The sequence below is a fragment of the Tenebrio molitor genome, chromosome 4, assembly GCF_963966145.1.
Source record: "Tenebrio molitor chromosome 4, icTenMoli1.1, whole genome shotgun sequence".
Classification (NCBI taxonomy): domain Eukaryota; kingdom Metazoa; phylum Arthropoda; class Insecta; order Coleoptera; family Tenebrionidae; genus Tenebrio; species Tenebrio molitor.
Genome location: NC_091049.1, coordinates 24,118,679 through 24,190,767, shown reverse-complemented (window position 1 = coordinate 24,190,767; position 72,089 = coordinate 24,118,679). Strand labels below are relative to the sequence as shown.

At 35.3% G+C, this 72,089-nt stretch overlaps 1 protein-coding gene and 2 long non-coding RNA genes across 6 annotated transcripts; 2 read left to right on the top strand and 1 right to left on the bottom strand.

The window, feature by feature from the left end:
* Window positions 1-13,468: 13,468 nt before the first annotated feature.
* On the bottom strand, window positions 13,469-14,430 carry LOC138129133 (uncharacterized). The gene is made up of 3 exons (XR_011159106.1): window positions 14,103-14,430; window positions 13,960-14,053; window positions 13,469-13,903 (listed from the first exon to the last, which is right to left on the bottom strand). It is a non-coding gene; the product is annotated as an uncharacterized lncRNA (long non-coding RNA).
* An 8,562-nt stretch (window positions 14,431-22,992) lies between these two features.
* On the top strand, window positions 22,993-40,722 carry LOC138128273 (uncharacterized). Of its 4 annotated transcripts, XR_011158576.1 has the most exons (8): window positions 22,993-23,109; window positions 24,964-25,225; window positions 25,877-26,164; window positions 33,277-33,591; window positions 33,661-33,933; window positions 34,324-34,425; window positions 38,002-38,339; window positions 39,853-40,722. XR_011158576.1 is itself a non-coding variant. In XM_069044460.1 (7 exons), exons 1-7 carry the CDS (start codon window positions 23,095-23,097, stop codon window positions 40,047-40,049), a joined length of 1,452 nt encoding a protein of 483 aa, XP_068900561.1. In that variant the 5' UTR covers window positions 22,993-23,094; the 3' UTR covers window positions 40,050-40,722. The 4 variants fall into 4 exon arrangements, 3 of the variants coding, with proteins under 3 accessions (XP_068900561.1, XP_068900563.1, XP_068900562.1); XM_069044460.1 differs by lacking the exon at window positions 38,002-38,339; XM_069044462.1 differs by lacking the exons at window positions 38,002-38,339; window positions 39,853-40,722 and adding an exon at window positions 37,080-37,494.
* Window positions 40,723-52,937: 12,215 nt separating this feature from the next.
* Window positions 52,938-53,672, top strand: LOC138129163 (uncharacterized). The gene is made up of 2 exons (XR_011159127.1): window positions 52,938-53,371; window positions 53,440-53,672. It is a non-coding gene; the product is annotated as an uncharacterized lncRNA (long non-coding RNA).
* The last annotated feature ends 18,417 nt before the right edge of the window (window positions 53,673-72,089 follow it).

Here is a 72,089-nt window from a genome sequence, read left to right as displayed (position 1 = left end):
ATAAGTTGATAATTACATATTTTCTATGAACGAGATTTTTATTTTTTAAGTGATTAAATATTTGAAAATCTTCAAAAACAAAAAATACTTCATTTGAGTCCAACGGTTAATAAGAGGATCAGGTGTGATTTTGATATCAATAATTGTTTATCTTAAGCAGTACTCGAAAAAAGGTTGCCAACATAATACAAACTTTTTTGTTACAAAAGTCTAAAAATACATAGCTTATCTATCAATAAAATATTTATTTACAGATAATATCGAGAAAGGATCACGTAATTAAGGCCCGGTTTATTCACCTTCAAGTTGCTTTATTTGAACGGTAATTACCATGGATCTATCAATAGCAGATTCTAAATCATAGCAGCTACTGGCCAGATAAATTTACTTGAAGATGAATAAACCGGGCCTAAAAGTATTATTTAATTTATTTATTGGTTTAAATTTTTTTTTAACGAAATTCTAGTAACGTAAAATTACGGCCAACACACCTTGAAGGTAGATTTCTGATTGGTCCACTTTAAGTTGTCTTTTCTCGAATATCTTTCAAGCTAGATTTTTTTTGTTCAAAATTACACATCGAAATACGATCTCTTGTTTCCTCTTTTTCTTTGGGGCGCGAGTTGTGAAAGGCCTGTATGCATCAATGATAAAGTATTTATCATTTCTCAGTTTCATTTTCGTTTCGGTGAACCGCAAGTCCAAAAACTGCATTGGTTTTTCTTGGGCGATTCCATTGTTGCTTTCCCTGGACCAATGATTTAATATTGATTCAATAATGCCACCTGAGGTAAGAATCTTTCATTAAATTTACGTTGCTTTCATCCAGAAATTTGGAGTTCCAATGTTAAACACAAATCGATGTTTTGATTAACTTTTGTGTTTTTCTTTTTAATTTTACGTCTTATTTCTCTGTAATATTTTCACTTACATGTGACATGTTCTTAAGTCTAAAGTTTTCAATCAATAGCGTATAGGAAATTGTAAAAAAATGTGCAGCAGTTTCATGATATTTTTTAAATTAATTAAAATTAAAAATATTCATATTAATATGAAAAATAAATAAAATTTATTTTATCCACAATTACCTTATAATTGAAGTTTTATCCACACTTATGAACCGTATAAAGTAACACTTTATCCATTAGTGGAATAATGAAATCACTTTATTCCACTAGTGGAATAATGAAAAAATACAATCTTAAATCAATCTTTCTTCCATTTTCACCAACTTGCACAGCGTTTTGTACAAATGGAGTCGATAAACAATCAAAAATAAATAGCGACTATTCAACACCTCCCATGTTTTTTAGTTAATTTCAATGATTTTTGAGGTGACATCCGCTGTCAGAGTGTAATGTCAAATCATTTTTTGATGACATGAGATGAAATTTTGGCGATTCTGATTTTAAATCGCTGTAATTGTGGATAAAACGTTATATTGCATTCGTGTTTTAGTCGCATTTTATCCACTTATAGTTATTTAAGATATAAGTGTAAAAAGTTATCCTTTATTGCACGAACGGGTTTAAAATACGACCGAGGTACGAGGGAGTATTTTAAAAGATGTGAGTGCAACAATAGTATATTGTAATGATTTGAATACATTACTTTTTCCGCCAAATATTTGAACCTGCGCAAAACGGTAACAAATGTGGTCGTGATCGTCATCGAATCGGAGGAGCCCTACGTTGTGATTTTCTTTTGGCGGAAAAAGGTTAGGAATGCAAACGGTGAGGGTTCCAGTTGGAAGACTGCCGCAAATAAAACACACATGTGAGGGACGCAAAATACCTTTTATTAAAAATGTCTGTAATAACTTTGATGAAAAAGAAATTGAAACGAATACAAAGGACAGAAATTAAGTTTAACGAAGTACGAGAAATTAACTAGTTGAGTACATCACAAAGATAAACGACAAGATGAATGCAACAATATTTAACATAACAGAAAAACGGGCACATGACAAACAAAATGACAGTTAAAGCTTGCAAAACAAGTAAACAAATTATGGTGCAGTTATTACAGACAGGGACGGATGAAAAACCCTCTTCAAAAACCGTATCCCAGGTATTACTAATATTTTACAATTCGATTAATGACAAAACAATGTTTAATTTGGAACTATGCCGTCAAGGTACGCCGACGGGAGCTTAGAGCTGGAGGTAACAAACTCTCGACCGCGAGGGGACTCAGAAGAATAATCTGAATCGGCTTGAGACCACCGACGTTTCTAGATACTCAGGTTAGTAATGAACGTCGGGCTATTTCACCGACCAAGAAATAGTGACAGAGCGCCTCGGGGTTGTACGATGAGCTTCCCAAGCCGCTTCGAGCAGAGCTTGCTCCGCCTTCCCCAACCAACCGTTTACCGACAAAAACCTAAGATCTCTAGAACCGCGACGGAGGTTTCACGTCAGCATCCCAGAGCCGCATCGAGCAGGATTTAGGTCCGCTTCCGCTAACGGCCGTAACTTAACCGTGGCCTCCCCAGAAATTTACTAGACAACCCCACGACTTCCTGATTGAAACCTCCCATAGTGGCGCACTTACAACATTTTACTTTAACTCTTCCGAAATCTAGCGGTGCTTAACAACAACATAAAGAAAACCCGAGTTTAATTCAATCGAACAACGCGTAACATTAAACGATGCGAAAATTCAACAAAACAAAGCCCAACATTAAACAATGATCAAATAAACAAAACAAAACGCAACATTAAACAAGGATAACATAAGCAAAAACAAACCGCAACATTAAACAATGAGGAAATCAAGGAGAACAAAACGTGAAGTTAAATAACGATAAAATAGAACCACTTTAAAGGGCACAAATATCAGTAAACAACATAAATCACGAATACAATAATCGCTGGTAATGTTAAACAAAAGAAAATGGCGGATCGAGTGCCGTTAGAAAATGTTAGTGAAGAAAAAAACAAAATGGACGCACGCGGTTCGGACGACGGCTCCGAATTTTCGAAATTACCAGATTGTTAAAAAAAATTAACCTCCCGGAAGAAAGATAACGCTTAAAATTAACGAATGGGCGCCTCTTAAAGCAACAGCATGCAACAAAATGAAATCTACAACATACCCTTACCACGTGGTCCTGGTCCCAAAAACAAAACACAAAAAAAGGCAACGAAAGTGGGATAAATTACCCAGGTGAATTAAAAAAAACGCCGGATTCTTCACGGGGACACAAAATCTACTCGGAATGGTAGTGTAATCGGTTCAGATGTAACTTACAGATTTTTGGAATATTGGATAGCTTTTCGCAAGGTCTGTTCGTTTCGAAAAACAAAAGTTACCTACCCCCTTCAACCGCCCGCGCGAGCCCGTTTTATCCCCGCTATATTTCCGCTTTTCAACAGCGTCGCCAACTCGCCAAGATTACCAACCCCATCCCTTAGTTCCTAGTCTAGCCGCTAGTACCTTCCCATTTGGCGCGCTATTGTGGCGATACCGGAAATTTAAATTTAAAATTTTAAACTGGGTCACTACAATATTATACACCAAGGTAGAGAAGATATTTTTTTAAGCCGAGGTAGTTTATTCCCCGAGAAGCGGAGCTTCGAGGGGAATAAAGAAGCGAGGCTTAAAATTGTCTTCTCTAGCGTGGTGTATATATTATTTTTTGCACTACTAGATCCGTTAAAACCCTTTCTAATAATAATTATTAATTAAATTTGTTTGTCCGATGCGACGATCCGAGTTCTCATTTTTCAACGGTTGCTATGAAAATTGAAAATCGTCTGTCTACGTTAACCAATAAAATCAAAGAAAATCTTTCGTTGCTAGGTGACGGCTGTTCATTATTATATTATTAACCTAGGGAGAGAAATTCTACTTCTGGGGTCGGTTCGAGAGTCAATAATGACGCCTTCTGAGACTAGTAGTGAAAAAAGGAACTTTTTACACGTACGTCTTACAACATTTTATCTACGATCGTGAGATCATCACACCGGTTTCAACATAAATTTGTATAAAATAATTCATTGGTTCAATATTTCATGAATAACCAAAGTCGTTTGAGAACCACGTCGTTTAGCAACCTAAACAATGTTTTCAACAAATTCGATTGTTGTATTCTGACAGTTCTGTGCCATAAAAGCGAGAAATCGTGCTCTACAACTTTTAGAGAACGATTCCGTCAGTTTCTCTAAACGTCAACTTTGACAACGATTTTTAGTGCAAAAAGTGCCTACTTTTTACGCGATCGTAAATAAAGAATATTAAACGCTCGTGCGTTCGCACTCGCGGTTAAAAATTCATGCGTGGATAAAATGCTATCTAAAACACTTATACAATAAATAATATATATAGCCTAAGGGAGTCCGTTTCGGCTCAGGGACGCGAGGGTCGCGGGTTCGATTCCGATCCAGGGCGAAATTTAAAAAAAATATTCTATATATTGCTATATTCTGTCTCGTGATTCGGAAGTCACGTTAAGCCATTGGTCCCGGTCTATTGACTTGGTCATCATGCCCCTCATAGATTTGTAAACCAGTCCTAGACTGTGTAATAAATTTACTATTAAATCCAATGCTGTTTTTAAATAAACATCAAAAGTATGTATATTTCAATAGAAACTGCAAATACGTCCGCTTTTAGAGGTAGGTAGATTCATTTTTGTAATGACGAACTAAAGTTACTACATTTAGTAACTTTTGTCTTGTGAATACATCTTTTTACCGCGGATTTGGGCTTTTAAAAAGTTAGGTTATGGGTCACGTCATTTGTTCTTGTGTCAGTTTGGTACGTGATATAATATATTCCAATCAAAATCTTCAAACCCCTTCCATAAAACATGGAAAACATTTCGAACAAACTGCGTTGCGCCAGTTGGAAAAACAATTAGGAGTCAAAATTTTACAGTGCGGTATGTTTATTGATGAAGAATTCTAATTTCTTGGGGCTACACAAGACGGACTAATAGATAATAATCATACCTAAGTAGAAATACAATGCCCCTTTTCGGCATTCAATATGAAGATAGAAGAGGCAATCGAGAGAAAAAAAATTAACTTTTGGAATAAAAATGATCACAGCATAAACAAGAAACATGCTTGGTATTACCAAATTCAGGGTCAGTTACATGTAACCAAAAGAAAAACATGTAAACTAGACAAAAATGAACAAGGAATTTTTCCTTTTTTGAATTTTTTATAAATACAGTTTAAAATTTGTAATGAAATGTGTTAGAAATACAGGGTGTCTCAAAAATGGCGCCCAATCTCTTGAGGGGTTAAACTATTTGAAGAGTTGAGTTCAATTTCGTTGTGAATTTTTTTTCTATTTTCTAAGTTATACACATTTTAAAATAAGCAAATTTAGCAACATCGGTTGGTATGCACAATCAACTAAACCAATTCTCCTTTTAGGTCAATGTTGCCACTGTTATTTTAACGTATTTTGGTAGGTCATTACTCTAAAAAGAATTACTACGGTGTTGTGGTGTTGTTCCACTACCTAAAGGGGTCTGGGAAAAAGTAATATTGTAAAGTAATTTATATCTCAGCTGTAAAATTTGGTAATAAAGGAGATACATCTCTTTGAAATTACCATATTTAAGAGCAAGTTATACAAAATCTGTTGGTCTGATCAAATTTTGTATTGAGATTTACCTTCCCAGACTTCTATTCTTTAAAACCCTTAGGAGATTGGGCGCCATTTTTGAGACACCTGTATATTAATATACAGGGAGATTCTGAAATAAGTTTGGAAAAAAAATGTGGAGTATCCTTGACACCTTGACACATAATTATTCTGCGCAATATGAATTTTGGAGGTGAAATCAAAAGGAAGGAAATTACCCTATATCCTTGTATTTTCAACGCCCATGAATAGGGAAAATTTGTCCGAATTTGTTCACTTCATTAGCAACCATTGTTACATCAACTTCACAATAAAGCCGTACGTGCAAGCACAATGTTTTGTAAATGTTTCTATGGAAATGATCGAGAGGAGTAAGGTTACGTTTGTGACTGACGGGCACCTTAGATTATTATTTTGCTAAACTACCAAGACAATCAGGTAATCACCTTTAACTCAGCAGCGTACTGGCAATTTTGACAAAATTTTCAATCATTTGTATCTCGAAAACGAAAAAAACCTTTATAAGAAAATTTTTTTGTCTATTACTTCTTCTCATCATCACCAATTACCGGTTTTTTTCCAAACTTATTTCAGAATCACCCTGTACACATTAAATGTAATATTTCAAGTACCTGTAACATTTTAAATTTATATAGTATTTAAGAATACGTGGGAGGATTGGGGTAATTATTTTGCTTTCCAAAAAAAAATCGTGGAATTCCCTATTCATTTTTGCCTAGTTTATTTTGGCTGTATGGATATCAGGTAACGATAATTTAAAAATCGAAAGAATAGAACAAGATAAATTTCTGGAAATTTGAGATGGAACCTAAACTTGTACAATTTTATATGGAGTGTATTTTGCCTGAATTAGTAGATCCAAGGCATACAAGAAATATGAAAATACGAGATCCTCCTTATATCCTACAAGCAATAAAGGATAAACAAAAAGAAATACGAAATTATTTTTTTTCCTTCGGTTTTAGCGGAAGTACTATCTGAAACACCTTTTGAATCTTCTTGACATACAGTGTGGAAACTTTAACTGGAATAAAATTCATAACTTGGAGATAGGCGGTTTTTGTAAAAAATCCCGAAACAGGTCGATTTTTGTTTTTCCTTGCCCACATTTTGGCGCATATGGTTATTGCATATCTCCTCCCGGAAGTGCGCAACCACTTCTAACTAAGGGTACGCCAAGGAATACAACGCACTACGAGTATTTGTTTCCTGAATATTTTCAAAGCCTACGTGCTAAAAAATAAAAACCAATTTATAAGTTGAATTCTACACTGCCGCTCAAAAAATTCATTTCACTTCATTTTTTTTTAAATTTAAAATACTTAATTTATTTTTTGTGAAAATTTAAGTCAAGTAATCAATTAATTAATGCCTTAGCAGGGTTTTAAAAGAAAATGCTAATTATTATACCGGGTGTCCCAACGGTTTGGCAAAGTAGATTTACTAAGTTAATATAAGTTCTTTGAAAAATATTATTATTTCATGTTATACCTACAAGTTATGAGCACGGTTTAAAAATATTTTAGATTATACAGGGTGTTTGGTGTATCGGTGGCAACACAAACTTATATTTTTTTAAATGGAACACCCAGTATTTTTTTGCGTTTTTGGAAAGCTCTCTTCAAAACAAAGAGGAAGATACCATATTTAATGGATCTAACTTCTACTGTTAGTAAACTATTCGCTCTTTTGTGTCCAGACAAACCAAACTTTGAAAATTTGTAAAAAATATAACAGATGATAATTATTTAGATTAGGTTTTCTTAGAGCATTGTAAATATCGTCAATTTTATTGCCTCGTTGAAAAACATTAAGATTTTTACTTAATTACGTAGAGGGCGCTTCAAACGTAAACTCTTTATTTAGTCAATTTTTTTAAATGGAACGCCCTGTATTTCGATATACCGTTGGATAGCTCTTTCAATGAGCGTTTAAAAAATATAGGGTGTTTGGCATCTAAAATAAATAGTTTATGCCACTTCCGTGGCCAGCCAATAGTCCCGACTTGAATCCAATAGAGCACGTCTGGGATTTTCTTGGCAAAAGAGTGAGACGTCGCCAACTCCGATCGGAGACGTTGAATGGCTTAAGAGTGGCTCTGGAGGAAGAATGTGCTGAAATACCTCAATATTACATTGCCACTCTCATTCAAAGTATGCCAAATCGTTTAAGAGACGCTATATTAATGCGTTATTAATGTTGAATTAGTAGTGTTATTGTAGGTCTTAATTTCATATTAATTGATCAAATATTCCATTATTTAACTTTTCTTCATTTCGTTTTTTCATTGTAAAGATGGTGTTACTTATTTAAACACAATTTAAGAGATTTCATGATTTTTCATGTATCACAATAACAGTTTTGTAAGTGTCTGGAATTTTTTGAGCGGCAGTGTATTTAATGCAACAAATGCTCAAAATGGGCACCGTTTCTTTCTTGGCAAATTGCAAAACGATAGTAACCATCCCGTACGTTTCGTAACATTTCCGGTGTGATTTGCCTAATTCCATGTCTACTACATTGATTACGGTCTTCAATACTGTTCGGTTTTAGGCATGAAATTAGGCAAATCCCACCGGAAATGTTATAAAACGTAAGGGATGCATGTTACTATCGATTTGCAATTGGCCAAGAAACAAACGATGTCCATTTTGAACATTTGTTGCATTAATTTTTTTAATTTTTTAGGACGTAGGATTTGAAAATATTTAGGAAACAAATAGTGCGTTGTATTCTTTGCGAAGTGGGCTTTCAAACGAGGTGTCACTTGGCATACCCTTCCATTTGAAAAAAAAGTTAGGGGTGGTTGTGAGCTTCCGGGAGCAGATATGCAAAAACCATGTGCGCCAAAATTTGGACAGGAAAAAAATCGACCTGTTTCGGGATTTTTTACAAAAATCACCTATGTCCAAGTTATGAATTTTATTCAGAAACAATATCACAAGACCCCATTTTTTCGGAAAATTTTGATTTTATGACGAAAAGTTTGTTGCCTGGCAATAACCACGAGATCCGTTAGGGTCGAGTGGTTTTGCCTAAAGCAACAAACTTTGAGTCCAATAAATTCAAAATTTTCCGAAAAAAAATGGGAAGTCGAGTTATGTATTTGTCTAGACAAATTTCCGAATGAACAATTCAAACAAACATTTGGAACAACATCACAAAACGGATTAAACGTATTTATAGGGTGTGTAAAGTAACAGCACTTGAAAAAAGCATTTCGTCCCCAGAATCACACATGTCGAGATGTGTAAGATCTATCAAGTTCTGTATGCTGAGCAAACGTCTTTGCTATTATCGAAGCTCCACTATAAAATACAGCTTGACCAGAATAGCTTGGCGGATGAGATGCGCACAAGAGGAAACGAGCGAGTCTCTGTAAGACAAGGATATGGCTATGGTTGTAGGTACGGTACACTCAATGAAGCAAATCTGCTCAAAACAGCCCGGACATGCTGTTCATTTGAAGCTTGAAGCGCTGGTTTTCGCCCTTTTGTACACGATCTAAACACTTCCAGACCCAACAGACAAGTGCGCTCCGCTAGTGCGAGGGATTTCAGTCTACTGCGTCACCCGCCAAGCTGTTCTGGTCGACCTATACCTAGCATGGAAGTGATTTTCGCATTGCTAGTGTCGCTGCTATCATCGCCGCTCTTATCGTTTATCACAGCTCCAACATAAACGTACCCTTAGAAAAGCGCGGTCGTAACCACTTTTTTGAACAGTGCTCCCTCCATATTCCTCTATGGTTTATACATATTTTAATACCAAACAAAATTCCAAGGAGTCATTTGATATCATCGGCATTTTTTTTAATAGAAACCCCCTATTTTTTCTTGATTCTGAAACTCCTTTTAATTGTCTAAACGAGAATAAAAAATTTGTTCTTCCACAGGAAATTTTTGAAAAAAAAATTGGAAAAAATAAATTTTATAACGAGCAAAAACAAGTCAAAAAAATCAAGTACATATACAGGGTGACTGACGAAAAACCTTTGACGGTGTATCTTACTTATTCTTTATCCGATTTGAATAAATGACACATCAAATGAAATAGTTCGAAAAACACTTCATTATTATCCTATTCGATATTTTTTTCGACATCTATTTTTTGACAGATGATAGCCAACTTTTTTTTTCAAATTACACCCTATATATTTTTTTATTCGTTCTTGTAAAGAATCTTCTTCTGAACATTCTTATACCGTATGTTTCAAAAAATTTCTGGTCAAGTAGGTTCTGAAAAACAAAAGCATTAAAAACGTATAGCGTAACTTGAATATTCAGGTGGAAATGTGTTTATCACAATAATTGTTTTGAATGAACTGTCATAAAATGGCAATTTCAAAACAAGCTTGAGAACGGTTCTTTTCCCCTACGATTCTACGAGAATTGGGGTTGGCCGTTGACGTTGGCGCCAAGATTTCATATTGCAGTACCGCGGAGGCGCAGACGATCGCTTATTTGCTTCGGATTAAAGTTAGGTTATGTACCCGGCACGGCCGCGCAACAACAACATCAACAAAAGCCAATAAACCCGGGCAATATGTGTAAACAAGTAATGTAACAACAATAAATAAATAAATAAACAACAATTAACAATAATGTGTTTTAAATTACTCTAGAGCAAGTGTTAAAAATGATAGCCTTGAGCTTCGATGCACATTGGAAGACTCCTCTTTATCAAGCAACATTGGTGCAAAAAATTGCCACAAATAACGAAGAGTCTCGCGTGCTGTAGGCCCGTCTTATTGAAAATACCCTTGAGCCAGTTGGAGTTGACTGTGAAAACATCAAGAATGTTGTTCCGGTATCTTTCAGCTGTTACTGAATCTTCAAGATCCTTTCGAACAATCCTTTGACAAATTGACACTGATAACTCAGTCTGCTGCGACAGTTGCCTGAGAGATAATTGGAGTTCGTCTTCCACGTTTGACAGTCTCAATATTTTCCTCAGTACGAACTTTGGGTCGAGCACTTCTGCTGAACACTGTCACATTCTCTAAATGTGTGAAGTGTGTGACCATTGGAAAAATAAGGTTCAATCATGAATATCTGTTGTTCAGGAGTGAAAATCATTCTCATAGATAACATTTTGCGAACAAAATTATTACGCCAATTAATGACGTTTTTGACAGTTCAGTTATTATTTAACAAGCTGCGCCATACGTTTTTAATGCTTTTGTTTTGCAGGACCGACTTGACCAGAAATTTTTTGAAACATACGGTATTAAAAGAAAAAACAAAAAATGTATTTTAAATGAGAAAAATTGAAAATCAAAAATCAAGTATGTAATAAAATTTGTAATGTAAATGTAAATCTTCTCTAGTTGTTCAAAATTTCCTCAATGCTGTTACAGACTCTGTCGATACCTTCTAGAAATGCCAACGTTTGCATTCAGCAAAATATTTCGGGGTTTTTCCTAACATACTCGCACTATCTTTTTTTTTTAACTCTTTTTGGGTACCTGGTGGGGTCAAATAGACATTGTCTCGAAAGTTTCGAATGAATATAAAGAAATCCAATGGATTCAAATCTGGGGATCTAGCGGGCCATCGAATAGCTCCATGAGCACCCATTCGTCGTTCATCAAAATGATTTAAATGATTTAAAAATACAAAATTCATGCGTGCATTATGTGGTATGGTGCCGTCCTGATGAAACACGACTCTATTCAACACTGCTAATGGTATCTCATCCAAAAATTGCTTATTTCGTTTGATAATAAATAATATGATATTTTGTTTGATTGAGACTTCTATCAATAAAAAAGGGACCCACTAATCTATTCTATCTCCAAAAATGCCACACCACAGGTTAATACTAAATCGTCTTTGGAAATTTTCTTCCACTGCAACATTATAATATAAAAAAAAAATAAAAAAAATTTGTTACGCAGTCTAGGACTGGTTTACAAACCTATGAGGGGCATGATGACCAACTCAGTAGACTGGGACCAATGGCTTAACGTGACTTCCGAATCACGAGACAGAATATAGCCTTTTTTTAAAATTATTTTAAATTTCGCCCTGGGTCGGAATCGAACCCGCGACCCTCGCGTCCCTGAGCCGAAACGGACTCCCTTAGACTATATTCTGCCTATCAAACTGTTTTGATAAAAGAATACTCAGAGCTTACTTAGTCATTTCGAGCATTTAGAACAAACTTCTCTCTTGTTTATCTTGGTCACTTGATTTTTAAATTTTGTAAATTTACTCTTTAATTCTTGACTTTTGTTTAATGAATGGGTATAGTTCTTTGCATTTTTATATTCAGAAGACAAATCTCTACAATACTGAATAAAAAAAATGTACAGTGCTAATTGAAAAAAAGAAGCTGATGCTCATCTGTCAAAAACTGTAGGCAATATATTTTTTTTATTTAGTTGGTATTGAAGTGTTTTCAAAATTATTTCATTTGATGTGTCATTTATTCAAATCGGATAAAAAATAAGCAAGATACAGCATCAAAGGTTTTTCGTCAGTCACCCTGTATAAATCAATATTCTACGGCAGAATATTGTTGCCCTGTCTGGAAGAACAGTGCACACGTGAACAAAATAGATGCTCAATTGAATACGACACTTCGAATAATAACGGGTACCTTAAAATCTACTCCAACACCATGGCTACATGTCTTAGCGCACATTATTCCGTATGATATTAGAAGAAATTACGTCACAAAACGAATTTGGGATAAATTTCAAAATTCACCGAACATGTACTCCATAACACAAGACATGGCAAATTTACCACCGTTTAGATTAAAATCGCGTAAACCACTTTGGAAAGAAGAATTCCTCATGCAACCATTTTCCAAATCTGATTATTGGAAAGCAGCCTGGCAAGAAGTAGATATTTTCAATAAAAATCTAATTGAGGATCCTACAAAACAATTTCCGGGATTTAACCTACCCAGGAAAATCTGGTGTAAATTAAATCGTTTTAGAACCGGCCATGGCAAATGCAATAATATGCTGTTTCACTGGAATATTCGTGAAAACCCTTCTTGTGAATGCGGTGCAGAAAAAGAAACCATCCAACACATTGTGGAAGAATGTCCCCTTACTAAATTCCAGCAAGGTTTCTCAAAACTACATCTACTTACCGAGGACGCCCTAAATTGGCTACAACAAATTAAAAACATATAATTTACCATAATTATTTTGTGAATTTCGAATTTTAATTGTATTTTTTCACGATCGGGAGTAGAAATCAACTTTTCGGATGTCAACATCGTGACAGAAGTAGAGCATTTTCTCCCTAGGGAGCAAATATTTGCAAATATTTGCTCCCTAGGGAGTTTTCATTTTTTTGACAGTTGTGACAAAAATCTAATGGGAGTTTTCATTTTTTTTGACTGTTGTGACAAAAATCTAATTGTGTTGTCAAGGCAACTACTAATTCCATTAAATTCATCGAAAGATGACAACTCATTTGTCATCATTTTTTTATTCTTAAAATTTGAGATTTTTGTGCTGTTTCTACTCCCTACCGTGAAAAAAATAGTATATATACTTCTGGAGAGAATGCTCATTTTTCCCTCGGTGCTTTGTAGCCCTCGGGCTTCGCCCTCTGGCTACAAACTGCACCTTAGGAAAAATCATGCATTTCTCTCCCTCAATATATAATATACTATTTTCTACATACGAATATATATATAATCAAGCAGTCAAATATGCCACGGTACAATCTGGCCAAAAGGGCATAATTTGGCTAGCTCGTTTGGTGGTGGTTAGGGCGCCACCCGCGGTAGAGATGGGTTCGATGAGGTACCTCCGCAGGTAGAGACTCAAACTAGGCCAGATGATGTTAATTACTATAAAGTTAAAATATAAACAACGTGGTTGGAGAGGGGGGTCCTCGAACTTGGATTTATTAGTGAATTAGTTGTTACTAAGCGTTAAATTACTGATATGCACAATTAATGATTATAGATTATACGCGGAGGTTGATAGCTATCAAGGCTCTTACAGAATTATTAGTATGTATAACGAAATGATTAGTCAGTAAAATATGAAAGGCTAGTAAGGTTACTCTGAAGGAGCGGTTGGAAAAAGGGTAGTGACAAAGTTGAAATTATGGAAATTGTTTGATCATTTGCTTGCCGTTCCTCCTAGTGCAGGTGAACTTAGCTCCTCGGTTATAGCGATTGCTGCAGGTCGTGGCGAGATTCGTGAGTCGGCAAGATGATCGAGATTATTGAGATTGTTGGAATTTGTTGGAATTGTCGAGATAGTCGGGATAGTCGGGATTTGTTGGACTGACGTTGTTGGGATATTCTACAAAATAAAAAATCTGCTGTAAAGAGGCGATATCTAACATCATCCGCATATACCTCTTGGCAGAGAAAATACCCAACGGGTAGTTATCGACTGGGAAACCAGAATATACGCTCTATTGTGCCCAAGACTGCTGATGATGGTCAATGCCTAGAAGAGTATCGTGAGGGCGCGGTGATTTTATGCGAGAGACACATACCTCTAATGCCTATATCCGTAAGATCCTCCAAATGGAGCTGCAGGGTACAAGGCGCGGTAATTCTAAACAAACGGTATACCTTGACCCTTGAAGACTATGGTACTTTGGAAATCCCAATCTAATGGTAAAGTTTGCCCAAAATAACCACTTCAGATACGGCACAGGTTAGCGTCTCTGTTTTCTGACAGGCAAGATTTTTTTAGAATAACAAATTAAAAAAAGAAAGGTCCGTTGCTAACCATGGATTTCTTGATGTTGCAAAAACCAAACGATAAAAAAAAAATAGTGACAATGTTGCAAAAACCAAACGATAGAAAAAAAAATAGTGACAAATAGTACCGCCAATTTCAATCGTTTGTGTTATTTGTTTTACAAAACGTTTTCGAAAATGGCTCATTTAACAGAAACACAATTTTGATTGGGTGCGGGGATAAAACTAGATAAAACTAAAACAGGAGGAATTTCTTCATAGACTTGTTTATTGTCAACAAGCTGGGGGATGGCAATTCGAACATTTAATTCCTTAATTTTAAGTACTTAGTAACACAGTTTTTGACTTGTTTTTGTGCGTTATAATAGTTATTTACATAATTAGTGGGATAAAAGCAATATTACAGGACTCGAGTGTGAAGATTGCAGATGACGAGGGCGTTAGCCCGAGTTCATCTGTAACACACGAGTTTCCTGTAATATGCTTTAGCGCACGTGTTATGTACAACATTTTATCTACGGCTGCGAACTATTAATTAAAAAAAATCAATTTTTGGCAAAAACGTCAAATTTGACATTTACAAAAATATATTTTGACAATCGTTAAATGTCAGTTTCAATCTTTTAATTCAAAATCAAAGCAACACGATTGAAACAATTTGCTCAATACCAGGACAACCAGCTAATTCTGTTTGTAAACAACGCGTTGTTTAAAATTTTTCATAATTGAGAACCGGGTCGTTTACGTCTTATCGCGGCTCTCGGAAGTGAAGTGACTTCGAAAAATGTACATTGGGGTTACCCCGACGTCAAGTGAGAAAAGTATCAGAACCTGGAATGGAAACGTGTGTGATCCTGTTTCGAGGACGACCTGGAGTGCAAGAGACGAGCGTCTCTGGAGGTGTCACTGCAGTTTGCGTCGTTTTTCCGTATGACGTGTATTACAAAGTGGTCTCTTGTGCGAGTAACCCAAAAGAGAGTAGTAGATGATATCATCAAAAGTGGAAGTGAGTCTTTTTGTGCCAAGCCCAGAGATTGAAGACCGAAACGAAGTCGATGCCGGCTACTGGGCGAACAAAATGCAAGGATTCTGTTATGTATTTACAATAAGTACCTAGCTTTTCTTTTGTATTGTTGTATTTCAATAAATTTTGTCTGTTTGCTTCTAAATAAAACTGCGTTACGTAATGAAACCAGTGCGGTAATGAACTACATTATGCAACTCAAATGACTGTAAATGAGTGTGGTAATAACGACTTATCCAAGCAGCCGTAGATAAAATAATTTTTTCAAACTTTTTTTTTTCTCAAAAATTTCCTTATCTAAGATAACAAAATTTTTATGCTGTCGTTTAGAGAATTAAAAGGGCTATCAGAATCAAGAAAAAAAAATACGGGGTTTCCATTAAAAAAAAAAACATCGACGACGTCATCACCCGAAAATAAATGACTGCTTGGAATGTTATTGAATCGTATCCCACCTCCACCTGGCGGCACGGCAATTTTGCCGGAGTACATACACTATTACGGATAATACTATCAAGTAATAGTGCAGTGCTTATCAACATAATTACCGGCGTCTCGCCTCCGCATTTTGACTTTGTTGTGTATTATGTTTTGTGTCAATGTTAAGGAACTTCCTCACGATGTGACATGAGTATAATAATATACTTTTTTGAATTTCAACTACCAATGTGTTATCTAAATCCAGAATTTTTAAATTTTTAAAAAGAGATTGCGGTACTATTCCCGTTGCTGAAATTATAAATGGTAAAATCGAATTTTTTTCTAAACACCAAAGATTTCTCATAGCAACGGAGAGCTCTAAATATTTATTAATTTTTGTGTTATATGTCTGTGTTATATTATGTGAATTTGGAAGAGCTATATCTAAAAGATATGCTTGCTTTTGTTGTTTATTTAAAATAATAATGTCTGGTCTGTTATGCTGAATATGAATGTCAGTTAAAACTGTACGATCAAAATATAATTTGTAATTGTCATTTTCTAAACAACTTTCTGGTGTATAACTATAATGTGGTTGTGTATTCTTTAATAAATTGAATTTAACAGCTAAATTCATGTGTATAATTTTAGCGAATATATCGTGACGTTTTTTATATTCGCTTTGAGCCAAAACGGTGCAAGAAGAAATGATGTGTTCAATTGTTTCCCCTTCAGTTCCGCAATTCCAACATTTATCAATTATCGATTGTAAACCGCATATGTGTTTTTATAATTTCTTGTATTTATAACACGATCTTGTATTGCAAATATAAAACCCTCCGTCTCAGGGTGAATATTTGATTTCTTAAGCCATGCATGAGAGGCCTGAATATTAACTTCTGGTTGTTCCAGTTCTTTAAAGTATCTCCCATGTAAAGACTTCTGTTTTATATTTGCTATAGTGTCAGGTATATTTGGCTTAACAATATCTGAAATTATATTATCACTTAAATTTAAAGGTGTGTAGCCTTTATCGGCTGAAACCAAAGCATTAAAAAAGGTGTTATCACGAGCTGTATTGAGGAAATAATTTTTTAGTGAAGCAATGTGATTATGTAGCAGTATTTCTAGATTTGAAAAACCCCTACCACCGTTTTCGCGTGGTAAATTAAATCTTTCAATAGCAGATTTAGGATGGTGTTTACTAAATTTGGTAAAAAGAACTATAGTTTTAATGTTTATGTTCTGTAAATTAGTTTTGGACCATTTTATAACACCGAAAGAATAGGTCAGTAATGGAACAGCATATGTATTAACTGCTTTAATTAAATTATTACCGTTTAATTTTGATTTTAAAATAGATTTAATTCTTAAATAAAATTGCTTTTCTAAATTTTCTTTTATAATTGAATGTTGAATATGATTTGATTGATTAATACCTAAATATTTATAAAATTCTCCTTTATCTAAATTTTTAATGATTTCTCCTTCTTGAGTTATATATTCTAAATGTTCGTAATGACCGTGACATATTGATTGCATTTTACACTTATCAATACCAAAACTCATCCCAATATCATTTGAGAAATTTTCAGTTATTGTTAGTAAAGATAAAATGTGATTCTTTTCTGATGCATAAAGTTTTATATCATCCATATAAAGAAGGTGATGTAATTTGGATAGTGTGGTATTATTAAGTCTAATATTGAAACCATATCCAGTGCTATTTAATAGATTTGTCAAAGGATTAATGGCTAGACAAAACCATAAAGGACTTAAAGAATCTCCTTGATAAATTCCCCGTTTAATTTGAATAGGCTCGGATTTTAATTTAGTATTGTTTATTGATAAATTTAAAGTAGTTCTCCAAAATGTCATAACATGAGATAAAAATTTAATCAAATCCAAATTAATTTTATAAATTATTTTAAGAATTTTAATTAACCATGAATGTGGTACTGAATCATGGGCTTTTTTGTAGTCTATGAATGCGGTATAAATATTTCTATTATTTTTTCTAGCTTGTTCCATTATTACCGTATCTATTATAAGTTGGTCTTTACAACCAAAACACTCTTTAACACAACCTTTTTGTTCTTCATTAAGTATATTTAATTTTTGAAAATGGTCGTAAATTATTACTTTAATACAAGATGTCATAATTTTATAAATTGTAGGTAGACATGTGATTGGCCTATATTTTGATGGATTCTTAGTATCGGAATCTTTTGGTTTCAGATATACCATGGGCCAAAAACTCTGGAAATGTGTTAGGTTCCCTAATAAATCCGTTAAAGTGATCAAGTAAGCATTTATGAATACAAGTAAATTTTTTTAACCAAAAGTTTGAATTTGGTCACTTCCAGGGGATTTATTTTTATTTAGTTTTAAAATATGTATTTTCCTAAACTAAAATTGACCCGTCCAAAGATTTTCTTTGAAAGAAAGTTTGTTTAATTTTTAATGAATTTATTCCATACTTTTGCCGCTCACTGTATATTAATGGACCTCATTAATCATTAATCAACGATTTTTGCGATTTTGACGTTTTAATATAACAACTTCGAACATGCATTGTTTGCACTTACCAACACTGCAGCAGGTAGTACAGCAGGGTTTTCTATCTTTTATAGCTCCATAACTGCACAATTACGAATTCACTTTTTCAAAAGCCGACCTTTTTGGTTATAATTCGCATGTCATATTTTTCAAAGGTAACTAGGTTTTCTTAGCAACCGTGATTTTTACGTGAAATTGAATGCGAATGGAGTTGACGTCTTCTGACATTCTTTGTGGAAAAGTGAATAGAAAGTGTTGAAAAATTTAAAAATGGCCTACCCTGAGGACAAAAAGAGGATAAAGGTATTTTATAAGGTCTCATCCTTATCGAAAAAGATGAAATTGGTTTTGATTTGGCTTCAATTTGAAATTTTGTCACAAAAAAAAGTTTGCGATCAACGAAAAATTTTGTAATCAACTCGTTTGTTAATGGACGATTAATAATCTCAACTATTAAAGGCACTCACTCGCTACACTCGTTCGTGCTTTAAACAGTTTCGATTATTAATCGCCTTCATTAACAAACTAGTTTATTAAATAACTATTATACATTTTTTGAAATTCATGAATAATGAATTTAAAAAAAAGTTATTATCAATTATTGATTAAGGAAAAAACAGACAGTTACATAAAATTCCTTCATAAGGCACGTAATCTATTAAATTATTTTTTACAATTCTTTGTTTGGCTGGTTTCTGTAAGAAAAGTACAAAAGTTATTATTCTCTAATTTTTGGTTAATTGAGAACTTACTCGTATCCTTTCTAGCAACGTTTAAAACATTTAAATTACTCCAAGGTCAAAAAATAAGTTTTCACAAAAACTGCTCAAATGTTCTCCATTGTGGTCCAGACAGAGTCAAAGTCGCCACTTCATATTTTCGAAAACATTTATGAAGCTGTCAGATAAATGGATTGATAAAATTCAATTATGATGATCATTGGTGTGGATTTTATTTCTTGCAACACACAAATTTTATACAGAAACAAATTAATATCCTTCTTTAAAATTTTCTGACTCAATTTAACTTGCTGCCTTATGGAAGTTCATGTTCCTTGATAATTTGTCGAACATTTTGTACACCATTTCTAGAATTTGAACAAAGGACCGACCTGAGTTCTTCTTAATGATGGATTATGATTCCCTAAAATTAGGTACTATAATTTTAAGACATTGATAAACTTGTTGATAACCAATACCCATCAGGTTCGGATATCTGGCTTGAAATTCTTCAGTGCAAGGGGGTACAAAGTAAGAGCAGTTTCACCTTGTTTAGAAAATAATCTACTAAAAATGCCTTCTCTTCAATGGTAAAACCCATTTTACAACTTATTCTGGGATAATTATTGCTTACAATTGCAATAAACGTCTGTAAACTTTGTCGAAATCGAGGACTTGTTTTCTAGATTAAATTCTCAACACAACCAAACGCCAGTGGCGTGGCGTTTGGCAATAAAGCTGATAAGTGATAATTTACCTATTCTTACAAATGTAAAATGTTGCTCTTGTTTAGCTTATAAATTGTCCCCATTCCCTTATAATAATAATAATAAAATGCACAATTATAATTCCAACGTCTAAAATTCATTTTTTATTAAGTAGCGTTTGAGCGGCGCAAACGAGTTCCTCCAAATTCAGGTACCAGGGTGGATATCAGGTCAGGTAGCGAAATGTAGAGGTTAATCAGGGACGGGCTAATTACACAAAAATGATACGGGAAAGCAGGTAATCTTTAAAGTATTTATTCTTTCTCAAAATGAAACATAAAATGTTCAAACATGTTTATTAAAATATACAAATTAAATTTTATTAATACGAAACTTCTTTCACATAACTAAAAATGTCAAGAACATTATTGCTGTATTTACTAATCAAATTTTCTAAACGTTCTTTCTGTTGATTTACGTCTTTTCTTATTTTTTTACTAAAAGTGTTTGCGCTTTTTATTTTGCTATAAATGAACGTTTGAAGCCTCAAGAGAACATCAACAAATATAAATATGGAGGGATGGCTACTGTAAAATTGACACTTAAAATGAGAATGAAAAGATTCAGTGGCATTTGTTGTACGTGTTGTGCTAGTTGATTAACAGATGGCTAATGGTCAGTCCGGACGGACCGCCAGTATCTAATCCAATTACAGGTACTTGGAGGAATTCGTTTGCCGATAAGGGTCAAAAAGGTAGAGACCTGCAAAAATTTGACCGCGTGTAGGAACTCATTTGCGACCCGTTTGAGACCATAAATTGTCTACGGCCATGCTTTGACCGCTTATTTGCATATGATTTTGCTAGGACGTGACTGATAATTTGCAACGCTTGCTCTGCTTTGGATTCTTTTTGATCACTTTGTATCTACCCAATGTAATATACGTGTTTTACTTGTTACTTGTAAAATTTTCAAAATAAGTACCGTGAGATCATTTAAATTTATAAGAGGAGGCTTTAAAATTACAAAATTATATTGGCAATACCGCTGACACCTTGATTTGAATTGTCAAGTTACCGCTTTAAAATTCAATACAAAATATGAAACGGCTCAAGGATGAACTGGAGTAACAATCTCAGCAAAAAGTTGCGGAATTCTTATAATGCTATGAAACGTTTATTACGAGAAATCAATATTTGAAAAAATAGTTTTTAATTTTTGGAAACGAATTGTAATGAGTTCCAAGTAAATTTTGTGTTTATTTTCTTGATATTTAGATAATTACTTACATGTGATTTTACAATCTTTTGACTAAGACTGTACGTGAAAGTAAACAGAAGTACATTGAATTTCAATTTTCATTGATTTCTGTTAAAGTTCTTAACGTAACTGTAGTAAAACGTGCGATATGAGTGTAATGTTGCATACCGACGTCAATTATATGCATTTTGTTCACTTTTATTGAAATTAAAACAGATACATAACCTCAAAAACAGTGTTTTTCTACATATAATTAGCAATTACAAGGAAAATCCTCGACCAACTTTTTTTGTAAATTCATTAGAAAATTCTACGATATCGATACTTTATGTGTGAAAAATTTAAGAAAAATTGGCCTTCTTGAAATATGTTTTTTATCAATTTTTATGCGACCATTGCTCGATTTCTCATAAGAATACGTGTAAAATATCCCGAAACTATAAAAGGTAATAACTTTAAAATTCCTCGACCAAATTTTTTTAAATTGGCACAGTACTTTAGAATGGATGAAAGGACTATTGTACCAATTTTAAGCAAATTTCGCCATTTTTCAATGTTACTCCAGTTCATCCATACATCTAGTTACCTTTGCATTACTCTTGTAAAAATACGAAAGGCCGCTCTACAAAAAAAAAAGAAAGCCTAACCTCAAAATATATATCCAAATTCCAAATGTGATTTATTGCGAAGGGATGATATGAACACAAAGTTGGGATTGAAATTAAAAAGTAGCTATCAAAAGCAAGTCACAGCTAGTGTTGAAAGTGGCCACCAACGTTTGTTAATTCAATTTAGTAAATTGTAACAATTGTCAATTCGATTGATGACATTTATTGACAGAACTAATAGTTCGGCACTTCGAAAAAAAAAAGTAGAGCGATACAGGAAAATTTACATGTGCAAAAATTCCAAAGGTAACTAGATGTAAATCATTTTATTCCACACTGTAGTTGTATCCAAGGTAGGTGTTTGATACAACTGTTAACTCGCAGTTTTATACAGTATGTTATTGAAATGCGTTAAGAAAATTTAAACGGTGATAGAACTCATCAAAACAAATTACTTTTCTATTTACCATTTTTTCGAAAAATCTTTCTAAACCCAGATAAAATTTTAATTAGTTTGTTCGTAAATTATAGTACCCGTCAATGTCTCCGTGCGTACATTAGAAGCGAAAGAAGATAAAAACTTAGATAGTCAAGCAAAAACCAATTCTTTATTCGTAGTAAGTGAGAGTGACATTGAAGTTACGCACCACACTTGATCAAGGGCACTAACCTTTAAATTAAATGTTCGAAATGACGCCCTCCGTAATCGATGTACGCTTTTGTGTGCCCTTTGAGCCATAGAAGCTTGAGTTCTCATCAACATGTCAGAAGTTTAACGAATTGTCTCGGTGTCAACTGGAGTCTCATACACAATCTGCTTTAAATGGCCCCATAAAAAAAGTCACAAGGGTTTAAGTCCGGTGAACGAGCTGGCGATAAAACTAAAGAGAAAATTAGAAATAACGCTATAATCCTACCCCTAACTAATAATCGGCCCAACTGAACGATAAATAAATCCCTCTACCTGACGACTGGCCCAACTGACCAACGCCGTTTGCAAGACCTATCCGCCTGGGTTTTTGCCGTATTTACTTTTTTGCGTTGAGGTTTTTCGTACGACGCCGTTGTTCTTTCACCGTCCCACTCGATGGTACGGAATACGGTGAAAATAAATTTGAGTTTTCGAAAAAATGGTAAATAGAAAATTAATTTGTTTTGATGAGTTCTATCACCGTTTAAATTTTCTTAACGCATTTCAATAACACGCTGTATTGTGTATTGAAGCACCACTTTGACAAACCACATCAAGATGTCAATAGTGTTGTCAATCTAATTTTAAAGTTATAGCCAATTATGAAAATGATCTCACGGTACTTGTTGTTATCTTTAGAATGAGATAATTCAAGTATAAATAAGCTAAGAATTCTAGATTCGGTCCAGTTGTCAACTGGCGTGTTTATGATCAGAATACTTTCTGAAAATATAAAGTGTAAAACGGACTATGCATTATATACTCGTAGTTATTAACATATATATTTCAAGTTATGCCCGCCCAAGAGGTGAGTTCTTAAGCGCCCCATACATTCTCCGGAAGTTCACAGACGGAAAACTGTAAATAGCAAACAATTACAACTTACAACTTTTTGCGTATTAACAGATTAACACTGAAGAGCAATCTTGCACTATTTATGATATGACACAATGAGCGGTTCGTCTTTAATCACAGTCGAATCGGTTAAATATTGGATAATAATTTCGTCATTTCACTTTTTTAGAGGTTTTATCTTAATGGGGATAATTTATTAATTGAATTTTTCGTGTAAATGATAGTTGTAATTGATAAATAAATCGTGATAAATACTTCAAATGACGTTACATTTTACCCGGTCGAGCCGCCTCAGGGACACTTCTAGTCCTAGGACTTGAAGTACTTCCGCTCCGCTCAGAAAATAATGACAGTTTAACCGTCTCTATGGAGGCGCGATTTTCGACCGCTTGAAGATAAATTAATTTGAGTACTTCAGTGCCACATTTAAGGATTATCGTGCCAAAAACGGTATTCAGAAACATACAATTTACGACTAACAAAAATTCCGCCCCAAATGAATGGTTGTAAGGACGTATTCGGAGAGTACTAAGGAATAGTTAATGTCAACCAAGAAACACGTGATATAGTTTTATCGCCTTTACCACAAAACGGCTCGTAAATGTTGTTTGAAAGACGGCCTCAACCAAACTGAACTGACGCAACACCACACACATTCCGGTCGGCCTGTACAGTTATTCAGAATCGTTTTTTCATTCTCATCCGGCATTCTGAACAGTCCGCCAAGTCCGCGCAGTTTTCCGGAAATACGGAAGGCCAGGATTGCATAGTTTTTTCTCTGAGGATTTCCGAAGCGTACATGCAACGCATTATACACACAGGTATAGTTCATTTCAGAAATATATGCAGTGACGTCACGTCTGAATCAAGAAGTCGACATGCCGTTCGTCCGTATTTGACATTTGACAGCAATGCATAATGAGTCGTTTATGTAACTGCCATTGTCAAGAAATTATAGTATTTTCTAGTGTTGGGCATAATCGATATATTTTGAAAATCGAATAAATCGAAATAATCGCTTTGAATAATGAAAATATCATTCGATTTTCCAATTTATGGATGATACGCCGCGCCAAGTCAGACGCACGTCAGTAGTTCTATATTACTCAAATCGTACGGTTCGGAGTGAGATGCATAGAGCGACCATCTTAATAGTGCACCTAACAGAGGCAACGAACTTGTTTGACATATGTTGAAAGGAGATGACTACATACACGTAGTTCGTGTTATAAACTGATACAACTGCATATATTTTAAAAACAGACTATACCATGCAATGTCTTTAGAGTATTTTCAAACAAAAGTTGGATCATTCCAAAGAAAGTGTTAAATTATTTTATAAAGTTGCAAACAGCGTAATCCTTTAAGGAAAAATACGTGTGACGAATTATCGAGATGCGTCTAGAACTAAGCCGAATCCGCATCTGGTCGCGAACGGAGTCGATATTATTTATTAAGCGTTTCCTGATTCTTCATTCGGATAGAAAATGACGACGCGCGGCTTCAGTGAATAATTTTTCGGTAATCTAAAGAAACATTATTTTACACCGAAACTAATTTTCTGCACCAGAAATAAATCTTTATATTTGCGCCTAAGAGTTGAAAATAATGTGGTTATTCTATATACAACAAGTACTTAGGTATACCAGTACATAGTCTTAACTAATATCTATATTATCAAATTACACAATTTTAAGGGATGCCTATAAGTAACACTTGTTGCTGAATTTTGGTTTTGTTGAAGTTCTTGCAATCTTTGTTGCTCCACAATGACACTATCAATCTTAATAACTTAACTCTTTTTTAGTTTCAAATTATACTCATCTGTATGTGTCTCTCCTTCGACAAATATGTATGTAGTGATATCGTTACTCTACAAAAAGAAAATGAAATTTCTTGTATAACGAAGAATTCTGAGTATCCGATCTTTATTGATCCTCCAGCAATTATGACAAATAATAATGAGCCAGTGAACTTTTTAAAGCAAGACAATTGGGACAATGCCAATTGGGTTCTAAGAGACGTAAGCAATTTTAGCCAGGGTGTTGTTACAGATAGAAGATGGGAAGGTGAGTTGCTTAAATAGTATATTAAAGTATATAAAAAAAAAATAATAAATAAAAAAATAGTATATTAAAGAACGAGTTTTATACGGTTGATTTGGCGCACGAGTCCCAAGTGTAGAAAACGACCCGTAGGAGAGTTTTGTATGGGACGAGTGCGCCAATGCCCTTATAAAACGAGTTTTTATGTTATTTTTTAGAATTTGCACCCTTGTTTTAATTTTTAAATAAAAATTTTGTATTAATTGGTAATTCAAGGTAACGGATGCAACTAGATCTGCAACAGATGTTAAAAAGTAAAGTTTGAACATTAATATTGGAAGTTTTTTGGTGTAATTGACAATAATACACTGAAATATTGATAAAAATTTTCTTAGAGATCTATTAAACTACGAGTGCTTTAAGAGATAGCCCTAAACGACTCCAAATTGAATACAATAATAGACCTATTAGAGACGCAGATTCTAAAAAATGATGTTTTAACATTGTATAGTTAGGTACTCCTTACAAATGACAAATGTTGATGTAATAAAATTGGCACAAAAATACAGTAGTTTTGAATATGCCAAAGAAATTAAAAATTTTTTGCTTAAATTGTAAAGCGAGGATAATGTTCTTGAAAGGTAAACATTAATATCCAAAAATGTTCTGTTTCAGATTTTGAAATTGTTAGAACCAACTATCAACGGTTTACATTAGTAACTTCTCTATCATTCTCAGTCTACTCTCCGTTTGAAATTGAATTTTTTACAAATGACGATGAGAATTTGGATTACTTTAAATGGAATCGAGGCGACCAAAAATGGTTAAGTTTTACTATTCTTTTACAAAACAATAGTGTTTTCTACTTGGAAAATGATGAAGTCATGAGAACAGCAACCGATTTCAAACCATATGAAATAGTTGTTAAAACTAAAAACGAAACTTTTTGGAAAATCCACAAATGTAAGTACTTAAAGCCGAGATCATTATTATCCGTCTACTAGATAACAAGTAAGATTATAGCAGGGTTATTTTCTAGTACTTTTCTTGATGCATGTAGCTTTGATTTTTGTTTATCTACCGGGTGATCAAAATGGACTGTTTAAGTTGGCAGTACAATTAGGAAAATTTTATATTTCGGTTATTTATAACACTGCAACCGGGTATGTTTTGTTGGTTTATTTGACAAATATCTGATGTAGGTATAGCATTAACAACGACAAGCCATCAACAACCGAAAGTTACTCCTGTTATACCATTTAAAATACAATTCAGTGTTACCAACTTAAACAGTCCTATTTGATCACCCCGTAGATGTTTGACGGTAATTCCAATCAGGCTTACATGCTTTAATTAGGTATTATTGACATTTATTGATATTTGACACTTTGACGGATTTATCCCCATAGCACAATTTACACCAATCAATTCTTTTTAATTTACAATGGGAATTACACGAATTATAATGACCCAGAAAGTATAAACATATAGGAGTATCATACACATATACTCTGTTTCAAAATCAAAAATCCACCACCTGTTGAATTATGTTGGCAGAAACAAAGAAATTCCTAGAATAAGTTTCATTTTTTTGGGTTGGCCTAATGTTCCGCCAAAATTTGATCGAACTGTTGAGTTTATTTATGTAACATAAAATAATTATTATGTACAAAAAGGTGGTAGCTACCATATCACATGTTTCGAGTGAAAAATTAAATGAGAATAAATAAAACACGATGAACTACGACCAAAACGACTGTCAACAGTTTTCTTTCATAACCCCACTTTTTCCGACACTTGCAAACACAATAAAAGTGTTGGTGGATTTTTGATTTTGAAACAAATTATAGTAAGTTCAAAAAACTCCTGGACTGTCAAAATTAAATTTTAAATAAAATGCTTGTTTTGACTGTACTTGGCTATAAAAATTTTGCGATAGAGTGTACCCGCGTCAAAATCTAGTTACAAAATATATTTAGGTTATGTTTTCCTTTTTAACAAGGCGGTCTAAAGTTACAGGCCAGGACACTGGCTACGTTGCCACATTTTCTGGTAGGGCAATAAATTTTGACAAGTCCTTGGTCAAATTCGTCAAACTGAATTAAAAGCGCCTTTTAAGTGTTGCGTACCAAATTGCAACTCAAATTATGCGTCTTCTTCTTCAAATTACGTAGGTACCTGTATTTAAGTTTCCATCAAATGAGGGAACGAACCCAATTTGGAAAGAGATTTTAAAAATCGAAAAATGAAGAAATCGCAAAAGCAGCCATGCTTCTGCTAAATATTTTAGGGGAACAGATATAAATGGGGAAAAAATGAATCGACTTCTACCAAACGCGGTGCCAATAACTTCTAATTACGAAGAAATTACATTTTGGGAAGAAATAATCAAAATTAGTAATGACCACACAATCACTGGGCAAAATCTTTTGGCTTTAAAAAGGAATATTGAAATGAGACTGGGAAGCAAGTTACAAAAAATGGGGTGGGATTTGGGCAATGGGGAGAACAAAATTGTTATACATATTTAACTTGGAAATGCCCACCTCGCGTTAGTTTATAACCAAACAGTTTCAATAGCCCGCAACACAGCAGAACATCTGAAATATTATCAGTAATTTTTCTGTCCCCAAGGTGGATTAAAACTGTATATTACAATGCGATAATTTTTGAACTGTCGCAAAAATAGATCACTCATTTTTTCACCAAATGTTGGTGAAGCAATGTTGCCAGACTGTGGTAGGCCATTCCATGGCACACTGTCTTTGGTAAGTGTCATGGCCTGGTAAATGAAGATCGCCTTGTTTTTAATCATTGAACAAAAAATGAACTGGAGCAATTTAATCAAGTTTATAAAAAACACAAAGAAAAACAGACAAACTGAAAACAGGTAAAAACTAAACAATAACCAAAATTGACAATCGATTCCCATACCTGTTTGAATCAGATTCGGCTAAGGATATATTGGGTGGAACATCTCTAATACCCACATAGTTAACCAATCAGCTTTAATTAGGTTTTCATTTTCACAATGCAAGATGCTGTTTCCGCACAGTTCTGTTAAAGTCAGAAACGTTTTTTTGTTGAAGGTACGGCTTTATAATATACACTGCCGCTCAAAAAATTCCGGACACCTACAAAACTCTTATTGTGGTACATGAAAAATCATGAAATCTCTTAAATTGTGTTTAAATAAGTAACACCATCTTTATAATGAAAAAACGAAATGAAGAAAAGTTAAATTTACAAAAATAATGGAATGTTTGATCAATTAACATGCAAATAAGACCTACAATAACACTACTAATTCAACATTAATAACGGGTATTACCACCGCGAGATCTTATAACGTCTTTTTTGCCAAGAAAATCCCAGACGTGCTCAATTGGATTCAAGTCGGGACTATTGGCTGGCCACGGAAGAAGTCGTATACCAACTTCTTCCAAATATCGAACGACAATTCTCGTCATGCGCGGGCGAGCATTGTCATCCATAAAAATAAAATTCTCGCCAATAAATGGTGCATAGGGAACCACATGAGATTCTACACATTCCAGGATGTACCTATGTGTCGTCATTGCACCGTTTTCAACAAACACCAAATCGGTGTGGGCCTCTAAAGATATACCAGCCCAGATCATAATACTGCCTCCATTATATCCAGGAGATATGCAGCATTGACTGTATCGCTCACCTGGTCTTCGCCACACCTTCCCACAACCATCTGGTGATCTAGGATTAAATCTGGATTAATCTGTGAAGAGCACGTTCTTCCATTCGTTGTCGCCCCAATTCACATACTGGTGTGCAAACTCAAGCCGAGCTCTTCGATGTCCTACCGTTAATTTAGGGCCTGTAGCTGGTGTTTTCGCAGACGAACCTCTTTCCTTCAGTCTCCTTCGGACTGTTGGGGCTGAAATCGTAACTCCACGAACATCAGCTAATCGTCTAGCAAGGATAGTTGATGGCAATCCCCTATCTCGCAATACAGAAAGACACAGAAAGCGGTCATCTCGATTAGTTGTTGACCTGCTATGATCAGATCCGGCCTTCTCGTGAATCCATGTGTTTCACGGAACCGCGAGAGTGCATCTTGCACAGTACTTCGCGGTATATTAAGGTGTTGTGCAATATACCGCACACTTCGGCCATCGTTGTTTAAAACTACAATTTGAGCAGCAATTTCAGGTAGCATGGTACACAAATGAGTCAAATCTGGGATCTGAAATGTAGCTTTGAAAAAAAAAAACACAATCTAAACATAAGGCAACTTTGTAAACGAATAATTTTAGATACGCATAAAGTGCGAAAATCACTTAATGCAGGTGTTGCCCTAAAGAGTACAATATAATAATTAGCATTTTCTTTTAAAACCCTGCTAAGGCATTAATTAATTGATTACTTGACTTAAATTTTCACAAAAAGTAAATTAAGTACATACTTTAAATTTAAAAAAATTAAGTGTCCGGAATTTTTTGAGCGGCAGTGTATAATAATTTGTTATGGCCCTCTTCTCTCGCGCCACCATAGTTCGTTTTGAGTTCCCCATTTTAACCTTTTTACAAAATAAATATACTTAAATAATTTTGCAATTTATTTACAATGTCAATTTAAACAAATGATTAGTTTGAAAAATCAAAAAATCACAGACACCGGCAGGGCAATATGAAAATCACTAGTGATTTAACCAACCTAATAACTCCAATTTTGATTTTGACAGTCCAGATGTTTTTGAATAGACTTTATAAACTCCATCCATTTTCAATATACACAACTAAATCTAGTGATTTTAGTAACTTTTGTGGTGTAAAAGGATACAATTTTTTTCTATTGTAAATCCAATGTCACGGACAATAATTCAGGTTATGTGTATTTTGAAGAGATTACTGTCATTTTTGACAAATTTCTAATCGGGTCCAGCAATCAAGCAAAGTAAACTAGTTTTGAACATTATACTTAACATATGGTATCTACAGGTAATATTAAATACCGGCATTGACACTAGCAAGTAGGTGTACATTAATAATAATAAACAAATAGATTTCAACGAAAAGATTTCAGAGCAGGACACAGAGTGGAAGCATGATACATTCAAAATACTTAAATAGTGCTCAGGAACAAATCCTGTCAAGTCAAGTGTGGAGCCCGGCGGTCCTGTAATTTAAAAAAAAAACGCACAACGGCGCAAATACTTCTTCACTGTTCCATCGTGCGTCGTTTCCATTATGTGCCTGTGCCCCCGATCCAAAAATTACTCCGTACTTTTCCTTCAGATATCTGTAGGAGATTGAATCTAACATTTTAAATAGATCAATTTAAATTAAAAGTGGATTTATCAACTTACCACAAAAATCTCCCCAACCATTCGGTGAATTAGCATCTTCCCCAAATTTGGACCATTTACTTTCGAATTGTTTTTAAACCCCGATGAACACTTTGTTTTGTCTCTAAATTGAGACATTTTCTCTTTATAACCCTGACTGTGGCCTCCATGATGTCGCTACTTAATCGTATTTTTTTCAATACATAATTATAATCTGACAGTGTCAAATTTTTTGACAAATTCAAAAGGTCCGCTTTGAATGTTCAATATTAGAAAAAATAAAACACTTTCATTGCAATACAAAAAAAGAAAATTCCCTAACAGTAATGTATATTGAAAATGGATGGAGTTTATATACCATTCACATGTTTTGGCATAAGGGGAGGCTATGGAAAAAGTGCATTTAAGATGGCAGTAAAGCCAATTAGGTTATGTTTTTCTAAGTTTGAGGTTATAAACTGCGTCATTGTCTAGTGCATTGTTGTCAGTTTTACTAGTTTGCAATAGAACAATACTCACACATTTTTAATCCAATTTAACAAAACAGGAAACTGACTTGAACAGACTACAGAAAGTAGGGACCGGGACCGAAAGACGAAGTGGCTCCTGTTAATTTATGCACTATGCACCACTTATGCCCGGTTTCTGGAACGGTGCAATAACTAACCGGCCGGTTAAATCAAGCGTTGCTATAGAAACGCTAGAAAGTAACCAATCACATTACATGATTTTTGCATTTATTGGAGAGTTAACTAACTGGCCCGATAAAATTGTTTCCAGAAACCGGGCCTTAGATAACCCACCTATACAGTGTCTTAACCAACCAGTAACTTCTAAATACATTTTTCATTTTAACCAAAACATTCCTAGAACTAGATTGTATGAAATCTTGTACCTACTTATTATTAAGCCTTACTTTATTCGAATCTTTCTGCAAAATATTTACACACCCATCGTCCATGACAAACAAGAACAAAACTATTCAACTTCCATAATTTCATTAGAAAATTCTGAATCATCATTACCTGCATCAAAATCACGATCAAATTACGAGTCAGATTCTCCTAATGAAATTATTAAAGGAAGAACGTTTTCAAATGAAAGATTTCCCATTAATTTTGCCCAATCTTCCGAAATAAGTTCTTCACAATATCTACAAAAATGTTGGCAAATTTCAGGAGTACAGTTGCGGAATTAAAATTTCCGGCAGTATTGTCAATGTCATGATATAAACTCTAAAACAACCTTTACGTTAATAACCTCATTTTTTACTCTTGGTATGTTTTTGTTTTTTGGTATTCAAAAATTGTGATTTGTGGCATAATAACGGATGGGCAACATATTAAAGCGATGATTTAATTATACTCAGTGCAATTAATTCAAAATTCAAAATTGACTGCGTGACTGACACAGTAAAGTTTAATTTTTGAATGTCAGTCTCAGTCATGATGACAGTAAAAGGTGGTTTACAGAGATTCTGTTGAAGTGACAGAAAAATACTGCCCGAAATTTTAATTCCGCAACTGTACATTTTAAAATAGGCTCAAGCTATAAATTCACAACTCAATCGCGAAGTTATAATAGGTCTTACAAAACCCCTGTGCCATTTCAATTGCGTCGTTGTTTTTTCCTTCACTATCCGTGCTACATATTTATTTATCTTGTACTCACCTACGATTCAATTTATACAAAAAAAGAACTTGACTTCATTGTAACTTACTGAAAATATGTTCTGCAGTCTAATACAAACACCATCAATACGTTTTAATGTCGCTTAATTATGATTACGGTAAATTAGGCAACATGTTCATTTTTATAGGTTCGCTTGTCAGGCACTTTAGTGACAGCAGAGTTGACAGAAATAAAAAAAAACATGTACCCAACGTTAAAAAATTAAATCATAGCCTCCCCTTATACCAAAACATCGTGAATGGTATACATATACCATGAGTTTTTTATTTTACTGAACATAGAATTCATGGATCTGTAAGTTTGGTTGCCCATTTCAAATGAATTGACTTGTCAATTTTACAACTGAACATAGCCATTTTACATTGTATGTTCAGCGAAATAAAAAACGCGGTGTATATCGGGTGTTCAAATGGAAAGTTGATCAAGTTAGTTATTATTCGGTCAGAGGACCAATTATTATCAAATAAAAGCCCTCGACTTCGTCTCGTGCTCTTATTTGCTAATAATAATTGGTCTTCTGACCTCATTTATGGATGTTTTCGTTCATTAGCAAAAAAATTTCCGATAAAAAATTTTGCACTTGGGATATAATATGTGAAAATTGCAATTGACAAAATGGCTACGGTTGTTTTCACTGTTTCCAAGGTTACGCGCAAAACTAAAAATTTGACGGGAGGACTACGCGATGCGAACATCCATGATGTGGGTAGACATTTATTTATTTTTTTTTTTAAATGTTAAGGTTTTAGGCCTTAATCGTGCATAAAATAGTGTATGCACTGCGGGCGTGCACTGGCTTTTATGGCCTGAGGTGTGATTTTGAGCCCGAGGTCTAAAAATCACACCTCAGGCCATAAAAGCCCTCTTGCGCCCTTAATACATAAATAACTATTAGTTAAAAGTGTCGTTTCATAATGTGGTCCTAACCTAACTTGTGTAATTGATCTTCTAAGTCTAAGACATACTTACTTCACACTGTTGTGAAAAACCAAAGACAAGTTGATGAGCTTTTCAACTGAACACTCGATATTATGGATGTAAGAGATAACATTAATTTCAGATCAATTTATGTGGTCCGATAGTGCTGCCGATGAAAATCCCACTGCTGTAACAATTCCATCCACAGGAAAATCGTGCTTAATGTTTTATGTCTCGTTATGTGAAACGTGCATTTTGAAAATTCCAAAATTAAACCATACCTACACGTCAACATATGTAGCAAAAGAATATGCTGTACAGTCGTGGCAATCTCGTCGATTGAACTTTGAATTAAACGAAAGAACATTAACTTTTTTCAAAGAAAAAACCGATACTGATACCAAAGGCTACTGGGGAGTTGACATCAGAGAATGTCCCGAAATTGTTGATGATAAAGGTAACATTTTATTATTATATTTATTTTTGCATAAATACCTGTGTGTACATCTGTTCAATTTTATTTTAGTAATTTACAGAACACAAATAATTGACAAAACGCCCACCAATCGCACTTGTCAAATTATGTCACATGTGGGTAAAACAGCTAAAAAACACGCTCCTGTAAAAGAACAAAAAGAAAGATTTGAATGTGAAGTTGGAAAATTAAGGTCGCCATACTGTGACGTCAGTTGTGAAACTGTATTGGGACCAAAATATAAATTTTGTGAAGAACATCGCATTTGTGAGAACAGAAAATGCAGTTGTGCTTGGGGCTATACGGGACTGCGTTGTAATAAACGTTAGTAAAAATTTTGAAAATAATATACAGGTGTCTACCCGAAGTTTTCGGATAGGTCTATCTTTGATATCTCTATCGTTACAAAGTTAAAATCTCAGGATGTAAGTGAGTCCATAGGGGGACATAATTTAGTACAGTTTTCATGTTATTATTCGTGAATTTTAATGCACAATAATATTAAATTTTTATACACATAAATTAAAATTTCGCAAAAACTGTGTAACCTATTACTTCTTTTTAATGGCACGACAACCACCTTAAATTACGTCCCCACCAGAAACAGACGCATCCACTTTCTTTGTGTGGACACCGGCTATAATTATTATACAGGAATGAAATGTCAACTGTTTGATATAACGTATAAATTATAAAATTGTGATCATTTTCTAGGATGCGAAAACGGAGAATGGGGTCTATATTGCAAACAATTATGCCAATCAGGCTGCATGGAATGTGATAATATAACTGGAAATTGTAAGGATAAACCATTAGGTAACGTACATTTAAATTTTTACTGAGTGATTGTCCCAAAAGTGATCTGCTTTAATTGCTACATATTTCATTGCAATTCAGATTGCACTTTATGTCGATCTACTTTACTTTGTTTCGCTAATAATGCCAAACTCCGTTTAATCTCTAGTCTTGTGATTTTGTGACGTAAATTGCGTAAATGTGGAACATGTCATAATTATAGTAACAGCAGAATCAGCCTGTGTCTAATGTTCACTCATTTCACCGTTAAAAATGGTAGTTTATTTAACGAGTTCGTGTGTAAATTGTGCCAAAAAGAGCCCAATTTACCCACGAATGAGTCAACATACTTATTTTGATATACAGGATGTTTAAAAAATGCCGCACTAAAATTATTGTACGGTGTTTAGAAGCATTTGGTAAGTGAGGGAAAAATGTTTAAAACATTCTTGGTCTTCATGGGAGTTTTCGTGTAAGGATCTTTAAACATTGTTAGTTGTCATTATTATGCTAAATAACACCCAAAATGCAATTAAAATATGCAGAAAAGAAAGTTGATTAATATTTTTTAACGCAATCTCTGTGGTCTTTAATAGTAAATGCGATTTATCTCTTTCAATTGTCAAAAATTATTATTATTATTATTATTGTTGACGGCTAACAGGCTTGACGCCCAATTAGAAGCCCTGCCAAAAAGAAAATGATACACAAAACACAATCACAACACAAGAACCATTACACACAGAGCATCCCAACACCCAGGCTAAAACTACTGAGCGCTCATCTGAGTAGGATCGCCCTGGTTCACGAGGAGATGGAGAGAATTTTCTGATCTGTGAAATTCGAGTGAATTATGCAAAAATCGATTAAACTATTTCAATTTTTTAAAGGTAGGTACTGGTAAGTGCACGCAGTTGCTAAATTTACCATAAAAGAAACCTTAATCCACGTACAAATTTAACATCAAGAATTTTTTAAATATTTTTCCCTCACTTACCAAATGCTTCTGATCACTGTACTATAGTTTTAGTGCGGCATTTTTTAAACACCCTGTATAAGAATTAAAGTTACAAGTAGAAAAATTACTTCCCTCGCCGAATACTCGCAATCGCTTCATTAATACTGGTTCTACATCATATTCAGAATCACCGGAGTCTTCCATGAATCTGCTAGCGTCCATTTTCACAGAATTTATAGAAAACACTTGGAAAGCGACACTTATTCAGATTACAGATTTTTTTCAATTTTTCTTTACATTAGTAACTACGGAAACCCGTGCAACGGTAACCTAAAAAAATTGTGCTTCGTTTTTTTTATGAAGTCAATATTTTTTAATAATAAACTTGCTGTTTAAAGCCATGCAGTTGTAGAAAAAAAGTTGTTTATATTACGTACACAAAGTCAGTTTTTTGAGCTTTCGAATGTAATATGTAACATTCTCAAGCTCAAAAAACCTTTGCTTTGTGCACTTAATATAAAAATAACTATTTTGTAGGACTGTGATAGTATATAACGGTATTAGGCCGATATGGGTTATATAACAGACGAGGTTGAGATTTTATAATCAACCGAGTCTGTTATATCCGTATGTTGCCGTATGTTGTTTTATAGTTTTTTTTTTATACCAATTATACTTAACATTTAACGATGATTTATTTGTAAGACTTTCTCTTTACTTCAAAAATTAAATTTAGTTGTCATTTGTCCGTAACCGTAGCAACGGCAGCAAAAATAACGGCCTCGGTCTGATAATTTTGAATAACGGCCTAGACTGTTATAGGTGTCAATCAATCATTGAGTACTGATAAATCCTAATAACAGTATGGTATAAAGAAAAAGCTATACCATATTTTATTGTTTTTAGTACAGTAAAAAATTCATTAGAGATACTGCACGGAACTCATGTATAAAATGTCTTTTTTCACTCTTGAAAATGCCACAGTTGTCTGCGGCACGTGTTGTCAAATTTCCCATTACTGAGGAAAAGTACTACGAGTATGTACAACTTTGTGCACTTGTAGCCAAATTACTATGTATTTCATTTTGTTTTAACATTAATATAAGTGGCGCTTATCCAATCATTCGTTCAAGAAAAAAGTACAACTTTATGGATTTTTATTGTTGTTAAACCTCTTTTCACCCTTTCACATAAAAAAACATTTATTTATTTTGATAAATGTGTCTTACCAAGTTTAAAGTTTAATGCTTACGTTCAGAAAACGCTACACTTTTGAATACGTACATGATACGAGTTTGTTTATAACTTTTTCCTCATTGTCCATATCCTTAATTTATACTGTAACGGTCCGAATAGGTTCGATAAATTAAGAATTTTAATTTTAAAATAATTTCAACGAAATATTTTAAATACCGTTCATTTGCGACGGAAATGCTGGCCAGTTGTAAATTTTATTGAAGCCGTGTCGGCACCACATTCCTCAAGTGAAATCTGCCAACCTTTCTTTGAAAATGCAGGTACACGTCCTGTCCGAACACAACACAAAGATAACAGTTTTTATGGGAAAAGAAACATTGCAAAATTTACTCGTTCGACAATTTGGGTGGTCCAGTTAAAATCAGGGGATAATTGAATTAATAAATTTGATGTTAGCAGGTTTCAAATTGAGAGAACCACAAAATTAATGTTCATTGGGTTAATAATTTACTTTTTTTAGCATTCTCAAATTTGTGGCATATTTGTAATTAAAGGGCGAGAATTGCAAATTAGAAACAGAGCGCTTTATCGTAGAAAATAACTGGAATCGTTTGCACTTTTAGTTAGAAAAGTAACAAAGTAAAATAGGAAAGGAGTCGGTAGAAAAAAAAACAGAGACAACAGGTTAACGGTAAAGCCAGGTAGTCGTAGAAATCAGATGTGTGAGTGAGAGAGAGAGAATGAAAATTACGAAGTAATTATTAATTAGAACTGTTTTGGGGAATCAAACCAATGTCGAGCAAATTTTAGAAGTAGCAGGTCAATGCATGATATAACACTTGCGTAACAGCGTTTCAAGCCCAATTTAGGTTTCCTTTTAATTATGTTTGTTTCATTTTAATTATGTTTGTTTCATTTTAATTATGTTTGTTTCATTTTAAATTATGTTTGTTTGATTTTAATTATGTTTGTTTCATTTTAAATTATGTTTGTTTGATTTTAATTATGTTTGTTTCATTTTAATTATGTTTGTTTCATTTTAAATTATGTTTGTTTTATTTTAATTATGTTTGTTTCATTTTAATTATGTTTGTTTCATTTTAATTATGTTTGTTTCATTTTAAATTATGTTTGTTTGATTTTAATTATGTTTGTTTCATTTTAAATTATGTTTGTTTGATTTTAATTATGTTTGTTTCATTTTAATTATGTTTGTTTCATTTTAAATTATGTTTGTTTCATTTTAATTATGTTTGTTTCATTTTAAATTATGTTTATTTCATTTAATTCTGTCGGATTCTTGTTGCTGATTTTTATTATTGTATAGAGCCAGTAATTCAGTGTTCGTGTTAATACGGCTTGTCCCAATTTTAGATTGTGTTTGTTTCTTGATGCTGATTTTTATTATTGTATAGAGTCAGTAATTTAGTGTTCTTTTTCAGGCTTCTAATTCAAGAACAAATTTGTACATTTGGTCTGGTCCTAACAAAAGTCTAAATTTAAACATTTAAAATAATGGTGGAAAAACGGAAACTGTAATTTCAAAAGTTCTAGAGATTTCGAAAAGGCGTCGCGATCGGCGTAAAGTAGAACCGAGCTGATTGGTCACTTTGGTCAAGTAGGGGTTGCGAAAGTGGGGTGCGCCAGAAATGATAAAACCGATTGCGGGACGGGAAAGAGGGCTTTTTTGATTCACTCGGGGTTTGATCTCCAAAGTAGTCGGAGGTACGTTCAGTACTTCCAGCAGCCATTTTGTGACCACGTTCTTTACATTCACCAGGTAAATTATTTCTCTAATTCTTGTACATTATTTGTAGTCGCGATTTAATTAGTCAAGCAGCATTTAGTTCTTTATCGTTCTAAAGTAAAGATTATATTATTTGCTTTGAGCTTTTGATGGCCACGTGACTCTTTAGAATCTTATATTAATTTCTTTATCGCGAAGTATGTGATCTTCTTGCATTTACCGATTGGGGAAACGTGCTCTTGTCAAAGGGAACCAGTATGCAATTATTATAAAACATTTCCATTCATTATTTATGTCTTGGATTCTTGAGATCGGGAAGCTACCGCCAGTGTCCGTCGCACTCAATAAGCTGTGGTCCGGCGTAAGAGCACAAAATTAGCCGCGTCACCCCCAAGGGGGCCAGCGACCAAACTAGGCCAGCTGACACGTGAAGAGAGGTACCCTTTGGCCCTGTTAGAACCTTTTTTCCCTTTTATTTTCGACCACCGGAGTAGACCGGGGTGATCTATGAGATTCCAGGGCATCGCGTCGGGTTCAATTTAATTGGGGTAATTGAAATCTAAATCGGATCACATAGTTCGCATCTCAAACTTCCATAATGCTGTTCGCGCCAGAAACTTCTGTATTTGCCCAGCGTAGTCATTTATTCATGAGTCAGGTCTCAATTCGAGGGCCGCGAGTCAAATCTCATTAGGTCAAATTTCCACCAACTTCTGTTATCAAATTCATGTATTTATTTCTATAATTTGTTGGGACCAAACACCACCACACTCGATTATTTGTTAAATAAAATTTAAGTGAGGTGTGCCCAATCGTTTTAATTCTATTTTTTGGAAAACCTCCGAAGGTACGGCCTCTCGTTAGAACCTAATTAAACAAAATGAAAATAAAACACAACGTAGGATCCATAAACATTTCTTTTCTCATTATTTTTGTTTCGTATTTTTCCGCAAAATTTCATCCGAGGGAATGCGGCAACCAACAATACATCAAATGAGGGAGAAAAAAAAATCATCGAGGAAAAGTCAAGGAAGTCGAAGGGTTACAATACCTAATATAAAAAAATAACTTAACTTTTCTTTAAAATGAAGTTCCCGTAGATAATCTAATGGATTACAAATTTCTTATAAATATAATTTAAAAAAATAATTTTAGATCAAAATATATAGTTATTTAAAAATTCACCTTTTTATCATAAATTAAGTAAACTTAAATTCTGCCACCCCCATTCCCAATTGAATTTTTTGGATACATATCAAGTTGTTTATTTGACATTTATTTATTTGTAATCTTTATTTGGTCGTAGAAAAAGTATAGAATGCAACTCGTTAGTAACATTTCTGGTCATCATAACATGGTATTTGTAAACCTTGTTGCATAATATTTCTATGTTATATTCCAGGGAACCAGTTAAGCAAATTAATTGCAATTTTTGTGGCGATTATGTTTAACGCTATTCAAGTTTATTTATAAACATTTTGTTCTGAACCACCCGGCGGCACGGCAATTTTGCTTATTTCTAATAAGATTATTTTTGTTATTTCAGTTGTAATTGGAAGCGTCGCGATACAAGGGGTGATTTTATCACTAATCATTATCAGTTTAATTATATATAATTTAACTGAACGTTGGAAACAGACATCTAGACGCCTCAGTAGAAAATACGAAGAAACTATTCCAAATGAAGAGAAGCTTCAAAATTCAGATGAGTCTAAGCGCATGAAACCGAACTTCGTCTCCTAGTTCCTGTGCCAAGTAAAGCGTAAATACTCCTATTATACAGGGTGTCTCAAAAATGGCGCCCAATCTCTTGAGGGGTTAAACTATTTGAAGAGTTGAGTTCAATTTCGTTGTAAATTTTTTTTCCTTTGGCTAGTTTCCAAGTTATACACATTTTAAAATAAGCAAATTTGGCAACATCGGTTGGTATGCACAATCAACCAAACCAATTCTCTTTCGAGGTCAATGTTGACACTCTTCTTTTAGCGTATTTTGTTAGGTCATGTTATGAATAGTGCGGCGTTTCGCACTATTGATACCGCGCTTCGCGAATTTAGCCCCGATTTTGTAAATAAATGTAAATAAAGAACACAGTAGGTTAAGTTAGTTAAGTTAGATAAGTTAGGTTAAGTTTGTAAATATAGTTAGGTTTTTTTCTGTTGTGAGCCGGCCGGGGCGAGGTGTTGTCGACGAGGAGACCTGTCCTATAGTACGCGCGCGCGGCTGTTCCGCCGGCTTTATAGGCACAGGTTTTCTCTCGGCTGCGCCACCAAAGTTTCCGGCCGGACCAATCAGGAGCCGTCCTTGGCGCCTCGGCCCTCAGCCGGGCGCATATAAACAGGGGCTCACATTTTGTCAAGGTTACTCCCGTACCGGTCGTAAAAGACGGACGGAGTCATTAAAGACTTGCTCTTCACCGAGACTTTTTTTTCACCGCATCCTGAGGGGTCCCTGCTCTGGCACGATCGACCAGACACCCCTCACCCCATCATCAACGCTCCACCGAGGGGTCCCTGTGCTGGCGACATCGACCAGCCACCCCTCGCACCATCCGCCGTCCACCGAGAGGTCCCTGCGCTGGCGGAATCGACCAGCCACCTCTCGGCCGACCGCACCACCGAAACCGTCACCGTAGTCGCCCACGGCACTCGGTGGCACCCCCCTTCATCAACGAGGACACCGACGTCCGTGGATTTCGCCCCCTTGGCGCTTCGCCCCCCGTTAGGGCTTCGCCCTCCTTGGTGCTTCGCCCCCCTTGGCGCTTCGCCCCGACGTTCGACTTCGTCCCGTAACACTATATTAATTTACTCGAATGAATAAATAAAACGTGTTGGATGAGATTATAAAATGTATTGGTCAGCTTTCTAGGGTGTTACAACAACAATACTTAAAACTAGCTATGTACAAGGTATTTATGTACAGGGTGCAGGTACCCAGGAAAAACCCTATTATGCGCACTCGGCCAGAGTGGCTGGTTGGTCCCAGGTGCATAACAGATGGGAAAAACCCGGCGCCTTTGCTGTCTCCGACATATTTCCCTCTTTGAAAGATGTGCTTTCAAAAACAAAGAAAAACAATAAACTTAATTCTAACACTGATGATCCGTAACGCGATTTAAGCACTGGTGTCAATTGGCAGTACACACACTCGCGACACCGATCGTTTTATCAGTCCACTGCTTGTCTTTATTAAAACTACTCTGGTGATTTTGTCTTGTCCGGGAAATAGTTGCACAATTCGACCCGTCACCCACCGTAATGGAGGAAGATTGTCTTCTTTAATTAGGACGAGTTGACCGAGTTCGATGTTTGCTTGAGGGGACTTCCACTTGGAGCGCTGCTGCAATAAAGATATGTACTCTTTGCTCCATCTTGTCCAAAAATGCTGCCGGAGCTGTTCGATCCGCTGCCATTGCGTCAAACGATTCGATGGAACCTCTTGTAAATTTGGATGTGGGAATGACGTCATGGAATCCCCGATGAGAAAATGACCAGCTGTAAGACAGGATAGGTCGTTTGGATCGTTGGACATGGGAGTAAGAGGACGGGAATTAAGGATTGCCTCTATTTGCGTCAGTACAGTTGAAAATGCTTCGAAAGTTAGATGAGCGTCACCTATTACTCGTTTTAAATGATTTTTTAGTGATTTGACGGAAGCTTCCCAGAGTCCGCCAAAGTGTGGGGCTCTAGGTGGTATGAAATGCCACGTAATTTGATCGTTTGCCAACGTGTTAACAATTGTTTCCCCGTTTATTTGATTTTTGAACAATTGCTCTAAATTGTGTAGCTCGTTGTTGGCTCCCACAAAGTTGGTACCATTGTCCGAAAATAAATTAGTGACTATGCCACGACGCGCAATGAATCTTTTGAGAGTTGCAAGAAATGCATCTGTGGTCAAGTCACTCACCAATTCAATGTGAACCGCTTTTGTCGTCATACACACAAATAGCGCAATATATGCCTTTAAAAGTCGTTTTCGTTTATAAACTCCTTCTTTAATTATGAATGGACCTGCATAGTCCACACCACTTTTGATAAACGGTCTGCACGGTTGTAATCTGCAAGCTGGTAAATTTCCCATTACAGGTGTCATTGCTTTGGGGTTGGTGCGATAACAGGAAGTCTTAATACTTGCCGAACACTGTTTCTACCTGATACAGGCCAATATTTGCACCGGATAGGGCTTAAAGTAACCCCAGTACCTCCATGCATTAATCTTTTGTGTTCTTGTTCTATTATTAATTTGGTAACATGATGACTACCTGGTATGACTATGGGGTCTTTTTGATCTAAATTTACGTTTGAATGTCTAATCCTTCCACCAACACGAAGGATGTTGTCTTTGTCAAGAAATGGGTTTAAGGATAACAAATTACTTGATTTATGGATTTGCTTGTTTCGGACAAGTTCCTGAATTGCTCGTTTGAATTCGGTATTTTGAATGATTTTTCTTAAATTGAAACCCACGGTGGCCAGTACTGCGGTGAGCTTATTTCTAATTTGTACGACTGAGTCTATTGTTTCTGCACCTGTCAAGAGATCGTCAACATAGAAGTCATTGTTTATAATATTACTTATAACTGGATCGTTTTGAAAATGATCTAAAGCCACTTGGTTTAGAAATCGTATGGCAAGAAAAGGTGCGCTACTTGTACCATACGTGACCGTGTTTAATTTATAAACTTTGACCGGTTGCGAAACGTCTGAACGCCAAAATATTTTTTGGTATTGTTTTTGATTGTCCTCTATCAAAACCTGTCTATACATTTTTTCGATGTCTGCTTTTATCACAAATTGATGCTGTCTGAATCTTAATAAAATATTGAACAAGTCATTTTGCAAAGGAGGCCCTACCATTTGAACGTCATTTAATGATAATCCTGACGACGTTTTTGCTGACCCATCAAAGACTACCCGCAATCTGGTGGTAGAGGTAGAATTATTTCAGAAGAACATGTACGTCATCAAGAGGCGTGGCCTTTTCCTGCGCGTGAATCCATTGGCGTATCGTGTAGGATGGAAATAAGGGAATTTAATTGAAATAACAACTAATATTTGTATCTAATGATTTTATTGCAAGAACAGCTAGTTAAACATTAGTGAGTTATCGCACAGCATACCATATGTTTTCCGATAAGAAAACGATAAAAAGTTTGTATAGAAAACAAGGATTTATTCTTCGTCCAAAATAAATGTACAGGAGTGCTATTCTCGGCAAGTGACTTTTTTTTTCGTGTACGAATATGTTATAATTACGAATGCGCATTACTATTTGGCATTCTCGGTTAGATTTCGTTCCACCAGTCAATCAATCATCACCTGTTTTCTTGTATTAGAATTAGGATCTTTTTCAATTTTCACGTTGTGGTAGGAAGCAATTGGTGCGATTCTGTTTTAAAATTTATCAATATTGCTATATAACAAGGTTGTAGTGCATTGGGTACAACTCCTGCTTTTGAACTTGCATGGACCATAATTAAACGTTTTCCTTTGGAAAGGGGCTTTTTCAATCCCAATACACTATCATCTGTCCAACGTTTTGATTGTGAATGGGAGCTATGGATGTAGGATTCATCAGTATAGACAATTGGTCTTTCCTCATGAACATAACTGCTTTAAATATTGAATCCGTTTGGCACGTATGTCATAGGACTCTAGTAAAATTTTCCTTTTGTCTGCCATTGTTTTCCAATAGCAAATAAATATTTTTATTTGTTACTGCATACAAGCCAACATTGCGAAAGATTACCGAAATCCCATCTTCTTAAGTCCTCGTGAAAGTGTTGTTAGACCTCCACCAAATGACAAGCCAGAGTCTTGGATCTTTTTGAGAATCCCTACACACAAAAACATAACTTTGTAGTGATCGTTTTTTAAAGTAGAACTACAAACCTTTCAACGTTGGCTGCTTTTTTTCACTTATATAAAAGTTATGTAGATATACTTGAACGAATAGTCTCCATTTCCCCATCACACAGTTTGCTTTTGGGACAGTCACGTTTTCTGTTTTTACCTGGTGTCGAAAAACAAGGAACTGCACCTGATGCAACGTCTGCGGCCTCCTTGGCGATCCGTCGATACGAACTTTAGGATATTTTTGTAGCTGTAATAAGCCTTGCTTTGAAATTTGCCAACGAAATTATAGTAGTTCCATTCACAGCTTCCTCCTTCATAAAATTTTTGTTGGAAATTATTTCTCGCCCTTGGCTGTGTATCACTTTGCCCTTGATACCAAGTTTTTTGGATGAAGATGTTGCCATTGTAAGCAGTCTGAGACGTTTTTTAAGCTAACAACAAACAATATAAAAATTGACCATAACCTCACAAAACATAATATTTAACTCACAATTTTTAGAAAAATTCACAAGAATGTGTCTTGAAAAAGACAGTTTTACACTATTGTCAGAAATCGATGAAATACTTAAAGGAAGACTAAACGCTGCGAAAATGTTGAGAAAAACATGCGAGACACTGTTTCTGACAACAAATTAAAATCGTACCAAAACACGTTCTTGGCGCAGACCACGCGATAGTGTCACGGAGTGTTCTTCTGAAATAATTCCACCTCTAGAGCTATCCTCTTTAAAGACTGGGTGATGAGGAAGATAATAGCCGTCGCGGTTATCTACTTTTACTTCTGACATATGACCTAATAATTCATATTCTGTCATAAATGCGTGATACTGTTTTTTGAGTGGAGCATTTTTTTCTAATTTCCGTTCTAGTGCATAGAATCGCTTTAATGAACTGCTATAAGATTCTCCTAATTCTGAAACATTTGACTTAAACGGTATGCTTACAATTAATTTACCGCTTTCGTGTCGTTTAGTGGTCGCAATAAAATGATTTTCACAAAGTGTTTCTTCTTCTGATAATGCAGGTTTATGATTTTGGCAATCTTCGATTTCCCAAAACTTTGAAATTTCATTGTGAATTTTTTCATGTATGTTGATGTTACTTAAAAAGGTATTGTTGTGAATGTTTGAATAATTAGGGATTGGTCCCGAAATGATCCATCCAAATTTTGTTTTTTGTAACGTGGGCTTGTTTTTCCCCAATTTTATTTGTCCAATACACAAAAGATTCCAAAATATGTCAGAGCCCAGCAATAAGTCAATTTCACTCTTCTGATTAAATAATGGGTCTGCTAATTGAATGTTCTCCGGTATGTTTAAATGAACTGGATCAAATCCGCTAGATGGCAGATTTTCGGTCACTTTCCCCATAACTAAACAAGATATTTGGGTTTCAAACTGCATGTAATTTGAAATTAAATTAATGTCTGTTTTATATTGAACTTGGGATTTGCATTCATTAATGCCAATTATAGCTGAATTTACTTTTGTTAACTTCAATCCCAGTTTTTTACAGCAACCGTTCGATATGAGGTTACATTGAGAACCCGAGTCCAAGAGTGCTCTACAATTACGAAGTTGACCACTCTTATCTCTTACTTGAAGACACACTGTTGCTAATAAAATCTGAGATGAGATTGTGTTGGTGCATGAATGATTTGACACTATGTTTGAATTTAAATTCTGATCGGAATTATTACTCTCTCGTGGAGATTGGCTAATTTTTGCCTCTGGCTCATCGTTCGATTTTTGATCAAGATGTAACAATGTATTGTGCTTTTTGTGACACTTGCGGCATCCAGACCATTTACAGTTGTTCGTGTAATGATTGGCCTTTAAACAATTTAGACAAAGGTTTAATTTTTTGACGAAACTAATTCTGTTGTTAATTGATGAATTTAAAAATTGCTCACAATGATACAGAAAATGTGATCCTTTGCATGATGGACAGACTAAATTTTTTGTTGAAACCATGCAGTTAATATTAGGATTTTTTACAGATTTGTTTACATTAGTTTTTTCTAATAATTTTGCCCTTTCAATGAGAAATTGGACCAACATGTCTACGGGAGGACATTTTTTGTTAATAATGTGACGCTCCCACTCGCGTTTTGTGCCGTTATCTAATTTGCTACACATTAAATGAATTAACAGCCTATCTTGTAGTTTGTGATTTTCATCATCTAGATTTTCTATGGCTTCTAAATGAATTGACGTATCGTCGGCAAGTTGTCTCAAAGACAAAAAAGACTCTTTTTGAACTGGTGGCAATTCAAATAATGATTTGATATGTTTGAGGATAATGCCTTCCTTATCTTCGTAACGATCAATTAATTTTTTCCACGCTGTGTCGTAATTTTTGTCTGTGATTGCAACTGCTTGAATTACGCGTGCTGGTTCTCCACTTAAGGCGGCTTTTAAATACTGAAGCTTGTCAACGTTTGATAGTGCGTTATTATGATGTACTAACGACTTAAATGTGTCATGAAAATTTGACCATGCATCAAACCGTCCATCAAAAGTGGGTAATTTAATTTCAGGTAATTTGATTTGAGGCATAGATTGATGTTCGGATTGAATGGATGAATTTTGAATATTACGAGCGTCAACTATATTTTTTGATTGTTTTTTAATTATTTCGCTAGCCCTCCCTAAAACTCTATAGTAATGGTTCTCAAAATTGTCTCGTTGTGATTCGTTTTCTAAATCGTTATCTTCGCCCAAATCTTCGATTTGCAATTGAATGTCTTCGAATTGATCGAGTAATTGTAAACAATTATTATATCGAAGTTCTGACTCGCTAGTATCATCCGTTTCCAAATTAAATTTGTTTAAGCGAGTTTCAAACCGAGTAAGAGCTGACTTTACAGCGGTACGTTTTTTGATCAAAGCGTCCACCATTTTGATTTATATTACGAACTGTATTGATGCAAATAGAATGATATTGTTGGAGTGGGATAACGAAAATGGGACTTACTGACTGCTATGTTGTTGCTGTTGATTGTTGTTATTGATTGTTTCTCTTGCACAACCGGAGATTTTTGCAGTTGTTTGTTGGGATTGTTTCACCACTATTTGTTGGGATTGTTTCGCCCTGCTTGATCCACTTGCTTCTTGAATTTCGATGTTGGGATTGTTTCACCACTTTTTCACTTGATTGTTGGATAAATCGCTGATTGGGATTGTTTCACCACTTTTTCACTTTTTTGCTGAATTTATCCGGCTCGAAGGACCATATTATGAATAGTGCGGCGTTTCGCACTATATTAATTTACTCGAATGAATAAATAAAACGTGTTGGATGAGATTATAAAATGTATTGGTCAGCTTTCTACGGTGTTACAACAACAATACTTAAAACTAGCTATGTACAAGGTATTTATGTACAGGGTGCAGGTACCCAGGAAAAACCCTATTATGCGCACTCGGCCAGAGTTGTTGGTTGGTTGGTCCCAGGTGCATAACAGATGGGAAAAACCCGGCGCCTTTGCTGTCTCCCACAGGTCATTACTCTAAAAAGAAGGATTTCTGTGTTGTTTCACTACCCAAAGGGGTCTTGGAAAAAGTAAAATTGTAAAGTAATTTATAATTCAGCTGTAAAATTTGGTGATAAAGGAGATACATCTCTTGGAAATCATCATATTTAAGAGCAAGTTATACAAAATCTGTTGGTCCGATCAAATTTTATATTGAGATTTACCTTACCAGACTTCTATTCTTTAAGACCCTTAGGAGATTGGGCGCCATTTTTAAGACACCCTGTATAATTGAATGTTGTTTTGAAAGATGATTTAAATAGGTAGTGTTTTCAAAGGAATCTGCAATCTCGTGCTAAGCCCACAGATTGAAGATCGAAACGCAGTTAGGTCGACAACTGGGCGAAGCACAAAAAGACCTTTTTACTTTGTTCCTACCTTCTTTTGTTTCGCTGCCACGGCTACCAACTTTGGTTTTTTAAATAGCACCCATACATTTTTTGTGTGATTTTCAAACAAGCGTATCTTTCTGTATTCATAAATACAGTTTTGCCATTATTAAGTAGGAAACCGACTTATCCCAGACCCCCGAATGAGGCTCCGCTAAAACCTCTCCTGAAAATACGAACAAGTCCGAAGTGACAACGTAGACGGGACAGTTATTGAAAATTGAGCAAAACTGATTTCATAAACAACACAATCTAAAATTCAAGAAACCGACTTATCGCTGAATCAGGCGATTCAAAATCAAAGAAATTCCTTTTCGAGAGGATTTCCCTTGCCATTCAACGTGGAAACGCTGCAAGCATTCGAGGCACTTTTCCAGATTCCGCAATATTATCGGATATTTTTGTATTGTAAAACAAAAATGTTATGTAATTATGTTATTAATATAAGCTGTTAATTTATAAAAAAAAAAATAATGTTATGTAATTATGTTATTAATATAAAAATGTATTTTAATAATGAAAAAAAAAAAATGTTTACTAAGTAATAAAATTGAATCATCAAATAAAAATAGTTATTTGCGAAATCCTACATTGACGAACCGAGAGAAAAATTGTCGTCAAGGCCGCTTTGCGGCCGAGACAAGACAATCTCGAGGTCGTCAAAGGAGATTTCGTAGCCAAGGTGTACACAACATTTTGTGTGCAAACCGAAAATTTGTAATTATAAAATGAACAAGTAAAATTTCCTTCACTGTCAATAAAAATAAAGTCGGCCTACATGTTGCCATGTCGCTATGGAAACGACATAAATAAAACAATTCATTTTGAGAAAAATTGGAAAAATGTCGCAAGAAAATTACAACGTTTTTGTTCCGTCTACTTCCCCGGAGTTAAAAAATATTTCAGATTGTGCAGTGTCCAATTTAATACCAGAAAAGTCCAAACGGCAGTACGATAAGTGTTACAATGACTTTAAAGAGCGGTGTTGTAATGATCTGAATACATTACTTTTTCCGCCAAATATTCGAACCTGCGCCCTACGTTGTGTTTTTCTTTTGGCGGAAAAAAGGTTCGGAATGCAAACGATGAGAGTTCCAGTTGGAAGAGTGCCGCAAATAAAACACACATGTGAGGGACGCAAAATACCTTTTATTAAAAATGCCTGTAATAACTTTGATGGAAAAAAAATTGAAACGAATACAAAAGGACAGAAATTAAGTTTAACGGAGTACCAGAAATTCACTAGTTGAGTACATTACAAAGATAAACGAAAAGATGAATGCAGCAACATTTAAAACAACAGAAAACGGGTACATGACAGACAAAATGACAGGTTAAAGCTTGCAAAACAAGTAAACAAATTAGAATGCTGTTATTATTACAGACAGGGACGGATGAAAAACCCTCTTCAAAAACAGTATCCCAGGTATTACTCATATTTTACAATTCGATTAATGACAGACACAATGTTTAATTCGGAACTACGCGGTCAAGGTACGCCAACGGGAGCTTAGAGCTGGAGGTAAAAAACTTTCGGCCGCGAGGGGACTCAGAAGAATAATCTGAATCATCTTGAAATCAAGCGACGTTTATAGATATTCGGGATATTAATGAACGTCAGACTATTTCACCGACCAAGCAAGAGTGACATAGCGTTTCGGGGTCGTACGATTAGCATTCCTAGACCGCAGCCGCAAAGACCTAGGTCCGCCGTCCCCAACCAACCGTTTCCGGACAAAACCCCGAAGTCTCTATAACCTCGACGGAAGCTTCACGAAAACATCCCGACGCCGCTCCCGCAAAGACTTAGGTCCGCCCCCGCTAACGGCTCTGAATAACCGTAGCTTCCACAGAAATTTACTAAACAACCCCACGACTTCCTGATTGTCACCTAGCTCCCATAAGGGCGTACTTACAACATTTTACTTCAACTTTTCGAAATCTAACAACAACACAAAGAAAAACCCCAGTTTAATTCAATCGAACCAAGCGTAACATTAAACGATGAGAAACCTCAGCAAAACACAGCGCGACATTAAACAATGATAAAATAAGCAAAACAAAACGCAACATTAAACAATGAGCAAATAAAAGAGAACAAAGCGCAAAGTTAAATAACTAAAAAATAAAAAGCTTCAAATGGCACAAATATCGGTAAGCGACATAAATAACCAATACAATAATCACTGGCTGGTCGAGTGCCGTTAGAAAATGTTAGTGAAAGCAAAACAAATTTTTTGAAAAAAAGTCAGCTGGTTATCGGGCGAAAAAGTCTAAGGTATTGACATGAGACCAGATCAATTTGCTGTATAATCTGCCCTTTTTTAGGTCATTTTAATCATGGGAATATCAGGAGCCATGCGAAGAGACGAACTAACCAAAATGTCTATCGATGACATCAAGGATGAACATTCTGTATTAATAGTGGCCGTTCCTGACACAAAAACTGGCATAAAACGAACTTTTACTGTCACCAATCCAGAATTTGTAAGATTATACCGCAAATATGCAGCTCTTGTTCCGTGTACTCATCCAGAATTAAAAAAATATTATAAATTGTGCAGTGTCGCATTTGAAACCTGAAAAATCGCAACAGCAATATAAAAAATGTTACAGTGACTTTGAGACTGATGTGACAAGGAGAATGTGAAAACCGTGTCGGATAATGTTGCATTGGCTTACCTATTTACTGGAATTTATTTATTGTGGCAGGTAAATGTTAAATTCCCTTTTAGGTTATGTGATGCACGGCTTCCTAGATTAATAAGAGTCGAAGCCTCTAATACTGTTGGTCGAGTTCATCAGTTGCAAGCATTTTTACTGTTCCTGAGAGGGCGCCACTATACATTTGTGTATTTGGCTGCTTAACCGCGTACAAATCTCATGTTAAAAAGAATCGTAATTTGTATGTTACATACACTACTTCAAAAAGTAGATTATTGATAGAAAAAAAAACATTAATACGATTTTTCATTCATTTAATTTAAAAAATATTCGTTTTTTGGTAGAGGGCGCTAATATACTTTTGGCTTTTGAAGGAACAGATAGTTCAAGGAACTCGACCAGCCGTATTAGAGGCTTCGACTCTTATTAATCTAGGAAGCCGTGATGTGATGAATCAAGTGGATAATTCAAAATTCCCACCAAGCGGCCATCTCATTTTTTTTACCAACATACGCAATAAAAATAAAACCCGCGAAATTCAAAAATGGCCAAGAGCGCGTGATCGTACCTCGTTAATTTCCCTACGTTGTGTGTTTTTTTTTTAATACAAATTAAACATTACCAGATTCGTTCCAACAGGGTTTGTGAACCACACAGAAGAGTGCAAATAAAACAACACAATAATTAAAACCAGCTATTTATTCAGAGTTATGATTTTGTTAACGCCGGGATTAATGAATAATAACGTCTCGGGAGAGGGCACTCAAGTCTCCACAAATGTGAGAAGACTACTCATTTGGAACTCTAGGAAAATGGTGAGCTCTAGCCATTCTCCCAGACCCCCGAATGAGGCTCCGCTAAAACCTCTCCTGAAAATACGAACAAGTCCGAAGTGACAACGTAGACGGGACAGTTATTGAAATTTGAGCAAAACTGATTTCATAAACAACACAATCTAAAATTCAAGAAAAACGGAAGGGTCATGTACATTACAAACAATGCAGTTACTTCGGACCTTTCGAGCGAGAGCGAGCACTAGACGAGAACTTTAGCATGTTTTTTTTTCAAGTTAAATTACAATGTGCGGCAGATACGCTATAGAAGGAGCGAATGGCTTTGTGTGGTCCGGTGGTCTGTGGCACCTATCCTTACGACTTTAACATTTCCCGCCTACCCGTGATTTAGTGCTAAGGGAAAAGTCCTAACTGCTTTACGTTAAGTCAACAAATTGAGGTGCTCTAAGTTCATCGGTTGAAGTGAACATGACTTTTCCAAAGCAAAAGAAAAACAAAACGCGCTTGTCAGGCTACACAGGGAAAATAGGCCTGATTACATTTCCGGAAGTGTGCCATGGAGCTCGGGTATAACCCAGCATTCAACAAGTCCTGCCAAGCGTTAGGTTTTTGTGTCTCCCTTGGGGTGCAAATTTTATGAGGGCCGCGAGGTCGTATTCAACGCTTGGAGGTTAGAGGAAAACAAAACCCCTCAAACAGACAGAGACCCTCGCGGTAAGGTCAAGAATTTAGATCTACAGCAAACTCGAAAAAGGAAACAAAAAAAGAAACGCGACAAATATTTGTTGACACAGCTATCTAAGAACACCTTCAAATTGGGATGGAAAAGTGGTAACAACCAATAACACATACATAAAAATTTAAAACCATAGTCCGGTCGACCCTAGCAAATTAGAGCCGGTTCATCGACAAGGGGGGGCGCCCTGAATAATATCGAGGGCGCCCCAGGACTAAGCGGTGGAAATAACTAAATGTAGTAGATCCCTAGCTAAGGAAAAACCCACGGAGACACCTGAAATATAAACACATTTGGTTGCTACCGGGATGGAAAGTGGAAACTTTGAAATTTTGATTAAAGTGTTGAACAATAACTAGGTATTTATCACACCAAAAGCGTCACTCGGAATAATTAAAAGGGGTGCGCTTATAAAAAGTGAAAGCCACAGACCCACGCTAAAACTTGGTGCCCTTTTTCTTTTAGGAACGTTAGTGAATTGTTACACCTGAGTTTACAAAAAAAAACGTGATCCGTACGATTTTATAAAATTTGCAAAGCTAGAACCAGACGGCCTTACTCTCCTTCACAAGCTGACAAATGTTAAAAAGCGTGATACATCGGGATGGTCGAGATAATTGCGGATTTTATACAATACGGTAGGACACATCAACAAACCACGTGCGACCCATTATGACAGTTATAATACATTCCGTGCGAAACAGACATAATTTTAGTATCGCAAACATACCTTGTTCAAACCAGAAGGGCTGGACAACAACAACGTCTATTGTAGTTCGGAAAGCACCGAAAATCACACAGTTAGAGCACAAAAAGAAAATCACACAGGGTACCTCTGCACTCATCTACAGACAAGGGAGAAGTGTCGCAAAAAAAACCATGGCCGTTCATCCCCTGTCGGCTTCCACCCCCGCCCCTAGTGGTCGCTGGTGGTACCAACAACGGTACTTTCCTGGCTTTTGTTGGCGGTTGGTTTAAATTCAAACTCGGCTATCTCAGTTATTTTAATCGTGGAAATATCAAATGCCGTGCGAAGAGACAAATAAACCAAAATGTCTGTTGATGCCATTCAGGATTCAGGATATGTTACTAGTTAGTTACTAGATATTTCCCTTTTTGACCGGTGAAAAATTAACCTAATTCATACGTGTCTGTTCTAGATCGATAATGGGGATCTTTTTTACCGACTCGTCATTCATGCGGCGACCACTCCATTTGAAATTGGCGGGAACTTCAAACCGGATGAAAATTCTGTACTAATAGCGGCCGTTCCTGACACAAAAACTGGCATAAATCAAACTTTAACTGTACCCAATCCAGATTTTGTAAGATCACACCGCAAATATAGAGATGGATATGTTGTAATTGTGATAATAAATAAATATTGAAATGACTTACTTTTACGGCCGTCGTCAAGGCAACCGCTGCGAAATTCATTTTCGCGGCGTGCTCTCGGCACGCGAAGTGCTCATTTCGCGTACGGTTGTACACAAAATTATTTTATTGAGCTGTGGGGTTTAATACCTATGCCTCTTAGTAAGAGTATTTATAAGCTGGTAGTAAGTGTGATTCCTAATGGGAAAGTAGTAGCTGCTACTCATTCCACTTACTGCCAGCTTGCCCGTAATTAGGTCATCACCTGTTGGCAAGCTTAACTAAATAATAGAATAGAATAGACTAGAATAGAACAGAATAGAATAGAATAGAATAGAATAGAATAGAATAGAATAGAATAGAATAATAATAATATTGTGAAAATCGCATCACCTTTTTTCCTGTGGCAACAGCCGTTGCTATTGTTTTTTACATTGAATATTTTTTGACTTTTTAACTTTTCAAAGTCAGATTTGATTTATAAAAATAAAACAGTCCGGTAGGTGTTGCTTAGCGACACTTTCCAGCTCTGATACTGTTATAAGTTATAACTAACTCACTTACCGGACTCAAATTGATAATGTAATCGAACATCTACCGGACGGTATAAAAATTTTTTTTTTTAATATGCTGTTTTAACAATCACGGAAAAAAATATCAGAAGGAATCAAACAATTGTACTACAACAATGTACAAATTTTTCTTACACCTTTTCTTCGAAAAAACTTCATGGCAAGAAGTAAGATTAAATACAAATTACCATTTACGACACGACTGTATGAAAAAAGGCAACATTATTGTTTTAATAGCTATTTATGTAACCAGTTAGGAAATGCGTTATTTTGTGTAACGAGTGGAATATTTGCGGGACGAGCGCAGCGAGATCCCGCAAAATCACACGAGTTACACAAAATTGCATTTCCTAAAGTGTTACATACAAGATTTTTTCTAATTTTGACAAAAAAAAAGTTTCTTCAAACGTTAAACGAAGTAATGAATTTCATTAATAATAAATTATTATTGTGTTAAAATATCAAGTAGGTAAGTAGGTACGGTTATTTTGCTTAAAAACAAAAAATATAACAGTGTCAAATTGATGATACAATAAATTTTTCCTAACCAGTTAGGAAAGATTTTACTTTTCGTAACCAGTTACGAAAAGTGTGACGTTTCCCAACCTCAATTAATTTTGAAAAGTGTCACTTTATATGTCAAAATTAGAAAAAATTTATTTAAAATAATAATAAAGAATAGGTTTTTTATCAAAATGCAATAATTATGAAACATAAACACACAATAAATTTTTTATTATACCTGAATCATAATCCCTGTTTTTGACACTAAAATGCGTGCGAAAAAGGGCCTTTAAAACACTATTAGCTTTAAGGGTTGCTTAGGTAACAACAAATTCACCTACATTTTGAACAATGATGAATACACATTTATAAATAATTTACAGTGGCGGCTCGTGGTGTTTGTGCTCGAGGAGGCCAGTCAAAATGTGAGAGATATTTATTTATGCGCTGCAAAAAATTTGTTTTTGAGGGGTGTACATTTATTTAAAAAATTAGCACAAATACAAAGCGTTTAAATGAATTACATAGTAAAATTGACAAATGTATTATTACATAATCTCCAAAATAAATATTTCAATGACTGTAGCTGAGATTGTCTAATTTAAGGCGTACCGATGAGTCTGATCTATTAATTGTCAAATATTGAGCAGATAAAGCCCTTAGACAAAAACCAAGTCTTACAACCGACTGAAATTTTTTACTCATTGTTGAATGACGAGATTCTATTGGCCGAAATGTAAATAAATGAAATAGTCAGATGGAAACAACAAACACGGGCAGCAAAACAATTTATTTCGTTCGGAACTTCTCGTAAACTAAAAACATTTCTCCTACCTACCACGATTCACAAAATGATCTGTTATGTTTACTGTTTAATATCACAAGAGAATCCAATTTTTGTTGGGGTTTTTTCATAAGACAACGAATTAAAATGATGAATCAACAAAAAACCTACTTAATCTGGATGATGTAAGAAGTTTATTGCTGTCACTTCCATTTTTGAAAAATTAAATCTTAACCGCTTACTCCACCTTCGAGATAGCAAGCAAACACAGAATTGTTTCAACTCAGCGAAATGCGTAGGGAAGCGTGCACTTTACCGTTAATGTTTAATTTCAGCGCGGGGTGTTTTCTGATTGGCTTGAGGCCGGCCGCCGATGACGCTAACATTTCTTAATTTTCTACTGGCTGTTAACCATGGGGATGAAACGAGGATTGCCTAACTGGGAATTCGATTGACATTTAGTTTGAAGGACCTGTTCAACTACATTACAGTGAGGGGAGGGGAAGGTAATTCGCAACTGCGCTTGCTCCGCGTCTTCAAGGGTTGGCTGGCGTTTATGATCTGTCATCTGTCATTGTTTTGTTTTGTAATTTTGGTTATGTGTCCTGTTCCCTCCAAATGTGCTATGCACAAAAAGTTACTTTTTGGAAGAAAATTGGAGTAATTGTTTCTTATAAGTAAAGATCGGAACTTTAGGCACTAAAAATTGTTAAAATAGGCAGGTTCTTAGGTTCTCAAAAAACACAAAATAGGTTTTTAATAGGTTTTAAAAAATAAAAAAGAATATACGGTAGGTTTTAAAAAATTAAACAATGTGAGCTCGTATGTCATAAAAACAATGTAGCCTTAATAGTAATTTATGGAGATACGTTTTATTTTGCACAACAAGATATTGCAGTAATAAAAAATAAATTGTTATATCCTATAAACAATTACAAAAACAAATCCTCGTAGAAATAAGCACAAACATTGTGAGTTAAATGGACATAATTGCTATTGTAAAATGTAAATGGAAATTAAAGCAAAAAATTATAACCTAATCATTTATTTCACCATCATATTTAATGTTGCAAGAAACTAACATAATTTTTTCGGTAATTTTTCACTTTAACTACTTCTGGAATTTTCGCGTTTTTCTGGTTAGACAGCGTCAGGGCGTCCTCCTAGATCGTTTCCCACCATTCAAACCTTGTGCAAATGCCTTTTTTCTCTCTTGTTGTGTTTCAAGGTCGCGTCAAGGTCGCGCCAATGTCTTAGTATAACTAAAGGGTAAGGAAAATTCATTTGCACAAGGTTTGAGTGGTGGTTAACGATGTAGTAGGACGCCCTGAAGCTGTTTAGCCAGAAAAAATGCGAAAATTCCAGAAGTGGTTAAAGTGAACAATGACCATTTTTTCTAAATTTTCCGGTGTAAGGCTGTGTCGTCTGTCGGATTGTACCATTTTATATGCCGAAAAAGAACGTTCAACATCGCATGACGTAGAACAAGGCACCTATAAATCAATTAGAAAGATACATTAATTTAGACCAGACACGTGCAGCACCCACAGTTACCGTTAACCGTTCCTAGTTTTTGAGGTTATATTAGTATTTCTGAAGGACTTGCGCTTCTGCGCTTATACGCACACTTGTTTCCAAATATTATAAAATATGCTAACAATTTTTTAAATTAAAGTTTATCACTTTAGGTCAAAAATAGGTGCTAAAACAGCGCATTAGGCTCCATTAGGCGTCTTTTAGGCAATCAAAATTTTAAATAGCAAAATAGGCGAAATAGGATTTTTAAAATTAGTGTTAAACAATAGAGAATCTTATGAAACGGATTTATTTGAATGTCTTTTTAATCTGCTTACAAAGAAAAAAAAAGGTGATTACCTAAAGTTCCGAGCTTTACTTATAAGTGTAAAGCTGGATTTATACTCGTTTTTCGGATCCGTGCCCGGTAGTGATTACGTTTCCGTAAGAAAGTTGAAGTATGCGTAATACGTATTCACATTTATAAAAGCGTCCTGCATTATATTTCATTCATTAAATTTCATAGAAGAAATATGCATTTAATTAATTCACTTGTATGATTGTATTAAATTAATATTGATGATATACTTTTTTAGGCGTAGTAAGAACTGGGGGTAAAGGACGTAACCCAAGATTATGTTATGTTATATCTATGTATTTTTATTAATTTTTTAAATTTATTTGTTCAACCACCTGTAAACGGTTATGTTGCTGCAATATACATAAGCTAATTAAAGTACTGAATACATTACTTTTTCCGCCAAATATTCGAACCTGCGCAAAACGGTAACAAATGTGGTGTGATCGTGATCGAATCGGAGGTGCCCTACGTTGTGTTTTTCTTTTGGCGGAAAAAGGTTCGGAATGCAAACGGTGAGGGTTCCAGTTGGAAGAATGCCGCAAATAAAACACACATGTGAGGGACGCAAAATACCTTTTATTAAAAATGCCTGTAATAACTTCGATTTAAAAAAAAATGTAACGAATACAAAAGGCCAGAAATTAAGTTTAATGGAGTACAAGAAATTAACTAGTTGAGTACATTACAAAGATAAATGCCAAGATGAATGCAGCAATATTTAAAATAACAGAAAATGGGTACATGACAGACAAAATGACAGGTTAAAGTTTGCAAAACAAGTAAACAAATTATAATGTAGTTATTACAGACAGGGACGGATGAAAAACCCTCTTCAAAAACCGTATCCCAGGTATTACTCATATTTTACAAATTAAGTTATGACAATTTCAAGTTTAATTAGTAACTACGCGGTCAAGGTACGCCAACGGGGGCTTAGAGCTGGAGGTAACAAACTCTCGGCCGCGAGGGGACTCAGAAGAATTATCTGAATCATCTTGAGATTAAGCGACGTTTATAGATGTTCGGGGTATTAATGAACTTCAGACTATTTCACCGACCATGCAAGAGTGACAGAGCGTCTCGGGGTCGTACGATTAGCATTCCTAGACCGCAGCCGCAAAGATTTAGGTCCCGGCGGACCTAACCAACCGTTTCCCGACAAAACCCCGACGGACGTCGACGGAAGCTTCACGAAAACATCCCGACGCCGCTCCCGCAAAGACTAAGGACTAAGGCAAAAAAAAAAACAAAAACAAAAAAGCCAACGAACGTGGAATAAATTACCCAGGTGAATGAAAAACGTCGAATTCTCTACTCGGGACGGTAGCGAAATTGATTCAGATTTAGCTTACAAATTTGAGAAACTTCTTCGCAAGGTGTGTTCGTTTCGAAAGACCAAACAAAAGTGACCTACCCCCTTCAACCACGCGCGCGAGAGCCCGCTTCAACCCCCGCTATATTTCCGCTCGCAGAGTTGCCAACTCCCCAGGATTGCCAACCCCTTAGTTCCTAGTCTAGCCGCTAGTACCTTCACATTTGGTGCGCTATTGTAGCGGTACCGGAAATTTAAATTTAAAATTTTAAACTGGGTCACTACAGTACATATACCTGTTTTATTTTTAAAGTATTATCAAATGTTCGTTTATTTTGTTTGGAATGCCGTTTTTGTGTGTTTTTATGGGTTTTATTATTTAATAATACTAAAACGTTGACTTTAAATAATTAGAACCTATATAAACATCCAAAAAGTGCATTCAAAATAAAATAAACGAACTTGAGTTTCAAAGCTAAAAAAATTTCGAAACACACTGTGCAAAATATTTGAATTTGCCGCAACTTTCAACTACAAAGGGGGCGGTTCAAGTGTCATTGGATTTGCCTTTGATTTGTACAGAGCCTGCGCTTCTTTAAGGTTTGTGTTCTGTGCTGTTAGCATAGAACCGTCCGTTCAAGGCCAAACTTGAAGTAAACACGTGCAATAAGCTGGAGCGGCCCAGCGGCCCCAGTGCTCTCGGCCTCCGTTTGCGGGTGGCGTGCACATTCATTTTTAGACCCAGCTGATTTGACCATTCATTAATTTATTAATTACATAATTCATTAATAATAATCAACGACCTAACAAAAAAGTGCTATATTCTTATATTTGCATGTAGGTATATTTTATTATTTTCGTTATTACATGTAGCATGTATATTGACTTTAATTTTATTGTATTATTTTTTATTTTGTAATTTATATTTCTACAATAGGCCCGACCTCCCGTGCCTCCATTGAGAAGCCGCCACTGATAATTTATAACAAATATACATGGCAACGAAACAACAACAATTGACCATTTCCATATCAATGATTAATGACACAGATTATTTGGGAAAAGGTATTTCTATTTACTTTTTTTTTATAATTATGAGATGGTAATGCGAGTATAATAAAAAATAGCGTATGATACACGTTAAAAGGGGCTTCAAAGCACTTGCGACGTTAAAAGCACTGCTCTTAAACTCGTCGCGCGTGCTTTAAAGGCTTCCTTATAAACTTGTATCATAATATACGATTGTTCCTTATTAAACACCTAAACGTACAAAACAATCAACACAAGTATTTTGTGGCAACAAATTTTTCCCACTCAAATATTTTAACAATCATGGAAGTTGAACATGTAACATATCATACAATCGTTATTTACATTACCAGATGCGTAAGTGAACTTTTTTTGGCAAGGAGGTAGTGCAAGACCCGAGGCGGTAGCCGAGGGCCGTGAAACCTCCGAGGTTAAAGAAGAAACTTACGCATCGTGTATTGTATTAAATTTTTCCAACTACGAAGCACCAACATTTTATAATGTTAAAAGAATAGCAAAAATCGTGCCGTATCGCGACCGTCCTTGGATGTTGGAAGCAAAAACCATAGCAACAGCTTTTACAAACATTTTATTTTTCGTCTTCAAACGGCGTGCATTGTGCAAGTGCGTGTAATCCGTAATAATGTTAGTTTGATAGTTTGTGGTTATTGGTATTTATGCAACAAGCCTTCCCGCAAAATATGGAATGTGAAGGAAGTGAAAGAGCCGCTGGAATTACGTTAGGCTCGTTCAAATCGGGTGAGCGGTATAACCTAACTTTCCAACAATTCATAAATCATAATAAATGTGAATAAGTAGATTAATTTTCCTTTGTTGTATTCAATTGGACTAATTAAAGTACATATTATTATAAAATGTATTGCTGTTTTTCATTTGATGATTTGGGTACCTCAATCGAAATTGTCACAAAATAAAATAAACTCTCATCGTCCCGTATAGAATTTCCTAGTCGCGTAAGTATTTTACTTTCGTAGCTAGCAACCACACGCAAGATAGGTTTCACTTTCGATTACACATGTGTTGCTAGGACGGTAGATGAAACTTTCTAGATACGTAGTAGGAAAAATCAGTTTCGGAACCGTTTGATGTTGATGCAAGATCTCATAAGCAAACATGTGTTCACTGAAATTCCATGTTTTTAATTATCTGTAAAAAAATATTTTTTTTCATAATCTATATACAGGCTGTTTGATGAAAAACGCGTCAACCCATAACTTTTTTATTTATTAACCGATTTCAATGAACAAAAAAATCAAAGATATGGTTTTTCAAGCGCTACAAAACAGCCATAAAATGTATTTTTTTTTTGCGTTATCTTCAATAACTAACGATAGTCAACTTTTTAATGTTGAAAACATTTATACGGAGCCAAGTTCGAGGTTCGCCGTCACGAAATTTCGTCAAGTTTGAGCGTCAAGCGGCGCGCGCATCGGAAGAGTAGGGTGGGGAGTTGCATTCAATGATTTCAATTTCAATGCAGAATTGCAGAAGTGACTCAAGTGAGTGACTTTGAGTTAGATGTATCTCTGTTAATATCTATGGTTAAAACATTAACCTTTGGGTCAAGGAACGGTTATTTAAATTCACGGATACATTAAACATTAAAGTAATCTGACGAGCTCGTCGATAGTGGCACCGATCGTCCGATCTTGTTGTAGAAACGAGAGAAATTTCGATGCAGAATGTTGGATTGTCGAGCTGTCGTAAAAAATTTTATTAACTTCCTTGTTGCAAAAACTTTTATTTTTGGGGCAATTCGATTCAGCACAATAAAAATGGTATTTGTAGGTAATTTTTAGATCTCCTAATTTGTTTAAACAATCAGAATAACATAAAAAAACTTTCAGGATTGATATTTTTTCCTTTCCCCGAGAACGTAGCTCAAATGGTACTAGATACGAGAAAAATGCAATAGACCTTTTTTGTAGAGCATGAAATTTTCTACAAAAAAGTTCGTGGAGGCATATGTTTATCTGTTATAATTTAAGAGATACAAATTCTAACACCCAATAGCGCGCGGATAATTCCGCTAAAAATGATCATATTTACTTTTAGGTCACTTCTATCTCTTAAACTATAACAGATAAACATATGCTTCCGCGTACATTTTTGTAGGAAATTTCATGCTCCACAAAAAAGGTCTAGTGCATTTTTCTCGTATCTAGTACCATTTGAGCTACGTTCTCGGGGAAAGGAAAAAAAATTAATTCTGAAAGTTTTTATGTTTTTCTGATATTAATATTGAATACATACCGGGTGTAGAATGGATTTTGGTAGATATGTAGGCACTTTACGTGTAAAAGTAAAAATCCTCGGATATTGGCTCCCCTAATGATTTTAGAACAAACCCTTAAATACAAAACTTGTAGAGTTTTAAAAATGGTTTCCAATTCTTATTTGTTTTGTTTCTTTAACATCTTCCTGAAGTATACAATAATGGAAAAAATAATTAAAGAATGTGTCAAAATAGCAATAGCTGGGAAGTGTAATCGAGGTGACAACCAAAGATGACAATGTATGATATTTGACATGTCAAACTTGGAATCGGTCGCACCGGATAGAAAATAGGAAATGTTGCTTGCATGTCTCTAAAAGACAATCCGAAGTAATACCATTTTACGAAGTTAACTTTTCTTTGTTAAAAGAGTTCATTCTTTGAGGAATCAGCAAACTCGTTACATTTGTCAAAAAATGAACTTTATTGTTGTCGGGAGTCATGGCTATTACTATTTTATCGGTAGATTTTTATAATTTAATTCTTCTTGTCTAGCAGAACCAGAAGGTGTTAGAAAATAATTAGAAAGGGATTTAGGTACAATTTTTTTTTACTTTATAACTTTTATGTTTAAGGTTTTATTGGAAAATAATTAGGGGAGCCAATATCAGAGGATTTTCACTATTGCACGTAAAGTGCCTACGTACCAAAAGCCATTCTACACCCTGTATGTAGTACAGTCCACGCGTTTTAGGATGGCGAGAGCCGGCCCACCACGATTGGTGCTTCGGAACGGTTCGGTAAATAAGAGTTGTTGCAGTGGCGTAACAACAAAGAATTAGATCGAATATCTAAGTTTCTTTTAATTTCCAGTTAACTGTCTATCTGTGTGTAAATGATAGGCCTTGCTTTTATGATTATCCGAGGTTAAATAATTCGTGGACATTTCTTGAAACTGAGTCATAAACCGATAAGACTCCGCCACTGGGACTTTTCAAACGGCAGGTTGGCCCTCTTTCATTGCGCATCCAAGCCGCTCGCCATCCTAAAACGCGTGACCTGTATGTAGATATATTAAAGAACAAGTTTGATAAGGGTTGATTTGGCGCATGAGTTCCAGGTGTAGAAAACGAGGCATAGGCAAGTTTTCTATGGCACGAGTGCGCCAATGCCATTATAAAACGAATTTTTTATGTTATGTTCTCGAATTTGCACTCTTTTTTTTATTTTTAAATAAAAAAATTAAATTCTCAAATTCTAGGGAATTTAGTATTAATTGGTAATGGTTTTGTAACCACAACCAGCCATTTGATTTTCAAATTTAATTTAAAGTTCTCGTTTCACAATTTTTGAGTAAAACCCAATCAACAATGACAATAATACACTGAAATCTATACAGCTTGTGCATTCTCAAACTCGAACATACTCTCGTGTCAAAAATGGATTACTCCCTACGATTTAGGGATATTCGTTACTAGGTTGCCATAAATTTGGTTAGGTTGGAGGCTATGTGGTTTCTGGTGACAAACAAAATATATCCCAAAAATGTAAGACAGCAAATTAATTGTAACAGTTGCAAATTACTAATTTCTCGCTAAGTGATAGATGATTTTTCGTGTCACAATCAATTTTGGTTACTGGCGGCATATTTATTTGGATTTAATCTCTCAGTTCAAAGTAACCAACCTTAGGCATTCAAAATAACTTTTGAAAATTTTAGTTACACACAACATGAAAAACGTTATTTCCCTAAAAGTTCGAATTCTAGGGAGTAATCCATTTTTGACACGAGAGTAGGCAATTAACGTTGTATTGAACGTTTTTGGTGATTCCTGCTCGCCAATTGAACTTACAGCTAAGTTAATGGTATCAATAGAAAGATGAAATTATTGCGCTTTAAATGATACTAAAACAACGTGATCAAGAATTACTGAATCTGTTGGTAACAATGAAAATTTGAATGATTTTGGTACCATTGTAATTAAAACGTATTTCCGGTTGTCAGCTTTGACAGAGTTGACAGTCGAATTTGACGTTTACCACCAAAGGGTCATTTTTGTAATAGCATAAACATACCCGACATAACCTAATTTTTTTAAATTTCGTGTCAAGTAAAAACATCCGGTCAGTGCCAATTACGAAACAGAAAAACACCAATATTTTTAATTGTTTTATTGCCAACAGACTCAATCATTGTTGATCACGCTGTATGTAATAAGATTGAAGGAGTATTCTTATCTTAAAATACTAATTTTATCTATACCTACTACAGTATGTTTCAAAAAATTTCTGGTCAAGTAGGTCCTGCAAAACAAAAGCATTAGAAACGTATGGCGCAGCTTGTCAAATAATAACTGAACTGTCAAAAACGTCATTAATTGCCGTAATAATTTTGTTCGCAAAATGTTATCTATGAGAATGATTTTCACTCCTGAACAACAGATATTCATGATTGAACTTTATTTTTCCAACGGTCGCACACTTCACACATTTCGAGAAAGTGACAGTGTTCAGCAGAAGTGCTCGACCCAAAGTTCGTACTGAGGAAAATATTGAGACTGTCAAACGTGGACGACGAATCCCAATTATCTCTCAGGTAACTGTCGCAGCAGACTGAGTTATCAGTGTCAACTTGTGAAACAATTGTTCGAAAGGATCTTGAAGTTTCAGTTACCGCTGAAAGGTACCAGAACAACATTCTTGATGTTTTCACAATCAACTCCAACTGGCTCAAGCGTATTTTCAATAAGACGGGCCTGCAGCACGCAAGACTCTTCGTAATTTGTGGCAATTTTTTGCACCTATGCTGCTTGATGAAAAGGAGTCTTCCAATGTGCTTCGAAGCTCAAGGCTATCATTTTTAACACTTGCTCTAGAGTAATTTAAAACACATTATTGTTAATTGTTGTTTATTTATTTATTGTTGTTACATTACTTGTTTACACATATTGCCCGGGTTTATTTGCTTTTGTTGATGTTGTCGCGCAGCCGCGCCGGGTACATAACCTTACTTTAATCCGAATTCCGAAGCAAATAAGCGATCGTCCGCGCCTCCGCGGTACTGCAATATGAAATCTTGGCGCCAACGCCAACGGCCAACCCCAATTCCCGTAGAATCGTAGGGGAAAAGAACCGTTCTCAAGCTTTTTTTGAAATTGCCATTTTATGACAGTTCATTCAAAACAATTATTGTGATAAACACATTTCCACCTGAATATTCAAGTTACGCCATACGTTTTTAATGCTTTTGTTTTTCAGAACCTACTTGACCAGAAATTTTTTGAAACATACGGTATAATATAATATAATAATTAGCATTTTTTTCGTAGAATTATAGTAGTCCAATGGCTCTTTCTGCGACTGACAATCGACGCGCGTTTACAACCAAGTGCGTCGTCATATTGTTTGTTTACGTTTTTCAAAAGCCGAGGGGTCGAGAAGTACCGGTTAATTTTCCTCCCGTTTGTGATAAAAATTAATTAAAAATGTAGTATGTACATATATAGACTTCTATGTACTTATTAAAGTTATCAAGTTTGAATCTAATTTATTTTTTTTAACGTCCGTCAAAAAAAGTGTAAGTTTTTTCATTCATTTGCTTTCATAATAGTATGTAGTTTATTAAACGAGTTCGTATGTAAATTGGGTTGTTTTTTGGCATAAATGGGCCAGTTTAAAACGCGAGTGAAACGAGCGTTTTAAAGGCCCACGAATTCACACAGGAAAAAATTCTCAAATTTTGACAGTGTCGAAAAAAATTGTTATTGAAACTTACGGGCGCCAAAAAAAATTTTGTATGCAACTCGTGAGTAAAGTGTCTTTTTTTTACTCGGCGAATTTGCGCACTCGCTTCGCTCGAGTGGCAAATTTTCCTTCTCGTAAAAAAAAAATATTACTTTACTCACTTGTTACATAAATAACTATTTCAGGTGTAGAAAAAATGAAAAAAATAAAAAATTGAAGCAAAAAATTTATTAGATGTAGATAAAGCATAGTATGTATTACATTCGCGATTATGGCCCTTATTCACTCAGATAATTTACTTCACTCGCCTACGACTCGTTTCGTAAACTTAATCTTTGTGAATAAAAACTTCAATTAACAATAATGTTGAAATTGACATGTGACAGCCATATTGATAGTTGTGCCATAGGTACCAATTTTTAAAAACAAAATTTTCCAGATATCTATTAAACCACGAGTGCTTTAATATATAGATAGCCATAAACGACTTCAACTTGAATACAATAATAATAGACCTATTAGAGACGCAAATTCTAAAAACAAATTAGGAGACCTCAAAGTTACTTACAAATACGATTCTCATTGTGCTGATCGGATGATTCCAAAAATGAACATTTTTGACGAGGAAGTTATATTTTTTCCAGCCATTGAATCGACTTTTTAACAGGAATTAAATGAAAAGATGAAACTGTTTGCGTTTTCCACCTAAAATTAATATTTTCCGATTAATCATAATGGTAATTTAAATTAAAATTTTTGCTGATTTTAAACGATTTACTATTTGAGATCAGCTATTTAAAAATACAATAAATTAAAAACTAAATTAAATTTTTGACATAAAATTTGTCATTTTTTCACAAGAATTGTTATGTAAGTTATCAATTTTTTTTACTCATCGTTTAGCTAGTACGAAGGCATATCAGAAAAAGAAGATAAAAGTGGGGTCATTTTAGAAATTATTGATAACGTCATAATTAGAAGAAGAAAAGCTGTCAACATAAGTAAAGTACTGAAGAATATGCACTTTTTAAAAACAAAGTTAACTTGTTCTAGGATTTTTCTAGAAATTAATACATTCTTACAGTTTTATCGAATTTATTCCGAACTTTACGAACGCACTGTATATTCGCTTCCTTAATTCGTTTGGCCATCAAGTAAGCAACAATTATAATTCAATTTTTTTTTGTATTTGTTTTTGCTATTTTTAAAATTGTAATAAACAGTGTTCATTATACAATGTATATCGTGTTTGTTTTCAACATCCCCGATAATTGCAAGGATTGCGAGATCTGTGAATTTTTTGTTTAACACTTTCAACATGTCTTTTATAAACTGAACACGAGTAGTCAAATCGAAAATGTTCCACGTCAAACTGTACATCTTGGATGCGATTGACATTTACGCAGTTAGCACATTTCGTGACACTTACGCACTACTTTTCGGTATGATTTAAATCATCAACAATTTAGACAGATTTTTTCTTCTTTGCAAGTTGAACTTGTATGACTAAAACCACCACACTTAAAACACCGGAGGACATTAATATAGTCATACAGTGTTACCACCGGCCCTCGAGGTGTGATCGGGACCGGTGTCGTTTTGTTGACCGATGCCTCTGCTTCGTCGGAACGACTCCCACAAGAGCCAATTCGTCCCGTCTCTCGAAACGTTCTTCCGTCGAAGAAGATCGCCGTCTCGTAGCCCAGCTCACTTTTACCATAGCCAGGCTCTGAAAAGAGCCGAAGTCTCGATTTTTGGGGAGAGGAGTGAAATGACAGGCACTTTTTTTTTTTAACGTAAAAACCAACGTCTGACTTTTCTCGCCCGACGCCGCCTATTTGTTTAGGGAAGTTGGGACTGGTTGGGACTAAGCTGTCCTGACCAAACCGGGACGCAACCGGTGCCCGGTGACAACAGTTTGCAATCATTCAAGTTGATATAGATCGTATTCGTTTTCATAAATTCATTAAATGTACCTGCTTCAACCTCCACGATTGCTAAATAATTATTTCAAATTTTTTTGCAGACAATTAATTTCCAGTGTTTGATAACAAAATTTGAAAAACGCAAATTTTGTTGCTGAATGCAAGCTCGTAACCGCTCCTCATCGAAAACTTCGGAAAGTTCCACAATTTTAAGTTTAGGTTTTAGGAGATCTGGCATTTTTATATTGTAATGAATGATCTAACTACATTACTTCTTTCCGCCAAATATTCGAACCTGCGCAAACTGCAACAAATGTGGTCGTGATCGTCATCGAAACGGAGGGAGGGGCCTACTTGTGATTTTCTTTTGGCGGAAAAGGTTCGGAATGCAAATGATGAGGGTTCCAGTTGGAAGAGTACCGCAAAATAAAACACACATGTGAGGGACGCAAAATACCGTTTATTGAAAAATGCCTGTGATAACGATGATTTTCGGCGAACAAATGAAACGAATCCAAAATTAACAGAGTAAAGTAAATTAACTAGCTGAGGCCATTGCATAAACAAACAACAATATTAATACAGCAACATTTAAAACAAACAGAACGGGTACATAACAACAAAAATGACAAGTTAAAGGTTGCAAAAAAAAACAGGTAACAAATTTATAATGCAGTTATCACAGACAGGGACGGATAAAAACCCTCTCCAAAACCGTATCCCGGGTATTACTCATGTTTTACTCTTCGAGTTATGACAATTCCAAGTTTAATTAGTAACTACGCCATCAAGGTACGCCGACAGGAGCTTAGAGCTGGAGGTAACAAACTCTCGGCCGCGAGGGGAATCTGAATCGTCTTGACAACAAGCGAAATTTATAGATACTCGGGGTATCGCGTGTCGGACTAATGTTTACCGACCAATTTCGAGTGACATAGGCGCGATGAGCTTCTCAGAGCCGCGTAGAGCTAGGCCTGTTCCACCTTCCCCAACCAACCATTTACCGACAAACCCCGAGGTCCCTATAACTGCGACGGGGGCTTCACGTCCACATCCCAGTGCCGCGTACAGCAAGACTTAGGTTCACCTCCGCTAACGGCTCTACGGAATCGTCGCCCCCACACAAATTTGACTAAAAATCCCCTCCACCTCCTGAATGTCACCTAGCCCCCATAGGATCGTACTTACAACATTTTAACCGAAATCTAGCGGTGCTTAGTAACAACACAAAGAAAACCCGAGTGTAATTCAATAGAACAAAGCGTAACATTAAACGATGATAGAATTCAACAGAACAAAGCGTAACACTAAACAACAGTAAAATTCAACAAAACAAACCGCAACAAAGCTCAACATCAAACAATGATAAAATAAAAAGAGAACAAAGCGCAACGTTAAACAACGATAAAATTTAAAAAAACGCTTTAAATGTCAGAAATATAAGTAAGCAACATAAATAACACATACGATAATCGCTGGCAATGCTAAACAAGTAATGGCGGATCAAGTGCCGTTAGAAAATGTTAGCGAAAGAAAAACAAAATGGACGCACGTGATTCGGACGACGGCTACTAATTTTCGAAATTAACGGATTGCCTGAAAATTACCTCTTCCGGGAGAAACTTAAAGGAGAACGCTTAAAATTAACAAATGGGCGCTTCTCGAAAGAAACAGCATGCAACAAAATGATATTTACAATATACTCTTACCATGTGGTCCTGGTCCCAAAAAAAAGGGTCAACGAACGTGGAATAAATTACCCGGGGTTGATTAAAACGTCGGATTCTTCACGGGGACACAAAATATCTACCCGGGACGGTAGTGTAATTGATTTACGGTTTAACTTACAAATTTTGAAATATGGATCACTCTTCGTACGGTGTGTTCTTTTTGAAAAACCAAACAGAAGTGAACTACCCTCTTTACCCACGCGCGCGAGCGCCGCTTCACCCCCATTCCTTTTCCGCTCTCCTCAGGATTGCCAACCCCGTCCCTTAGTTCCTAGTCTAGCCGCTAGTACCTTCACATTTGGCGCGCTGTTGTGGCGGTACCGGGAATTTAAATTTAAAACTGGGTCACTACAATATATTAATGATTACTTAGCTTGTCCTTCGCTTCCTGTTGCAATTTAATCACGTCTTCTTTAGTATTACATCCAACAATAACTCCCCCATTTTTAAGCGCGTTATATGGCTAATACCAACATGAACTTCTTCAGGTTTGATTGTCGTCTTCAAGGTGTTCAACGTAGCTTCACTAGTTTGAGGTGTTTTCGGCTGAAAAATTAAAATGTCTTTTCGTGGTCGTTTCCTGGGATATATGTATAACAGGGAAAGTGGTATATAACTAAATATATAAACTTTCCCGGTTATATACCTAACTTGACATCTGTCAAAGATAACCTCAAAACTTACAATAAATTAATGTTCTTTAAGACTTTGTCTGAACGAACACGAAAAATTCAATATTCGTGCGCTGTCAGTTTTCAGGTATTCGGCCTGTTTTGCAGCACTTGGCTGACGCCTCGTGCTTCAAATTTCGGCCTCATACCTGAAAAGTCATCTGACAGCGCTACTCATATGAAAATAACTATTTCTCTTTTTTGCAGCCTCGCTGTAAAGTTTTTCTGGTATACCAGCTGGATGTTGTACTGCAATCGAGTTGTCATGTAAGCCATTGTTTATTTCATTAAGGCCCGGTTTCTGGAAACATTTTATTTGGCCAGTTAGTTAACTCTCCGATAAATACAAAAATCATGTAATGTGGTTGGTCACTTTCTAGCGTTTCTATAGCAACGCTTAACGCTTGATTTAACCGGCCGTTAAGTTATCGGACCGTTCCAGAAACCGGGCCTAAATCTCCTATCTATTATTTTGTTTATCTCCGTTTTAAAGGTAAAGAAACCTCTCATTATCTCACTTTTTACTTCCGTGATAACGTTTTTCATCAGTTCATCAACTTGTATAACCGAAGTCTTATCCGTTTTTAATTCACTTATTTCAGATTTGAGAGTTTCTACTTCATTTTTCAGAACTTCATTTTCATTTTTCAACTGTTGAATGACACTTAAACAAGCTTCGTTCAATACGCTTAGATTTGTATTCAGTTCCTCGCATAACATCACATTCTCATGGATTACACATATGTTTTTACCGTTGTTAATTAAAGCCTGCACACAACCCTTGTGATAAACATTTTCACATTTCAGACACTTTGTGGCGTTTACAACTTTCTGTTTGCACTTTTTACACATTGTATAATCATATAGTTAAGTAACGCCACCTGCTCTACGTAACTACGAATGCTACAATCGCTGGCTCGGCTAACTAAAATGGCGGGTAAAGTGCCGCTAGAAAATGGTGGCAGAAAAGGATGCACGTGAGTCAGACGATGGCTACTAATTTGTGAAACTAACTAATGGCCTGAAAATTGCTTGTTCCGGGAGATAAGGCTTAAAATTAACAACTGGGTGTGTCTAGAGCGAAACAGAATCAAACATTCCCTCTACAACACCGTCGTGGCACGAAAAAAAAAACAACGACCGCGGGTTAATTTGCCCTGTGTGAATTAACGTCTAATTCTTCAAGGGGATACAAAATATCTACGGGACTGTAGTGGGATTAAGTCACTGTTCAGACCACTATTTAAAAAAAAAGGATTACTCTCCACACGGTGGGTTCTTTTAGAAAACTGCAAACACTAACCACCCTTACAACCCACGCGCGCGAGCGGCCGCTTCACCCCCGCTCTTCTTCCGCTCTCCCCAGGCTTACCAACCTCGTTTCTCAGTTCCTAGCCTATCTGGTAGCATTTTTGTTTTTGGCGCGCTATTGTGGCGATACCGGGAATTTGAATTTAAACTGTATCACTACAATATTAACTCCAGATTCTGATACCTTTCCAAAATCTCAAATCAAAAACATTTTTAATTATCGGTTAATTTTCCCTAATCAGATCGCTTGACAGTATGTTAACTTTGATAATAAATTGACATCGCTTTATACAACCGGACTTAAAGGAAATCCCGTTACCGCAGCAGTAAAGCAAATATGTACAGCTAACGCCAAACGTGATGGCGAGCGGACGCGCAGCATCTCAAGCATCTGCTATAGAAAAAAATCAATTATTCTAAATTGGGGAATTTTGTGACAGCTGGTCACACTTTTAATTTAAGGTTGACACTTAAAGTAAAATCACAGAACAAATACGAAAAACAATATCGTAAGTTTGAAATTTGACATTTTGTTTAATGTATGTTACCAACTGAAAAAAGTTTCTAGATTTCGGATGTGTTAATGTTTTATTAACGCAATCAAAATGAGTGCGTTAATTTATTTGTTAAAACAGCAAATCAGAAAATAGTATATTATTATACTAGTTGTACAAAACAGGAACGATTTCGAGAACATATCTTGTGAAACAAGTGTAACATGCCGGGTGTTCGATACCACTGT

Bases quoted from the DNA above. Each gene is read 5' to 3' on its own strand.
- LOC138128273 (XM_069044460.1), top strand. The intron at 33,592-33,660 runs GTAACATTTTAT...ATTTTATTTTAG, and splicing joins CGAAATTGTTGATGATAAAG to TAATTTACAGAACACAAATA. The intron at 33,934-34,323 runs GTTAGTAAAAAT...ATCATTTTCTAG, and splicing joins GGGACTGCGTTGTAATAAAC to GATGCGAAAACGGAGAATGG.